The 71,230-nt window shown below is 42.2% G+C and overlaps 3 protein-coding genes across 3 annotated transcripts in view; 2 read left to right on the forward strand and 1 right to left on the reverse strand.

The window, feature by feature from the left end:
- The first annotated feature begins 519 nt into the window (after positions 1 to 519).
- On the forward strand, positions 520 to 34,553 carry ELOVL2 (ELOVL fatty acid elongase 2). Its single transcript, XM_088521742.1, has 8 exons — positions 520 to 544; positions 21,201 to 21,264; positions 24,546 to 24,733; positions 30,556 to 30,633; positions 31,935 to 32,106; positions 33,211 to 33,335; positions 34,029 to 34,163; positions 34,391 to 34,553. The coding sequence occupies exons 1-8, from the start codon at positions 542 to 544 to the stop codon at positions 34,517 to 34,519; spliced, it is 894 nt and encodes a 297-aa protein (XP_088377868.1). The 5' UTR covers positions 520 to 541; the 3' UTR covers positions 34,520 to 34,553.
- Positions 34,554 to 41,162: 6,609 nt separating this feature from the next.
- Positions 41,163 to 65,614, reverse strand: SYCP2L (synaptonemal complex protein 2 like). Its single transcript, XM_088521734.1, has 32 exons — positions 65,505 to 65,614; positions 64,761 to 64,785; positions 63,938 to 64,023; positions 63,700 to 63,788; positions 63,409 to 63,443; positions 62,528 to 62,670; positions 62,072 to 62,124; positions 61,631 to 61,676; positions 60,785 to 60,877; positions 60,632 to 60,692; positions 59,214 to 59,362; positions 58,475 to 58,535; positions 57,297 to 57,415; positions 56,787 to 56,859; positions 56,578 to 56,623; positions 55,904 to 55,949; positions 55,300 to 55,364; positions 53,308 to 53,356; positions 52,521 to 52,576; positions 51,805 to 51,859; positions 50,887 to 51,043; positions 50,163 to 50,212; positions 49,385 to 49,481; positions 48,101 to 48,189; positions 47,857 to 47,920; positions 46,114 to 46,245; positions 45,275 to 45,396; positions 44,295 to 44,389; positions 43,438 to 43,537; positions 43,291 to 43,349; positions 42,769 to 42,838; positions 41,163 to 41,241 (listed from the first exon to the last, which is right to left on the reverse strand). The coding sequence occupies exons 1-32, from the start codon at positions 65,607 to 65,609 to the stop codon at positions 41,182 to 41,184; spliced, it is 2,550 nt and encodes an 849-aa protein (XP_088377860.1). The 5' UTR covers positions 65,610 to 65,614; the 3' UTR covers positions 41,163 to 41,181.
- A 3,406-nt stretch (positions 65,615 to 69,020) lies between these two features.
- The window catches only part of GCM2 (GCM transcription factor 2), a 4,376-nt gene continuing 2,166 nt past the window's right edge, over positions 69,021 to 71,230 (forward strand). Inside the window, exons 1-3 of the mRNA XM_088521702.1 lie at positions 69,021 to 69,062; positions 70,470 to 70,722; positions 71,106 to 71,218. Of these exons, the coding sequence (XP_088377828.1) occupies positions 69,021 to 69,062; positions 70,470 to 70,722; positions 71,106 to 71,218 (408 nt within the window). The remainder of the gene's footprint in view (positions 69,063 to 70,469; positions 70,723 to 71,105; positions 71,219 to 71,230) is intronic.

The following is a 71,230-nucleotide window of genomic DNA, read 5'->3' on the forward strand; positions in this document are numbered from 1 at the left end:
CATATATCATATGTCACGACACATGTCACGACAAGGCTTGGCAGCACCTGCTCGGTGTGGTTTTGGCCCTGTCTCTTAGCCCGGTTAAATTATCAATGACTCAAACCCCGACTGCGAGTCTACCCCGGCCCACAGACGCGCATCTCTCGGGGGTGCAGGGTGTGCGGTGGGGGGCACCGACCTCGCTTCTTTGGGCAGGGAGATTTAGGCCTTCGAGTCAGAGATCTTTAACTGCAAATATGAGCAGGGCGGGTGGGGAGGGGTGACCCCAGCCGGCGCCCCATCCCCTCCCAGAGCGGCAGGAGACCCCTCCGAGCTGATTCTTCCCAGGATTTTTTAAATCCAGAGGAAAACCACGGATAGAAATTCCCAGCGCCAGCAGCCAGGGGGCCCCGCGCCCGCCCCGCGCCCGCCCCGCCCCCGCGCTGCGCGCGCTCCCGCCGACGCGGGGGCAGCCCCGGGGCGCGCGCGGGGGGCGGCGCCTGCGCGCGGGGGCGCGGCGGGCGCGCGCGCGGCGCGGAGCGACACCCTGGACAGCGCCATGGTGAGTGCGGCGAGCGCGCGCGCGGCCGCCCCGCGGGTCCCCCCGCGGCGGGAGCCCGCAACCCCCCGCGTGTCCATCCCGGGGTGCCCGCAACCCCCCGCGTGTCCATCCCGCGGTGCCCGCAATCCGCCCCGCGTGTCCATCCCCCCGTGCCTGCAACCCGCCCCGCGTGTTACCCCCATGACCGCAACCCACCCCGCGTGTCACCCCCGTGCCCGCAACCCGCCCCGCGTATCCCCGCCCCATGCCCGCAACCTGCCCCTCGTGCCCTCCACCCGGGTGCCCGCAACCCGCCCCTCGTGTCCCCTTGCGATGGGTGTCCACAACCCACCCCAAGTGTCCCCCACCTTGTGCCTGCAACCTGCCCCGTGTGTCCCCCACCCCGTGCCCGCAACCTGCCCCTCATGTCCCTCGCACGGGGTGGCTGCAACCCGCCCCACTGCCCCTCGCTGTCCCCTCAGGTTGCCCTCTACTGCCAGGCCGGGTTTGGGATGTGCTTGCTGGGGAGACACGGCCCCCCTGCCCTCCTTCCCCGCCGTGCTGCACCTTGCAGGGCACCCCTTTGCACAAGGAGGGAGGCAGATGGAGGAGCGGGATCCTGGGGAGCTCCCTGGGGAGCAGCGGGATCCTGGGGAGCTCCCTGGGGGGCAGCGGGATCCTGGGGAGCAGCAAGGGGCAGCCGGCGCCGCCGGGCCTTCCCCCCTGCCACAGAGTGCGTTTCGCCCCGTCCTTCCAGGCACGTTTGAGCACGTTGCATAAACCGCTTAGCGGCAGGGTGTTAGCAGCAGCCCTTGTGTTGGCCATGCGAGCCCGAGTGGAACACTTGCTTCCTTTTTTTTTTCTTTTTTTTTTTTTCCCCATGGAATGAATGTACAATAGCGGTTTAGATTCCAGGCTAGCATTAAGGCAAATTAAAGTGGAGCAATGCAGTCATCTATTTAGCCAGCAGGACCATTTTCCCACAGCACCTTACTTCGTTGCAGTCATAGTAACTTCCCCAAAGGAGCTCATCCTGTTTATAAACAGTGTATTAAGTGTCACACTGACCTTACCAAGTAGGACACAGCCATACAGGTATTTTGCAGCCGTGAAGTCTGAGGCACAACGGGATTGAATGACTTGGAGGTGAGGGGGGTGTCGTATCAGGAGCTTGTGACACGATTGAGAAGAGAACAGTTTTTCTCCTGTGTGATTTAGCAACAGGATCCTTCTTTTCAAATGGCTTTCCATCATGCACTTAAAATTCTGTCTTCCTTGCGTAAAAATCAGGAGAAAAAAAAAAACAGCAATTCAAGCATAGAGAGTATTCAAATGGTCTTTCCATGGAACTTGTTTCTCCTTCCTAATGGTCACATATTGACATGCTGTAAATCTGCACCTATTTCTTGTATATTGTGGTTCCGCAGTCAGCCCAGACTTGGGACAGTGGATAGGAAGAGACCCTCCTAAAGAGGCCGGAAATGAGGATGCATTTTATGCTGTCTAGGACCTTCAGAAAGGGTTTCCAGGAAAGATATCCGCTACTTTACTGAATTCCTATTCCTAGTACTGCAGGGTGGGGTGTAAAAACAAAACGCAGCACTAAGTTAACGCAACTGTGCAAAGCCTGAATTAATACCAGCCACTGATAATGTCTTTATATGTAGCAAAGGCCAGTACAAAGAACCCTGGTATTTCAGAAGGGAACACGTGCTGTTCATCAATACCTGGTGCTGTTAACATCCAGGTGCTCAGATGCTGAACAGCCTGAACCAGTTAAAGTACTTCATTTTAGCTCCTTTGGCCTCTTCTAGGATTGATTTGAGGTCAATCATATGGGCACAAATCAAGCAGAATGTATCTGGCAACATAGACATTGGCAACCTCATATTTGTACTAATGGAAATGATAGTTGAGACCTATCCTTAGTCTGCTGTTCATAGAGCTTTTTAATTAACCTTCAAATTATTTTCGAACTATTGTTAGAGCTGGCAACACTATCTAGAAATCCCCATTCAGAGCCATGCATGGGTGTCTATCATCACAGTTTTGCTCTTCTGCATCTGCTGCAACCTTAGTATTGAAAATTTGCTTGAATTTCATAAGCTTTGGTACTCATAATTACAAGTCTTTTCAGGGAGAATGGTGAATCACAAGGAAAAATCTCAAAATGGTGCAAAAGCTGCAGGTTGCTTTGGTTCTCAGGACTTGAAAGAGTGTCCCTGGAGCAGTCCCTGGTACTGAAGGTACCACCTGAACTTTTGAGGAATAGTGCTGCAATGATGCTAATGCAGCACTAAGAGTTACAGCAAACACGTGCCTAGATATTTAATAAATTAGACCCAGAGCTGAATTAGGAGGGGGAAAAATGCTACCAAAGGTATCAGAGACAAACAAGCAATGAACAGAGATTCTTGCCCAGGTAGCAGGAACCGTAGCTCACTTAGCACTGCTCACTTCTGTAGTGGCATAGAAATAGATAGAGGTGCGTTACCAACACCTCCTCAGCTCAGATGAGCTTCCATCAGCATCACAAGCGTTAAACCACCATTATCTGTGGAGTGTAGCATAAGAAACGTTTGTTTTGTTGAAAGTGTGTTTTGTTGAAGCAGCAAACGCCATCTTCATCTGGCTTTAAAGATTTCCTTGCCCTCCTCCTGGTAGGAAGAGAACAGTAGTGGGGTGACTCCTCTGTTTATGCAGTTCGTTGCAGCTCTGCTTCGTTCAGTGGATCTAGGTCAAATTACGCTGGCTTGGGATTTGGCCTCAACCTTGAACTTTAAACCGATTATAAATTTTGATTTGTCAGTGCACTCTTCACGGGGTCATATCCCACTTTTTATGGAGTAAGAGGGTGCGCAGCCTTGCACAGTAACTAATGTTTACAAAGCGACCAGGTAACACAAATGTAAGCACACACACGTACAGTGATACAAAGCTATATATAATAGGTTTAAGTGTATATACTTCTGTAATAATCCAGCTGGACAGGGGGTCCTCAGGTAGGAGCTAGACAGATATTTTAAATTCCCTTAGAGATTCAGTTGAGCAAGTGAGTTTGGAATTCAATGGAAAATACACCTAATCCTTCTAAGCACTCATAAGCATCACGGACACCATCCGACAGACATCCATTGATAGCAGGACCCAGTTAATAACAGATCTCTATACTTGGGCAGGAGCCAAGAAAAAACCCTGCCTCATGAACCTTTAGTATTTATTAATTGCCCTGAGAACATTCAGAAGAAGAAAGAGCACAAATCCTGTGACTGACACAAGAGCCACAGCTACAGTGTCCAGTGCCAACAAGATCCTCCCAGCTCCATCAGTTTGATGCAGTAGCAGATTTGAGCAGCCCTTCCATCCAGGACCAAGGCAGCAAGCCAAGGCTGTGCCAGTGGATAAAGGATTAGGAAACTGTGAGAAAATGTGCTCAGCAATTGCATTTAGAACATACAGATGGGCATAAGTACTTGCACGGAAACTCAGGATTTGCCGAAACCTTTTGTGGAGATCCAGTGGCAAAGAAACAACGCTTTGATTCCAAAGGGCAGCATGCCATGGAGCTAAGAGCCTCATTTGCATCGCTATTTATAGATAGCTGCTTACAAAATCCTGCATGCTGGCCTGCGTGTTGATTCCTTTCAGCTCCAGAGAGATCCTCTCAGCTCTAGGAGGATCCTCTGATTCTTTAGGACCCATCATTATATCTTCATTATCTTCATTGCGAGCGCTCTGACCTGTGAGAAGAAACAGACTCCTGTTGTTTAGCAGCAGCATCTCCTTATTTTGTTAAACCAAAAAGCTAATCAGATCCAAACCTTTCAAATTCTACCTCCGACTCAATTAACAGTTGTAAAATAAACAAACAAAAAAAGAACAAAACAAAAAACAAGTATTTCTAATATTTTGCAGTATTTCTTTGGATATTAATAAGCTCCATATTCACATAAATGTAGTAGGCTGTTTTATTCCCCGATCAAGCCAGTAAATCATTGGTAGGAATTTGGCCTCAGGTTTTCATGTCATGCTGTATAAAAGTTCATTAACCACTGCTGATTTAGAAGCCGAGGCATTGCTAGACACCTGAAAAATAGTTACCAAATCTCACAAAACTTGAGCCTGAAGAACATAATCAATTATAAAGTAACACTTGTCACAGATACACCCTGAGCTGCAATACAAGAAGGTAGAGAAGCAGCGAGGCAAATTAGGAGGATGAGGTTGAGTGGTGTCGAGATGGAAACCTGTTGGCATGAGCCTGCCTTGTGGTGGACTCACGGATGGACATAAGAAGGATCTCCATGTACACAGAAAGGAAAAGCCTTGTGATACTGTGCTCTGCAACTCAACCATATTATACATGTCACACTTCAGGCTTCAAACATATTAAATTTAGCAACCAGTCTGTAAATTCATGACAGCAGCTGACCTTAGAAATCCATTATCTGCATACCCGCCACGTGGGTAGCCTTGCACTTCCTCCCATGGTCATCTTTGATTGAGGAAGAAAATGGCAAATGTTGGAAGTCCCAAATTGGAGGAAATAGAGCACTTTGTGGAAGAAATGGCTGTATGATGATTTGTAAGTAGAGGCATAAATATAAATATAAATATATATATATATTCATTTTGGATGGGAGACCTATGGGAGACATAAGGTAGCCTTCCAAGCAGTTTCAATGTTGACCTACTAAATCTTACTTTACACTCAATTTTAGGATATCTAGTAAAAATCCCCAAATAATTAGGAATTAAGTAAGATTTAGTAAGTGCAACAAAGCTCAGAATTTTCCTTCTCTTAAAGGCCCTCTAACATAGGCTAATTGCTCATCATCATTTGTGACACTGTAGTTTGCACATGAAGAAAACTCAGTTGCTTGTATTTTCCCTGTGTGACAATAACTCTTGTAGTTTATTTTATGTCATCAGCACATTTTTTATTACCATGCAGCACAGCGTTTAGGATTTTTTGTTTTTCTTGTCAAGGAAAAAGCAGTTTGTACATTCCCATAGTATAACTGATTTCAGAGTTTTGGGCTTTAAAATACCAGCTATATGTGGATTAAACTCTAGGATACCTCCTGTTGGAATTAATGCTAATTAGAAAGTGCCCTCTCTTATCCTGTGCCAGCAGACTGCGCTCTATTATTGGGATTTTATATGCTTTAAGGAAGAGGCATTCTTGAAGTTGATTAGCGTGACTTGAGGCTTTAAAGGAGGTAAAATTAGATCAGTGTTTTTTGGGACAGGAGGAGAGGGTCATAAGAGAACTTCTATGCTTTATTTTTGGTTTCCTTTTTAAACTAGAAAACCAACTATCTTTAATCATATTTTAAGATTTTATATGAGGCAACATATAACCTTTGACCCTTTGAAATCTAGATCTTTCTCATCAAAGATTTAAGAAGAGGGAAAAAAAAAAAAGGTAAGGACTGGGACCAGTTAACTGAACAAGAAGATATTTTCCTCTTCAGACATTACTTTGTGTTCTCAAGTGACGCTTTGGAAAACACGTATCGGATTCTGTTTTTCCCTTTCCCTGTATTACACATGCATTTTCACAGCCAGCCTGAAGTGAAGGAACTTTGCTCCTTACACTTTGCTGTGAGTACGGACAAAACCGCTCCAAAAGGCAGGGTGCCTTTAGGCTGGCAGGGAATGAATGTCTGGCAGAGCTGCCAAGGGCCATTTCCTCGTCAGGGAATTGGTGCATCTTTAATTTCGGCGAGGCAGCTCTGAATAACACCCTGCACAGCCGCTCTCTCTGCTGGCCAAGCTGCTTCTCTTGCAGGGGAGGAGGTTGGCGCTGGGGTCATGTGAGCTCAGCATCTGCTGAAAGTTGGCATTTGTGGCAGAACACAAATGTGGGATTTTAGCATGTCCACGGTTTAATTTTCTCCAATTGTTTGGCAATTGTCCACGCTTGTCAGAAGTCCAGGGAGAATAAACACTAAATCTTGTTTCTAGTTTCTCCATCTATTTTTTCCCATATCTTTATGCAGTCTAAACAACTTGCAGTACTGACCAGCTACTCAGACCCACCCTTTTCCCCAAATCAGGAAGCTCTTCTAGGATGAAGGAGCATCCTGCACCGTGCTTAGAGGAACAGCTACATCTGCCTTGCTTTCTAGCCTGAGTGCATCTCTCAGGATTAGGCACCTTCTCGAGGTGCCATTCCAGAACTGCTCTGCTGTTACACAGGAAACTACCCTGCGGATTAAAAACCCAGTGGTTTTTCTTACTTGGGAGTCTTGTCTTCACTATCAGTACTTGATTCCTCTGGCAGGCTAGCTGCGAGCTCATCAATGTCCCTCTGCAGATACATCTTCTAGTATTAACAGAAAGCTACGAATGAAGCAAAACAAGAACTCATCACTTCAAGTGTCTTCTGGTTTGAGAGGAAGCTCATTAAGTGTTTTTAAGCTTATCTCTTCTTTCACCCTTCTACTATTTTAGAAAGCAGAAATAAAAAACAACTTCCAACCTGGCAATATTGAGGCGAGTTCAATTTCAGCAGTTCTGCTCACCCTCCAAATAGTGGACACCTTATTCCATGAGACTTGCAGATATAAAGTTCATGGAAGGTCCTTCCATCCAAAAAACAAACAAACAAAAAGTCTTAGAAAACTCTGGATCCACCCTCAAAAGCACCCTCAGAAATTTTGCTTCTTCAGATACAGGAAACATTGGCTTCATATGGAAGTTTGACTATTAGAAATCATGAGATGACAGCATCAACCCAATCTGTGCCCAAAATCACCCAAGCCAAAGTGTTTTAAGTCTGTAGAAAGTTAGTTACATGTTCTCTCTAAGATCTTTTTTTTTTTTTTTGACATGTCAGAGATAATACGATATGTTCACACTCCCCATGAAAAGTGAGACACAGCTTGTGGTTTCGTGGTGTTGGCTCCAAACCAGGCAATTTGTGCACACAAGCAGGAGATGTTCTATTTGGGCTCCTTCCTCTGCGCAGTGCCAATAGCTCTGCATTTCAGTGAAAAGTAAGATTGAGAAGCTTTTGTTTTTAGGCAGCTGTCTTACTGAAAGAAACATCTTGAGTCAGTATAGTATCTGAAGTACAGATAGTATCTGCAAAACTCTTGAAAGATGAAAGAGTAGGTGAAAGCTATTTTGCTTACAGAAAGAGATAAACTCAGAAAAATCCCCCACAATATTCTAGAGGAAAAATGGTTCTTTTTTAATAGCCCTTTGTTTTTACTAAATTATGCATACCCATTTTTTTTTAAGAACGAGGTTTAAAATATCAGCATTTTTGCTTGGTGTGAATAAGAGGAAACGATTCCCTTCTGTTTGGTACTCAAGGTCAAGCACCTTTGAGACAAGGTAGAACTCTGCTCAGAAGAATGTTTTTATTGAAGATATGAAGTTCAAACCTGTGCAAAAGAGACTTTTAGGAGATTGAGGGTGGGATAGAAAAACAGCACAGCATGGGAGACTTGTACTTTACCACTCTACAGGTTTGTTTTCATAAGTTTAAAGATTAAAAGTATTTCAAGACCCTGACTCATTAAACCTTGGGCCTTAGTGATATTTAGTACATGTGGCGCAAGCACTTAGAAGAAGCAAAATACTCCAACAGATCTTGAACATTTAGGAGATAAGGAACATCCTGATCATTTAAAAAACAAACACATACCAGTCTCTTACTCCTCAGGAAATTTGGGAGTCCTTACGCTCTTTTGTTTCTTTTATAGATTTCCTACCCCCATACCTCTAACCATTCCTTCTCCAGATATCACAGAATCACAGAATGGTTGAGGTGGGAAGGGACCTCTAGAGATCATCTAGTCCAACTGCCCCACTCAAGCAGGGACACCTAGAGCACGTGGCACAGGGTGGCATCCAGGCGGGTTTTAAAGGTCTCCAGAGATGATGCCATTGATAGACATTGATGCAAATCTGATGCTTAGCATCTCTGAACCCAATAGGTGATTGTTGGAGTGAAGAGGATAGAATCTTGCTAAAATATTAAGCCATGCAAATTAACAATAATGAGCCAGTATACACCAAAGTAATCACAGCAACATTGACGTCTTTGTACAAAAAGACAAAGAGACATTAGACAGCTATAAGAAATTCAGTCACTGACTGAGACTTGGAAGACAGTAAAAAATTTATTACATAAAATTAGCTTTCATCTGACTCAATAAGCCGATCTGGATACATTTTGATCAACAGTTAGTTGATCTGATCTTCTGGTAAATACAATGAGCAGCTGAGTCTAAATTATGAAGGAGAAATTGTGCAGTAAGAGTGAAGGAGTGATGAGATTAAATTAGAGCCCCCAGATAACAGAGTGCTTAGACCTAGCTAGGAAAAGTACTAGAGTCATCTTCAAATATCTCCTCCCATCTTATCTTGTAGGATTTTGTTAAAATTTCTTCCATTCAGATGGATTCTCTTCAGAAAATAGGAATATTTGCATTCCCTTTTATTTTACTGCTTACCCAACTCTCATTACTACCACCATTTCCTCCCCTACAACATTTAGAAAATATAGCATCTTCCCACAGACTACAGAGAGATGTGTAGTTCTTTCTATAATATATTTTCAAGGGGAAATGTAAGTTGTATAATGTTTAAAGGTTGGATTAATCATCATTACCTTCCCCAGTTCTTTTGGCCAACACACACTGGGGGCAAATAACTCTGTGTTTGCTAGTTAGCTTGTTTTTCTTCCCTTCATTTTTTTAGGATAGGCACCTTCACATTTAATCTGTTTTTAAGAATATCTCTGGCAATACTCTACCTATTTTTAACATACCGAGTAAAATGAAAAAAACTGCAAAGTTTATTATATTTACTAGTAAGAAAGAGTCATTCCCAACAACATACATTCAATGCAAAATAAGAAGTGATGCTGACCCTTCTTTGAAACAAGAGTAAATCTAAAGAGGCTCAGAGCATCTACTTCACTTGTGGAAATTTGAGCTCATGAGGATATTTGTTTTCTGGAAACAGGTACTGGACTGCTGCTTCTGATGTATATCAGGTCGCAACGAGGTCAGGCTGACCTTGCAAGTGTTTTCTTCCTGTCACCTGTCTGTCCATGCCAGGGCACTGCTGGACCTCATCCATGCCTAACAGCTGAGGGAATCAATGTATTTCCACATGATCTCTGTCTTTGTAATGTCTGTTTCCACGTTTGCTCCAAGAATTATTATTGTACTTTCAGGGATGGTTAAATCAATCCAGGTGGGTGGGACAGTCACCGTGAGGCAGAGCTCTCATGTAGACATTAAGTCACATGAAAGCTCCTGACTTTGTGACGATGTATTTTACAGGTTGGCTTAGGTTGACCATATCAGGTGATCTCCCAGAATTACGAGGAAAGTTGTGTAAAAAGCCTCTACCAAGAAAGCAAACATAGATCTTCTAGTACTGGACATAATTGAGAAAACAACTTAAACAACATATCATAAGACCATTTCTGTAGCTTACTCTTTGATGCAATGAACACCTTTCTCTCATGCTTTCTATTCCAAATAGTTACAGTGACATGCTCAGACTATAAAATTCTTCTGCCTTTAATTTTTCTTTAAGTCAGCAGTTGTATATAACTGAAGTTTATAAATGAAAATAGATGAAAACTACAATCAAACTGATAACATAGAAGTGTTTTTTAAAATTCATAAACTTGAAATCTGTCTGATCTTCAGTTTCATTGAAAGTTTTTTTGATTTTTATAGATAGATAGATAGATAGATAGATAGATAGATAGATAGATAGATAGATAGATGGATGAAGAAAATTCAGTTCTTGAGATTTTTTGACCTAAACCTACAAGTTTCTCTCCTAGTGCAGAGTAAATTATACTCACAACTAACCAATCGGTAAGTTTACTGGAGCGAGTATTCTAGCTCTATTCCTCACATGAAAGGTAGACTGTTTTGTACTTGACTAGTGACCTAGAAGTGAAATTGAAAGGCTTTGCATGTGCTGGAAGATTAACGCTGAAACCTTAGGCGCTAGGATCCGTGCTCCATAATCCACAGCAGCGTGCTATAAACACCTCCTCCTACTCCATTCTTTTCTTTCCCCTTTTTGGCTTACACCCCTGTAACTAGTTCAGGAGAGGCTCTATGTCATGGGCAGTAACTCATCAAGAAATGATGTAGCAAATAGCTACAAAGCAAGAGCAGCCTGTGTTTCTAGTGAGCAAATACCAGCCACACTTCCTTCATCCAAACAGTGAAAAAATTCTATAGCCTGGGTGCTGTTCATTTTAAGGATGTGGCTAAAGCAGGCTACAATATAACCCCTCTCATCAGTCTCCGAATGGTGAAAAATAGAAAAAAAGAAACACATTATTTTGTTTTTCCCTGATACAAAGCAATTCTTTTATTCTTCCTCCTTCTCCCCAGTGCTTCCTCAGAAACACTGCCACAAGCCAACCTGCAGCACTCGGCTGCTTTGTTTGGGCTCCTTTATTCCAGGCTTTGAAGATAAATTAAAATCGTAAGGCCCTACTTCAAGAGGCAGGTCTGACTGTGGACCATTGCACCTCTGTGGAGCTTTGCTCACCTCAGTGACATCCAGCAGCCAGCATGGCTTTTGCCCACTAGCACCGTGCTATAATAATGCCAAAAAATGCTCTCCCTGTTAGATGTCCTGATTCTTCTGAACCTATTCCCATATGGGAAGGGGATAGATATGTCCCATTTCCTACCTTGTTTAATAACCTGAGCGGGGAGCGTCTATATTGGAGTAGATCTTGATGCATTGTGTCCTTGGTACAGTGCTATCACAGTTCTACTTTATGTTTATAGGTGCATTTTTTTAGCTAAAACAGATAGAATCCGTAGTTGGGCAGATTTCATCTCAGTAACTCTACTCAAGGTTTAAATAAGATGTTATTAAAGAGTTTGGAATGCAAAGCAAACATCAGGGTATTACTGCAGGTATTTTTCTGAGTTTTAATCCCAAGTTGATTCTTTCTTGATTTTCTGAATGTGTGTAGGTCAGTAATCTCAGTTCACAATTACTCTTTAAAAATATTCTAGCTTTATTGTGGCAGTCAAAAGCATAACTTCTAAAACATGTTTACCTATGAAAATAAGAAGCTGATGTTTTAAATTAGTACAAGTTCTGGACAGAGCGCCCTTAGCTTGGGGGATTCATAGTACAGAAGATTCTACAAAAGCTCGCCAAGGACGTGAACATCTGTCTGTTCCCAATCTAGCTGTGCCAGAAGATAAGATGCCTTAACCACACAGCACCATCCCTTTGCTAGAGATCACCGTCCCACAGGGTTGCTCACGACACCTCCATAGCTCATTTCACTTAGGATGAGCCTAGTTACTAGGGAGCAGCAACTCCCTTCCAGTTAAGCAGAGTCACCTCAACTGAAACCCCCAGTGATTGTGCTGGGGTGGTGCCAAGAGGCCTGGGGTGGTGGTAAGTGCCCAAGGAAAGCCAGCTGTGTGCCATCAAGTTACCGGGATGCTGCAACTCAGCTGTCTCTCACAGTGGCAATCAGCATGCCCAAAACGCAACATCTTGCTAGCCCCTTTTTTTTTAAATATATATTTAATAAGGAGCAGCTGCATAAAAGGGAGAAGGTTTGGCTTATGAGGATAAAAGTATTTTCAGGGCTGTATTTAGGGCTGTATTTTTTCCTGAAGAACTAAGGTATCCTATCCTAACATTGTTTATTTGCTCTTAGAAGGGTTCAAGAAGTATTCTTCTGCACATAGTTAGTAGCTATAGCAAATTAAAAACATGTTAATAGTATGAAATAAGTAGGAGTGAATTTCAGAAGTTGGGACTACATGTGGAGTACATGGGTAAGTGCTGCAAACAAAGTGTTTTGTATTTAGTTTATTTTCTTGTGGGCTGCACTAACATAAGCCCATTCTACTCCATATGCCCTGACATGTGACTTGCTTAATGATATGGATTGGAACACGTTAATTGCTTATATGACATTTTTATTGTGGAATTTGGTAGTTAATATCTTAGCAGTTCACTTTCTCGCTGAAGAACTAAAGGACTAAAGTTCGTAAAGAGCTGCTGGTAATTGTCTGTCAAAGAATGCAAGATTTTTGTTTCTTTATATCCAGGGGCTTATTTTCAGGTTTGTCCGCAGAAACTGGAAATTCTGACCATGCTGATTTTCAAATACTCCTGTCTCATTCTTCTCCCCTTCTCATTCTTCTCCCTGTCGGGTAGACAAATGCCCTGGACAGCACTGGAAGCAGCTCTCCAAAGAAGTCCAGCAAAACTCTAGTACTGGAGAGCCCTGGTCAGGAAACATGCGGTAGAAAATCCCTTATGATCCTCCCTGCCTGTAGCAGGAGGGCAGTCCCTTGCACATTAGTCCCCACCGTGGGGACAGAGTGTTACATTATAGACATCTGGGATAGCAACCAAGAAACCTACTTTTTAGGCATAGAGTACTCTTTGTCTTATTGCACTGTGAGGATTATGGGAAAACCAAAGCTCTCACTTTTGGGTTTCTTTTTTTGTTTGTTTGTTTTAAGATTCATTGTCCAGCAAGCCATGAGATCCTGTGCACAGGCTTGGACTCTATTATACATCTTAGATCTTGAAGTCTGATACAGTGGAAAATTGAGAAAAGATATTCACAGAATTACAATCGATGTGTTGTCTGTTTGTCTTACTTTCTCCAGAAAAATGTCTAAATGTATGCCAAGTACAAAAAAATGCTCTGCATGCATTATTCTGACTTACAAAATCAGCTGCTCAGCAGTGCCAAAATCCTTCTCTCTCTGCAAATACTTGGGAAAAAAAAAAGTTATCATGACATGGAGCTGATGCAGCTTGTAAATGCATTGCTCTAACTTCTCCCTACCATTGCACTTACTGCCAGTCCCCATCTTGCTTATCATTGTATAGGTTTGGATTTAGAGTGCAAGCCTTTTGCAGAAAAAGTGTGTAGTAGCATACATGTAATATGCAGGACATAAGCTGTAAGAATCGGGAATGTTTGGGCACGTTGCTGTGCTAGAGCCAAATACTCTGGTTAATCTAAAGCTTTAAAAGATTAATTACCACCTTTACTGTTGTATTTTCGCTTGAAAAGGGCAATGACCCTCTCTTACTAGGAGCTTATTCTCTCACAGGTAGTTGCCTGTATTGCTCTCACACCATGAGAAGTGAGGAGCACTCCTTCTTCATTAAGTAGTTGATAGTTAAGTATCGTTAATTAAGGCTAGCTATTTGGAAGCGGGCATGTTAAACTGTGGAGGCTTTCAAATCACTGGTGTAAAATGAATTCTGGTATTTATCTGCCTACCCAGCTCCTTCTAAAAATCAACAAGAGCTGAACAGACTAATTAAGATACTGTAACAGAATTAACCTCTCTAAAAGTGGTTCTTTGCTTGTAGCTTAAGTATCTTTCTCCACCAGTGGGAACTTTCTGTATCCAAGGCAGGTCTGGTTCCAAAAGATCATTGCTTTGCCAGGGAAAGCAAATTATTAACTCAGGCTAACAGGAGAATGCAGATTTTTTTTTTCTACCCTCTCATTTTTGACTCTTTTGTGTGTTTTTGTTTATCCCCTTGCGATCATAGAGACAGTCTTGTCACATCATCGCTGACAGGAATTATGTTCCATCTCAGCATGCACTGTGATTTTAAATCTGATTCTTAGAGCAAGGAAAAATGAGGTCAATAATTCCTACCATTTTCTTAGGAACTGACAGGCCACATCTAAGGTCTCCCTAGAGAAATCTTCTTTAATTACAAGTTAAGCTGATGTTCCCCTGTGTAGTAGGTAGAATTGAGCAGGATTACTTTTAAAAGGATTGTACTGATCTGCTTTGGTGACAGTTTCATTTTGCAACTTCGATAATAAGCAAGTGGATGGATTACAAAGACATGGAAATGTATATGACAGCCATATGTTGTAACACAACAGCCATATCAGCCACTCTCCCCCACCTGCCTCCTCTTCTTTTAAGATCAGATGAGTTCCAGTTTAAGCACTGAGATTGCCATGATTTTACTGATTACTTAATTATAATAAACAGAGCAGAAAGAAATTGGAAATTGTAGGGAAAATCCTGCAAGCGGTGATTCCAGAAAAGGATTTTTTCATCCAAGAGATGATATTGCCAATCTTTGAAAAGACGGAACAATGAATAGTGCCTAATAGGCTGAATGCCTCGAAGTATTTAAGTTATAAATAGATTTTGGAAAATGTAGTTAATTTGTTCTTAAATCACAGTCATGTTAACCCATGAAATGGTGGTGCAAAAAAACTTTCAGATGCTTTTTCCTCATACTTAAAAAGTAATCAGAAAGCTGATTTATTTTGTAAAACCAATTCATCTTGCAATGATTTATGACCAGACAGTTACCCTGCTGATTCAGTCAATAGCCAGACTTGACCTATTTCATGCAAGAAATTAGTACAACATATTCAATCTGCCAGGAATCATGGAAAAGACTAGATGCAGGCTGAGGTCTGAAATAGCTCATCTGAGGGCACAATCTTAAATCCACTTGCTCTTAGAAGGTTTTCACACACACAAAAAAAGTTCTGCTTCTCAAGATTTACTCACCTTTGACTTCAACCATGCTGCGCCCTGACAATGAGTCCTGACAGAAGGCAAAGCCAGATATTTCTCTACCTAGGTCCTCATTCCCATCCGTGGGCTGAGCACATGTAGCACCAAGTGAGACTACGAATCTGAATGAAAAAGGGAGCTCTTATTAAATGAAATAGGATCCCAAAGTGAAGGAACCTAGTTATCAGCACCATCTCTCCAGAAGTGCAGAGCCTGGAGTGCAGTTGCTAGTCAGCTAAATAGCTTGAACTCCACTTCTTATGAAAGTGCTTTATGCACCAGTGAATGAGTGATAAAACTGGACAGTGTTTCTCCAAAGTCTCCTCCTTGTAGGGGCCTTTCACGCAGAGCTGAGGTGCTCACGCTGTGCCGACTCGTATGGCAACCCCCAAAGCTGGACAAACAAGTGTCCGGAGTGGCACTCTGCAAAAGGCCATGCAATTCACTTTGCAAATTTAACTACATTCAGCTGATATGCAATGTCTTTGTTTCTTGCTCCTGTATTGTGGCAAAGCTAGAGGTTCAGGGTAGGACTTGTTACTCTACTGTGTTACAGTTATACACTGGCGTTTTCAGAAAGATGTAAGAACTACAACAGTTCCTGAAACCTTGCAGTAGCAGGTGTTAAAACTCAGTGTTTTTGGAGAGGAGTAAAACACGTGTTTTGGGGATAATTTTATTGGTTAAGAACAGAGATTGAATATGTGTGCAAAAACACTTCTAATTTGATCTTCATTTTATGTGACAACTTTTGAGGGAAGGCAAATGTTGGGACAATTCAGAATTAAATTATTTTTTTAAAAAATATACTGCTTAGGTGGTTAAACCATCTTTGGTGCTCCTCCCTTTCCACCAAGAAAGAAAATGCTACCATTATATAAGTGTTTGTTTTAGAGATGCATAACAACAGAAGACGCCTGTAGATTCAACCCTACGAACAACAAGTCAGCAGCAAGGAAGGATACTGCAGCCCTAGATAAGGGTGAGATTGATGACAGCGACACGGTGCGTGTCTGCCCGCGGTTACGACTGGTGAACACGATGGAGGGCAGGCACGCTGGGCAAAAGGCCAAGTGTCACTTGCCTTCTTGGGTAGGTCTCCCTGTGCTGGCTCACTGGAGTCTTGTTTGAAGCTCCAAAACTCCTGAAGCAGGTGCTGGCCCCGTTCTGCTCCAGGATGACCTGCTGCAGGCAGGGAGTGTCAAGCCCAAGAGGCATTTTCCTTCCTGCTCCTGTGGTTCCCGGAAAAGGCAGATTCAGCTTCTGAACACGTCTACTGTGAGGGCACCCTCTGCAGCTGGCAAAGCCCCCCAGCTGCAGGAGGCACCTCTGCAAGGCCCCTGGCAAACTCTTCAGGCCGTTTGCCCTGGAGTGACTGTGGTTGTACCTATAGCCAGCTGTACAGATTTCCTTCAGACTAATTTGACTGCCTCTGCCTGAGGGCTACCTGTCCCCTAGGCATCGACGGGAGACCCCTGCAGGGAACATGTCATTTTGGGGGACATGAGAGAGCTCCTCATGGCGCTACCTCAGTGCGAGGGAGCAGGAGCAGCAGAGGCTCTGCGTTTAGTAGGCCACTGTTTCTATTAATGCTCTCTGTGAATAATACCCCGAGAGCCCTAAGATGTCTAAGCAGGGGGGTTAAGAGGTTTGTGTCTTCCCACTCTAATGTAGGCCACCCAAACTCTCGCTCCACATAGGAGCATGTGGAAATTTTCAACCTTCAAGACAATCTCTTCCACTCCACTTTGCCCTCTTACCAATACCTGTTCTCACTAGAAAGAATGCAAGTTTGTTTAAAGCTAAGATAATTAGTCAGTAGAAGAGATGACGAAGAACCTGGTCATTCTAACAATGTAGAAATCTAGCTACTCTACTGGAGATAGAAATTAATTCAGGGCAGTTCTATGACCTACTGCAAGTCTCTTCCAGCTTTATTTTTTGGGGAGAAGTCTTTAAATCTGGTCATAGGAGCTGTTATTTTGAGAGCCTTTGCTGTATTTCCATAGTGGGCAATGAGAAGGGATGTTTTCCGAGCTCACTGTTCCGAGCTCACTCTAATATTCCAGCACAGCTTAGGGGGAAAAAAGCCCACAAGAAAAAACATTGGCACAGATGACTGCTTATGAGTGGTGTTATTCACCATATATATATGGTTGTCACAGGAAAACTTGCTGGTAGCTGCACTGACATGGGCATCTTGTGAAAATAATAATGATATTAATAATAATTAATAGCCAGTTTTCAACCACCTAAAGAGAAAACGGACTCTATCAAGGAAGAAAGATTTCCACTGCTGCATTACAATGAACTCTGACAGGACAGCGACCACTTTGTGTCCCAATATTGAACACAGGTAGAGAAAAGGCACCTCTGAGGTACTGTTCAGGGAACAGCTGATGGCAGAAATTAATGCAAGAAGCTCACCCGGCTCTATGGCAGAGTATTTTTAGGATCTCCTTCCTGTCTGTACTCTAAGAAAGAGCATTTCAAGACTGCCACTGCTTATGCGCATGGAACTCAAACCTCCAGACCCTTGGGACCCAAATAAGTCTTTATGCATTGGAGAGATGTATACACTGCATTTAGCTATGTCTTTCCACACTCACTAACTTCAGAATTCACGCATTAATTTTTCATATCAAAAAATCACAAACCACTGTGCTTATTTAAAAAGCCATTGAAAATATGGCATTCACTGGCAGGCAGTCTAACCTCAGCAACCAGAGAGGCAAAATCTAAACATTTCCTATTGCTCTAAAGCGACCTCCTACTTCCTGATTCACCATCATTGCACTTTTCCCTATGGTGGCTAAATCTGCCCAGGAACAGGTATTGCTTTTTGCTGTAGACACTGTTCATGGAGCTGTTCTCCCTCTCCACTGGGGAAAGCAGAGCCAGCCCATCTGCAGGCTCAGCTGTCCGTGGACAGTATAAGACTAAAAGCAAGAAGCCTGTTACTATGTCAGCAGCAAGTTCAGCTCTCCTTTCATATTGAAATATTCCTTTAAAACTTTTTTTTTTCCACAGATTTGGAGTAGTCATTTGTGCTAGTCATTTTTGCATGGTATGAGAAAATAAAATATCATACAGATGAAAAATAAGGAAATTTAAATTGGTCAAATTGGTTAAACTTTCCGGGAAGTCTTTACGAAATACTATATATTTCACAATTATGAAGCAGTACTAGTCTTTGCTACTTTCAACATAGAGAATTAAAAATATTTTAAAATAAATAAATAGAGGTTAAAAGTACATTTTCTTAGTAATTTGCAAACCAAAATAACAACATCTTCCTTTTTCTGGTTTGCTTATGGTTTATTGCAAAAGACTTTAGAAGAAAGGAAAAAGACAGAGAAAAGAAAGGCTTTAGTCATTTAATAATTTAATTTAGTCTTTTTTTTTTTCTATTTATTACTAAGACTGGAATAGCCTTCTGTTTGGGGGTTGGGTTTTTGTTTGTTTTGCACCAAACTGTATTTTCATACCAAGGTTTTCGCATGAAGTTAAAATATATTACACAGCTTGCATATTTAAACCAAAGGTACAGATCTTCTAACTATGCAATGATAACTACATTTCGAGATGGTGTCACCAGTACTTCTTTCTGTTAGCTCTCCTTAGCTTTCTTCTGCGAAATGGGACTGTTGCCACCCTTGGTGCACAACAGATGCATCTTGCACAAGAGCCCTCCACCCAGCAGAGTTTGATCTCAAATGCTACAAGAGAAGATCTAAGAGGCAGTTGAGGTCAGATGTTACAGAACAAGATCCTAAATTCTGTCAGACTACTAGTTCTGTCAATGCCAAGAACAATGCCCTGCGCAAGAGAAAAAAAGTACAAAAAACACATTAATCTTTAGCCTTGCAGCCCAAGTATCTTGTTTGATAAAGGGTATCACAGTGGTTTTCTGGAGAGAATGGAATTCTCTGAGCATGTGTATTTATTCAAGCTGTTTTTATTTGCTTTTCTTTAGAAATACAGCAAATTATTTTGAGCATACATGTACACTTAAGCTGTCCAGAGGCATGATTAAGGATTTTTTGTAAAAGCCAGAAACACAGTATGGCCTTTTGCAGCAGTGTTGACAGGAAGGTGACAAACTAGTCAAAGTAAGAGATTTTTTAAGTTTTATTTTATTGAACTATGAGTACAAGTATTTGGTATGTAAATAAATGTGTCGAATTTAATAAACTTGTAAATCTGCAAGACAGGTAACAACATTGTTTTATTCATTCCTGTAAGCTAAGATAAACTGCAAAATAGCTAGAAGGGAGACATTTGCTTGGGCATCTCCTGCTCTGCATCTTACCATAACTCCTGCTACGAAATGACCCATGAAAATCAAATCAGACACTGCAGGAATCCCATGCAAATTAAAGTAGACTGGAACAGGGTTGGGCACTGCTGCAACTCTCATTTTCTGTGTCACAGAATCACAGAATGGTTGAGGTTGCAAGGGACCTCTAGTGATCATCTAGTCAAACCCCCTGCTGCAGCAGGGACACCTAGAGCACGTGGCACAGGGTGGCATCCAGGCGGGTTTGGAAGATCTCCAGAGAAGGAGACTCCACAACCTCTCTGGGCAGCCTGTTCCAGGGCTCTGTCACCCTCACAGGAAAGAAGTTCTTGCTCACATGGAGGGGAGTCATTTAAGCACATGCATAAGAAGGTGGATTTAGTTTCAGACCCCACTCATCTATTCAATACGCTGTCTCTTCATCTAAGACAGACATACAGACATAAGTAAAATGTCACACTGCAGATCAATGAAAACAGTAGCCTATGCGTAAAATAATCTTGGTATTATTATTTTTAAGTTTACATTACACTCCTTCTTATAAATTATTTTAAATTCTATGCTTGCTCTTTCTAATTCAATCTCTAAATTCCATTTAAATGCAGCCTTGAGTAGCTCTGTGCACAGCATTTTAATACAAAATGAATATACATGGTTTATTATGTTACTCCTGACAAGTAAGATTCACTTATATAATGTAAACATTGAAGCAAGTAGCTTTATGTACAAATCATATGAATACATTAAAGTATGATAATAGAGATGCATAGCTCAAGGATGTAAAAAAAATGCAAGCAGGTCCTTTGCATAGATCCTGCATCCAGAAATATAGCAATTTCCTACAACAGAAGTCATCCTTAGGTTGCTGAGGGAATTTGTAGCACTTCCCCCCAAGCCAGCATTTAAGACCACTTCTCAAAGGCTATAAATTTCCTCAGTATGAGGAGCTCCTTGGCTGAATCATTGCTATGAATCATTGCTATGAATCTCCTGAGGAGCATAATGTAAGAGGCGGAGGAACACAAGGGTTTTGGGAGCTCCAGGACCTCCTCCCTGCCCAAACCAAAACGCAGCACTGGCTGGGGAAGTGCAAACACAGGTCTTCAAACTGGCTGGCATGGAGATATCTGACATTCAAAGGCAGACCTCAGACACAATGTCTGGCTGAGGAAAGCATTGTTTTGATCAGGGGCCGGCTTCCAACTCAGTCCCAAACTTGCTACGGCTGCCAGCAGCTTTCAATGCTGCTTCATGACTTTGACCTCAAAACACAACGCTCTGTAACTCATCCCTCCTCTTCCTGCCTCCCCTTCCTCCATCTCTAAATGCCCTGAGCTGCATTAATGGAAGTTTAAGATTACACTTACAGATTATTTTTTTAAAGGGAATATCTGCCTGATTTAGAGAAATCTCAGGTGATCCCTCCCACAAAATTTCTGTCTTTGAGCAACGCATCAACATGTTCAGCTCATTGAGCTGCCACTAGCCCATTTTGTGAAGCTGATCAAAGGAACCACCAGATTCTTTCTACAAATAGTGATTTCAGTTGAGAAAGCAGAACAAAACAAACAAAGAGAAAAGAAGAGAAAATTATATCTGTCACATATGGGTTTGCTGTGATAGCTGGGATTTTCTTTCAGCTGTAAAACCTCCGTCTTGAACATGATTCCCTTCCTAAAAAGCCCAGCTTTTGGCACTGTTTCCAGGAATGAGGCTTCTATTGCTATCTAGTCCAAAATATTCCTGATTTTTTTTCAGTAGACATGATGCCTAGGTGACCCGTGAGATAATAATATCTCTGTCATGTGTCTGTTTTTAGGAGCACCTGAAAGCTTTTGACCGAGAAGTAAATGCATTTGTGGACTATATGTTTGGACCTCGAGGTAAGTTGCTCCAACAACAGAATATTTCTGAAAATATTCTTAGGATTTCAGCTTTTCATCCTACTCCAGATAAAAATGAATCCTGAATTTCTCATTTTTCCTGAAAGTAGAAGTTCTGCTTCAGGACCGATTCTCATTAATAAGCAATTATTGTGTGTTCCAGCATCCTAGGAAATGGGACAATCCAGAAGGATGCTCAATGCAACAGCAAAGAAGGGATCTTAGCATCCAGGAAGACCACGTGCAAAAAAAGCTCAGTAAAACAAGAGGCAGGGTGGGCAAACAGTTGCACTTTTCTTAATCTTGCTTTCTAAAACCATGCAGACTAGAATTGCTCACACAACTACAGTGATACTTCAGCAGAGCTTACAGATGCCCTGAGCTCTGTTTGGCCTGAAGCAGAGTAACAGTCATGCTGGAGGAGTTAGAGCCAGGGAAAATGGAACTGAAGTAGGCCCAGGAAAAGGAAGAGAAGGGCTATGGCAAGCTGAGGGCAGATTGTCAAAGTCAGGGCTAGTGTTACAAGTGTCATAGGGGAGAGAAAGCAGCTGAAAGAGGAAGGCAGACTTCGACCTCCCGAGAAAGTCTTGATGCTGGTGGAGCTGAGTTTATATTTTATTCAGTGAGCCCAGCCTCATGAAAAGCCCTGCAAACCTGCAGAAAGGCCAGAACTGTTCCCCTTCTTTCTCTCCCCGACTTTCATCCAATCTACACATTTCTTTCATCAGCAAGAAGACCTAAAATGGAAGGTACTGGCCCTGGGTTCTTTTAAAGACCATCCCACATGTACAGTTTATGTCTTACATAGTATCTCCTGAAATAACACTGTCATTGTGCTAGTTATAGTGGCTTAGGCTACAGAAGGAGAAAGAAATGGCTATAGCTAGTTCCTGGAGGCAATTTCTCACCGTATGAGTAGTTATCATTAGTATTAACATAGGCCACAGTGCTGCACTACTGGAGTAAGAGGTATACTATCATAGATTTGATCATGGTTTAGATATAAGCCTGCTTTGGGCCTCCATCTGTCACTGTCAGCAGGGTTCTGTACTCAAATTTACTACAGCTTTTGCTTTTGAACTAACATACCAAATCCTTTAGTTTAGGTAATAGAGGCCACATGCATGCCCATTGGTTTCATCTCGTAACAAAAAGTTAAAAGTTCGTTTGGTGCTGGTCCATGTAATATTATCTGGACTCAAGACAACATGCACGAAAGGGGAAAAGACATGCTGTTCTCTAAAAAAGCATTTTTTCCAGAGCTTTCCTGTTCTTCAGGGTACTTTTTGGTTTTATGAGAGGTTGAGAAGAAACATAGAATTGCAATAAAGAAATCTATCTGATTACTTGCTTTTTTTTTTATCCGTTGAAGAAACAGAAGTGGTTGAGAACAGATATATTTCAACAAAACTATGATAAACTATCTCTGCTCAGCCTTGATACAAGACTGTTCAGCCTCAGCACCTCTAAAGTTCTGAATCTAACTTAGAGACCAGCTGGCCAAAGCTGTCCAGAAACCCTGAATCAGAAAGTTTCTAACCCTCACTGATAAAAGCTTGGTACTTTTAAAGGCCTGGGAGGCCTGCCACTGATCTCAGGGGAGCCAAGACTTGATCCCAAGGGTCTGGCACATGATGGCCAGCAACCCTGAATGAGCTCATTCAAGAAGCCATCAGAGCTTGTGGGCGCCTTCCCAAGTTGTGGTCCAGCACTTCCACACTGCAGCTTTATTCACTGCCTTGGTCCTGAGTTCAGATGCTGTATGGGTTCAGTATAGTACAACCAATACTTTCTATCATTATTAATTTATCCTATTGATATGGACCTTTTATCTTACTTGAACGTGGGGTAACCTACTGTCAGTCAACAGATGTGCTTTTGATCTCTCTTGATCTTCTGATAACTTTTTTCTTTTTTGAAGTACATTTCCTTTTCTACCCCTCCGTGCCACATAAAAAATCTACTTCTTTGTGTTATCCAAGAATAATGTAAGTGGAGACAAAGCAGTGTGGATCTTCAGGTTACCATTTGTACACCACTTCACTAATAATGCCATTACTCTTGATAAATTGTCTGGTCAGGGCCAGAAAATAATCACTAAGGAAATATGTTTTAATAGTTTATGCTGGAGCTTGAAACAGAAATAGTATAGATGTTAAATACGCTGATCCGAACAAGCACAAGGAGTTCTGCTTTGGTATCCCACATTCTTCTACCCACTCATGACAAAGTGAAAACTAGCTTTCTGGGGGCATACCAGGGCAGCATTCAATGCTGTTTTGTTTAATCTGTCATCTCATTTCTACCAGTTACTTTCTCTCTTTGAGCAAATACACTGTTTTGTTACTTGTGGATGCCAACTGGCCTTTGTGCAAATAACCTTTATGCACCAAATGTTGAAATCCTTCCCTGGTGTCAGGTAGGGAGACCCTTCTCTAAATAGAGGTCTTGCTGAAATTTCTTCTTTCTTACAGTGTAACAGACACTGGGAAACGAGCTGGGAAGTGGAGGGGGGCTGAAATCATAAAGAACGCAGTTCTGTTCATAAGCAAATTACTCTAAATCATGTAAAGCCTCACTTTACCTATCTGTATGCACATATTTATAAGAAAAGAATATTCTTGTTGGCAAAGTACTGTTGCAAAGTGTAACAGTTTATAAATGCTCGATCACACTTGGTTTGTGCATCCTTCATTGCCTAGTCCTTCCCAAATTTAACTCAGTAGAAGCAGTAAAGCTGTTTTTCATGTCCTGTGAAAACCTTTATCTTCTATTACAATTTTCAACCTAATCTTTGTTTTTGTAAAAAGTAAAGTAAATAACTTAAAACAGTTCTAAGATCAGATGGAACTACTGTGACTGTGCAATAGCCTTTCACTGAGTGATTCTTCACTTAGTTCGTAACATATGACATATTCATAGTATCCTTTCTGAAAAACTATACAAACCTGAAGGTGAAAAACACCAATTCATTAAATGATATGATTTAATTAAATATTAAGTTAAAGAAAAAAGTGCACGAATCTTGTCTTCTTTTCATTTTCTTTGTTCTATTAAAGAGAGTTAAGTGATCTCAGATCATTAGCAAAGTTAATGTGGTTTTCACCACGCATATTCAAAATGGATATGTCCAATTGGGGAGTTGAGTACAACAGATAGTTCCTGAAGTCTGCAGGTCATGGCAGGCTCCTTCTTGTGCTTTTAGCAATGTAACATGCCCTACTTTAAGCAATGCTTTGGCAAAAGCTTTTTAATTGCCTGGTGCATATGTTTCTTTCCAGATACCAGGGTTAGAGGATGGTTCCTTCTGGACTCTTACCTTCCCACGTTTTTCCTCACTGGAGCATACCTGCTCTCCATATGGCTGGGCAACCGGTTCATGAAGAACAGGCCGGCTTTCTCACTCAGGGCTCTCCTCGTTGTATATAACCTTGGGATCACGCTGCTGTCCTTGTACATGTTCATAGAGGTAAGTGTAGAGCAATATACTGTTTTTAACAGAGTTATCTTAGCAATAGATAGTCTTGCTATGACATATATCAGCAGCAGCAAAGCAATTTAACACCAAGAAAAGTTCCTGAGAAGGTTTGGTAGTTGATCAGTGACTTGTACAGTATCTTCTCATCTTACATTTCACCATATTTTAGTTGAGCAGCTGCTCAATTCAAATACATCACGCGTCAGCATCCATGAATATGCCAAAGGATTGGGATTATATGAATATCTGTGGATTGTGTGAATATCTGTGGAAGGTTGTTCTTTGAACAAATGGCCATTTTATAAACGTGAACAGATTTATGTAGGAGAACAAGTACTGAGTTATTTACAGAATTGGCAATTCAGGGTTATTGTGGAATACTCCAGCATCTACAACCTCCCTTAAAATCACAGCATCAGCGTATGGAGCCCAGAAAAGTCACTTCCCCCAGAAGTGAAAATTAAGGTGAGGAACAGAATCTAACCATCACTGCATTGATAATATTTGGAGCTCCCCATTTTAACCCTTGTGATAATGTAGGTACTTTTAATATTAACTTGCTATCATCCCTTGCTTGTAACCCTAAAAAGTACATTCTAAAAGGAAAACAAACAAACAAAAAAACACAAAACTTTTTTCTGCCTTGACTTACAAGGTGACCCAGGAAATGAAAAGGTTGTCCTGGCTGAAGGATGCCCTTGATTTTGCGGTGTGATTTGCAGAGGTGTGAGCTGACATTGCAGCCTTGCCTGGCCAGCCCTCTCAGCATTTCTAGCTTCTCAGGCTTCTGGCCACAACAATGATTTCCATGAGAAACACAAGCACTGACTGTTCTGTCAGCAAGGCAAGAAATTTTGCTTTTCTAAGAAGCCACATGGAACACCAAATATTTCAAGCCTTAAATGAATTTGAGATAAGTTTCAGGCGACTGGCCTGGTCAAAAGGCCGAGCAGCAGTTTATGTTTGTGCCTTCTCACCAAGGACCTCCCTGTGGTGGGCAGAGCTTTGGCCTGGCCAAAGCTCTACCCACTTCAGCAGTTGCTCTGGGCACTGGAGGGTGCAAGAGCAGACCCAGGACCAAGGAGGAACAAGCAGAGTCCCAGTTGCTGGAGGATTTCATGACTCCATACTGATCTGCTCCAGACCTGAAATCAGCACTAAAGTGGTTAAATCCCCATTCTGTTTGAAGGTGTACAGATAACTGCTAACTCCAGTAGCAAGGATCAAAGAAAGGGCTAATTGCATGAAAACAAAAACGAAAAAATACTCTCTTTTCCCCTTACAGTCCAATTCGGATTTTCCCAAGCAAATGAATAAAGGAAAAGAGTAAGGGCAGGTCTGGCTTATGTGAGTGGAGTAAATCAGGTTTTAGCCACCTTCATGTCCTTGTAGGTACTGTGTTGAGTCAGCTCCTATTTCCCTGCCCTGCTCCTGTTTCCTGAGTCTAACTTTGCTGATGGTGATTGCTGAGTTGTGCAAGCCCTCAGATTACCCTTGGCTCTATCACTGGAGGCTGCTGGGGGCAAGTGACGTTTTGCATTTTTCAGGAACACAGAAAACACAAAGTCTGATGCTCTTGATGCTTTGTCCACTGTGTTTTTTTTTTTTTTTTTCAGATTGCACTCTCAGTTCTGGTCTGTCCACCAGGCTGGTTTCACACTCTACAAGCCCCTCTTTCACAATAGCAGCTCTGTAGTTTTTTGTATTTATCTGGTTTCTGTTCATGGCTTTTGCTCTGAAGGAGCAGAATAGAAGTTGAGGCTTGCAGCCCCATATGAGGTTGCTTGTGCATCACTGCTGAGGAAGAATAGGCAGAAGTCATTTTCACTAGGTTGTAAAGTTATGATGAGTTAACATTTCAAAATGTTTCATGGCAAAAGGTTTTTTTTTTTTTTAATGGATCCTGCTCTCTGTCTTTTGTCAACTGTAAGCTCTTTAACACAGGAGTTAACTGTATTTAGAGCAGTCTGCTCAGTGATGTTATATGTAAAAGCAGTTGACTTCTCCAGTGAGTTTGTTTCGGGATTAATTCCTAATTAGAGAGCTCTGTAACAACAGTCTTATTCCTCCATTCTCCCATTTCACCTCCACCCCTCTAATCTGTGTTATGGATTAGCCACAGAAATCGTCTTGTCTCATATTGGTTTTCTTTATAAGACACAACTTTTCTTCATGTTATCTCCAGAATGGAGTGCTTCCTAGACATTCAAAGGAAAAAAAAAATAGTCCATATTAGGGTGCATCACCACTGCAGGCTATCCGCTATATTGGTTTTAATGAGAAACCGGATAAACCAACTTATGGAGGACACACATACTGTCATATGTCATCTCCTCACTGTGCTTGAAATGGCTTAGCTATCTGTTGCCTACAGTGGAGTCATACAACCTCACAGCAGGAAGAGAAAGGTTATAGCAGAGTCATAACAAAGTGACTATGCTTTAAAATTTCCAAGGGCAGATCCCCTTTTATGCCAGAGCTCCATGTATCATGTGATGGTCGTGAAGGGGCTGGGAGTGAGTTTTAGCTCCATTAAGTCCTTGAAGACCATCAACTTCTCAGATATATTGAAGAACATCACCAGGACAACTGTGAAAGGTGTCACTGGCGTGGGATCAGAAAGCATCCCCACTATCCCCAAAGCAAAAGGTCTCAAGAAGGAAAATTGTGCCCAAATCTTTTTTTTTTTTTTTAATTTGCGGGGTCCAGAGAGAGAGCTGTGTGCCTTTGAAGGTCTCCCAGAAGGAGAGTCTATCAGGCATTAAATTAGATGGATTTTCTTGAAGTCTTCAAAGGGACCCACCTCTTGCCATTGAGTATAATGGCGGTGCGAGGCACTTGTCTATGGAGCACAGCTTTCTCAGTTACCTAACATTTAAACACAAGTAATGTGCCTACAGGAAGGGTGCAGGGGACTCCTCCACCCCTGCCACTACAGGGTAGTGCTCCAGTAAGCATCTGTCCTTGGGTATATGTGCTTCTGAAGCATTAAGCGTCCACAGTCCAGATCAAGACTACTGATACAACACTTGCCAGAAACATTGCCAAAAATTTGCACAAAGGAAAACAACCATCACCATTTTTAATAAAAAAATGACACTTTTAACAATTTTACTAGAAATATACCTTTTCTATACACAAATCTCTGTCTGAGATCTTCGAAGAACAAGCTATAATCAGAAAGACCACTCAGTGACCAGTAGCATCATGTCTGTCCCAGAAGTGAACTCAGCCAGTCATCAAGCTCTCATTCAAGCTGTTTTGTCAACCAGGCACTGGAACACCGGGCACTGTGTGTGTCAAATCAGAAAGGAGGTCTACAGATGTATTTCATTAATGTGTAGGTAACATGGTTGCTAAAGCTGCCTGCTCCCTTGCGTAGCTTCACAGACATACTATAAATGCAAAGGAATGTAAGTGAGCAACCATTTGCATGTTGAAAAGGAGGGCTTGCATACAAGATCTCTTGATTTGGAGCAAAAATCAGTGCTGCCTGCAGATACCAAAGGGATATTGCACAAGTGGAAGGCAGTAGAGGACGCAAGTGAAGTTTTAGTAGCGCAGGCGAGGATGAAAGGTAGGGAAAATGTAAGTCCTGGCTGTTTGCAACTGTCCTGGAATTTCACTATATCAAACCGTGCATTATTAACTTCAACATAATACTTTACAAAAAAAGACTCCAACCAATGGTTGCCAGTTCTTAGTGAATTGCCTAGAAGTTATCAAATTTATAATTAGCAAAAAAAAGAAAATAATAACTCTATATCCATAAGGACTGATGCTTCAGTAAGGCTTCATTGAAAGTAGCATAAATCTTGTGGAGTGAGAGAAGATCAAAGTGGGAGGAGCAATCAGGTGCACTGTTCTATCATCTGGAGGAAAGGAGCAACGAGAAAAGGAGAAAGACCTAAACAGCAAAATGTCACCATCTGCATTTGATAAGCATTGAATAGAACTGGTTGGAAGTTTCTCAGCAATATATGTCACCTTTTGAAGGAGTTTTCATTGACAGAAACTAAAATTTCCTTGTCAAAATTCATCTAAGAAGGTGCTCTTATTTTTGACGCCATGGTATGGACTTCTTGACCTCAAGATAATGAGAAAACATTATACCTCTTTCTCCTCCCTGCAAAATACGCTATCCTCCTAGTTATGCCTGGTCGGGCTGAGAGACCTAGCGTGGATCCAGCTGTATGCATTGCCTATCAGGGTATTGATCCTCAACCAATGTATAACAGAATTAGCAAATATTTTATCTGGCCCACCAAGCAGTTAATTATTGGACATCTAACTAGGCCAAAAGAAGAAATGAAGAGCCTTATCTAGGAGACGCATTCTTGTTAAATTTCTGTCCCCATGAAAATCTTAGCTGCTTCATGGAGAGGGCCAACAAAATATTTTTATGTGAAAACTCTAGTGCAGTATTTCCTATTCAACAGCTGTCTGGTATGCCGTCAGTACTAACTAATGGTACAACTGGGAAAAGTGAGGCACTGACCAGTTGGCAAGGTTGGGATAAGGCTCCTGGAATCCCCTATCTTCAGTCTTAGGTTGAATCATCTATCCCCAACCATTTCCTTACGTAGTATATAGTCTTGTCAGACTACAGCTTATTTAAGGTCTTCTTATTGCCCTAATACAGCCCACACTTGCTCAGTCTTTGCATGCTTAACAATACTATTGACTGTGCAGAACTGGGGAAGTGCTCAACGTGTGGAAGGGAGGACAACTAAAATAATGAAAGTAGCAAACAACTTTGCTCTCAGAGAAAAAGAGACCTTGGATGTGGACGTTTCATATCAAAGTACCAGTTTCTGTGCCAGACACACAGCTGGCTTGTTTAGGACCACACCGCATAGACAGGTGACTGACAAGCTGAAGCAGACAGGAAGCTGGTTAATACAGCGTCCAAATTGAAAGCAACCCACTTCTCACAAGTGCTTGCAACTCTGCTTGCAGCACAACACTAAAATTGTGCTTCTACTCACTGCAGAACCTGCATCATCTGCGGACAGGGACCCCAAACTATGAATTCCTTGATTTAGCCCTGAGAAACACTGTTCACATATTCAGAAGTAAGCAAGACCTTCTTAAATAAACACTTGGCTTCATAGCATGTACGGATAACGGATTACATTCCCTATTTCAAAGGGGCTGCTGATTGCTGTAGGTGATTGTTACTGTGTAAATATCCCACCAAAGAGCCAGCACAGAGCTTTCCAGAAACCTTCAGCTTCAGCACAGTGCGGTAGCCTGACATGTTGCTGCTTTGTCCCCTTCCTAGCTAGATGTGCACTTGTGCCTTCGTGCATCATGACAGGCTGCTGGAAGGCACCACTGGAGCCCTGCTAAGAAATTTAGGGAAGTATTTTTCCCATTCCATACTTTGGGGTTTCCTTGTGTTTGCTTGTGTGGCCTGGCATACTTTTCCTGAGGACAGGAAGGAATTTGCCATACAGGTATGGTAAGCCCTGTGTATACTCCTTCATGTCAGAGACAAAATATTCAAGCATGAGCTTTGGGGTGAGGACCACTGCAATAGTAATGTTGTATTAATGGATACTTTGAAGGCTTTAAAGCCAGAGAAAGGTAAAAGGTGTATCATTTCGGTGTATATTTCCATCACAACCTGATGCCTTCTCCAGAACAGAAGAGATAGCTGCAAGCTGTCTGGTTTAACAGCATCATTTCATGTGGCGAACTGGTCCCTCCCATATCCCTGTGCTCTTCACTCCAAAACTGTAAAACAGCTGCAGGGCAGAAGGAGAGCCCCTGCGTGTTCAGGGATGTGACTGCCCTGTCTTTTCTTGCAGCTCATCCTTGCCACGTGGGAAGGAGGCTACAGCTTGCAGTGTCAGAACCTGCACAGCGCGGGGGAAGCCGACATCCGGGTGAGCAGCGCCGCAGGCCGCAGCGCCAGACCCGCGGCCACGCACCACACCTGGGCTCACACCAGGGGCAAGGAACACCTTTGGCACGGGCACTTTGAAGGGGTTGCCTAATTGCTCACGGCCAATGGGAAACTGGGATTTTTTTTTTTTCTGAATCACCACCACCATCCTTTCTACAGAAAACATAGCAAGGAGTAGTTCTAAAAGCTGTATATCAAGATCTGTGATCAAAACAGTGCTTCATGACTATTAGACTAGAAAATATGAGTCATCCAAGAATTTTTGAGAAAAATCGTATAAAATGTAACATCTGTTGAGCTCTAGCTGTAAATGGATTCAGGCCCAATTCTAAACTTTGGAAATGAGCTCTGAAATGAGCCATTTTGCTGCCTTGGCTTATTTTCATTTCATACTTTATTTCTACCTCACAACAGTTCTGTGCATTAACCGTCTGTTGTTCCCTGCTCTTGGGGCTAACTCCAGATACAGTTGGAGCTTGGCCAGAAGGACTAGGTAACTCATATCGTTTCCCCTAACACCACCCCTACCAAATTTGCCTGTGTTTTGGTACGTAGTCGCTTAAATGCATTTTCCCATCAGCAAGATGCTTTCCACCTTTCTGTTTTAACTGTCCTTAAACCTTCTGCTCATCATCATCTTAGCGTTCTGCATCACCAAGGGTGGCTGCAGGCTACATACAGACATTTGTGCACTCGTGGTGCCCTTGGTCTAAGCCACTGCAGTGCTGGCAAAGCAAGTATCATTTGCTTCCAGCTCAGCAGATGCACATTATGATGCTCTGTGTAATGCTTGGGGCTCTGCAAAATTGTAATGTCCTGGGCCGTATTTTGAGCTCTGATAAACTGTTTCAGCTCTACAGAGACACGATGGCTTATTCCATTGTGTTGAGTCTCAAAACTGAATTGTTTAAAAACAAGCAGTTGCCAGCATAGTGTATGCAGTGACAAGGAGCCGTGTATGGCAGCACTTTTAAGAGACTGTCTATTTGATAATAAATTATTAGAATAGTTAGAAGAGCCTTCGTCAAATTTTCTATTTCCTAAATTATAGCTAACAGGACAATCACAAAAAAATAAAGATGAATTTTCTCTAAACTGCCTCATTCTTAAAGAGAAAAAAGTTGAAGTCAGAACGTGTGCTCCTCTTATTTGCTTTCGTTCTGTGGGCTCTGATCCTACTGATACCTTGGTGGGGAGTTGGGTCTAAGAACTGATGAACAGCAGCAGTATTTAAACCTTTTTATGTACAGATATTGATCTCCTATTCCTCTGTTCTTACAGGTAGCCAAGGTGCTGTGGTGGTATTATTTTTCCAAAGTAATTGAATTCATGGACACTATCTTCTTTGTACTGAGAAAGAAAAGCAGCCAGATCACCTTCCTTCATGTGTATCACCATGCCACTATGTTTAACATTTGGTGGTGTGTTCTGAATTGGATACCTTGTGGTCAGAGTAAGTCTTCACTTCATTACCTGGGGTATAGATCACCTTATGCTGGGTGGGAGCCACATCACCACGCAGAGCAAGGGCATTAATATGCTATGTGATTTCTTGGGGTCAAGGCATATCTTTCAGAACTGCTTAGCACTTGCAGATCTCTGTAAGGACAAAAGCATGGGTTAAAGTTCAGGGTAAAGTTAGTTCGGAATGTTAGGCCCTAGATTATCACTGCCACAATCTCTTGTACTTGCTTTTCTCCAAACCGGTTTTAGACAGGATAAAACTACTGAGCAGTATGCAAAAGAGAGAGTACTTACAAGATGTACTGCAAAAGCAGGGGTAGAATGAAATCATGACCCTAGTAAAATCGGGGATTGTTTTAGCAGTTAGCACACATTATTATATAGAGACCCTTAAAAGTTAGCTAAATTTATAAAACCCATAGACACTTTTATGCTTACAGTAGAACTGGCAGGAGCACAAGTAGAGAGCAGCAGGTCAAGCTCAATACTACTTCCAAGCAAACATACAGCAAAAACAAAGATGCTGCTTGATCTCTGAAAATGACAGCGAGGTATAACCAATACCATCTTGCATTTTTGCATTGAAATGGCAGAAATAGAAGCCTTCTTTAGCTCATTAAACCTTGGGCCAATATATTTCACAACACTAATCACTAGACCACTTTCAACTTAACAGGATATTGCAACTGTCTCGTCATCTCTGCTGCAGTGAAGGAGATGTGCAGTGTAACAGGCTGCTCACTTGCCATTTGTATTCTGCAAAACACCAGTGAAGCTTTTCAGGTGTTTGGCAGCAGGCATGCTTCTCCAGGCCTTATACAGTTGTAAGCGTCCAGCAGTCTTATTGGAGTTGAGCAGAAAATAAGTATTTTTAACTTGAAGCTCCTCAGTCCCTGTAATATTTTGCAAAGCAGTTTTTTACAGGGGCCTTTCAAAACAGAAAGTAACGTTTGCATCTCTTGCACTCATTCTGAGCAGTACAAAGTCAAAGTAAAGCACTTAGAGGGAGAAGTGTAGATGAAGGATTTAAGAATATCTTCTCTCAGCTTTCAACAGTTGGTATAAAAATGTTTTCCTTGTTGGATTTTTGTAGGTTTCTTCGGACCTACTTTGAATAGCTTTATACATGTGCTCATGTATTCTTATTATGGACTGTCAGTCATCCCTTCCATGCGCAAATATCTGTGGTGGAAGAAGTACCTCACTCAAGCCCAGCTGGTATGTATCTCTTCTACTCTCTCATTTTTAACTACCAGAAATCCTTCAAAATGTCAGACAGGGCAAAATGAATGATAGGTGCCTAGTATCATTTGCAGAATTAAGCCAGTAATTTAAAGTAATTCAAATTGAACAAAATAATCATGCAAATTACTTCAGTAGTATGATCAAATACTACTTTACAAATACTACTACAAATACTGATTTCATGAGAGAAATGATGCTCAGAAACATTTTCTACTATCAAGTAGAAACTCTACAGCCCATAAAGCCCCATTATTTGTGGCCTATTAAAAAGAAAATGGACACTTTAATCTCAGTAAATGGACTCTCGATTAAAAAGTTATAAAATCCATCAATTATGTAGGATGTTAAAATGTGCTCTGTACACTTCTTATATGGTCTTGCAGCTTGTAGAACTCTCTCTTATCTAGTGAAGAAAAATCAGAGAGTCAAGAAATGCAACGACGCTACAAGTACAAATTGCCAGATGCTGCAAACAGACAGGCTGTTAGACAACAAGGCAGAAAGCACCTGGCTTAGAAAAGTCTATTCCAGCAATTGCCGTACACAGAGTTCACTTGCATCAAAAGCTTCTCTCAAGATAAAAGGCTTGATATGACACTGCACTAGGTGACGTTACTGTGTCTGATTTAACTCAGTAAATCCTCGTGTACGATCTTTCTCCTACAGATCCAGTTTCTGCTCACTATTGCGCACACGCTCAGCGCGGCTGTGAAGCCATGCGGGTTTCCATTTGGCTGCCTCATGTTCCAGTCGTCCTATATGACCACGTTGGTTATTCTCTTCGTAAACTTTTATGTTAAGGTAAGGAGTCTTCCAAGCTCTTTCTTACAAAGGCGGGAGAGATGGAATGGGATTTTTGCTTAGTGGGCTTGATGAACTTAAATGTAGAACAAGTATCAGAAGACAAAATATTGTATCTGTGCACATATATATGTGTGTGTGTGTGTATTTGTGTGTTTACCACAGTTAAACATAAACAGTATTTTGGGGGCACTAAACAAATACAAGTTTGGGTTTCGCTTTCGTAGACATACCGGAAAACATCTTCAAGAATGGCTGCAAAGGAAACCACTCTCACAACAGAAATCAAGAACGGTTTCCATAAGGACTACTTTGCTACTGCCAATGGATTCCTGAATAATAAGAAAGCCCAATAAGTAACTCAATACTACGGTGTAGTATTTCTCTTTTTTTTTTTTTTCCTTAAAAGACAAAAAAAAAAAGAGGGAGAGAGAGGAAAAAAAAAAGACCGAATTACAAGCTGTAGCTTAAACCCCATTTGATTACATTTATCATTTCTTTGCACCAGTCACTAATGTACTGCTATTTAGGTTTTAACAAAACAAGTAGATTTACTTGCCCTGTCAAAGATCACCATCAGAGCAATAAGGCTAAGAGAAATATCATCTTTCTCTCATGCAAAAGAAAATTAAATCCTTCGGATTTCTAATTCTGAGATAATTTTTAAAAAAGCCTTATAAAGCACTTCATGGAGAAATCCGCTGAAGCCTTCAGAAGGTTAGGACTCTGTTCAGACTAACAGACTGAGCACTTTCTGTATGCATGAGAAGTCTTGAGACAGGGGTTTGCAACAAGTTCAGTTAAACCATGGTCAAGGTCAAAGAAGAAGAAATGAACAGGGGAAGGAGACAGGAGAATCATGCTGCTTCCACCAGCTGGGTCCAGCCTTCCCCACATTCCCAGGAGCTCTCGGCAGGGATGTGGCAGTGGGCAGAGCCCAGGCACCCTCATAGGGGTCACAGACAGACAGACATCACCCCCATACTTGCTTGCTTTGCACATTGAGATCCTAGGCTGAGCCTGGTGGGAGCTTCTTGTTTCAGGGATCTGGGACTGGTAGCCCCAGTGAGCTGCATGATGTAGGGTTTAGATGACACAATGCTGAACAATAATATGGATTTTTGAGCTCCAGTCAGAGCAAGGCAGGTCACTTCAAGTGTGCTAAGTTAATAGGAGTCCTAACTGAGTAGCTTCTGGAAGAAGGGGGAGCTCAACAACTTAATGAAGATAAGTCCTTTTATCATAAACATGCATGAAGGAAAACTAACCCTATACAAGCAGTGCCAGCTTGAAACATGAAATGCCAAATATTAGTACACTAAAAGATTAACAAAAGCACTCTTACCAAAACCACTTTCCGGAGTCACCCCAGACCAGCAGTTCTCACAAACCAAAGTGATTCTGTCAGGGCATCATTTGAACCAATTTCAGTTACTATGTGAACAAAACCCATCAGCTCCATCAGAAAACTGAAATCCTCATAAAGCTGTGGTGTATACAGAGTGCTAAGCAGCCAGGCTGCTAAAGTGACACATCGTAAGTTGGGTGACCAGAATAACTGCGATATTCAAGCACAGCAAGCCGCCAGCGTTCATCTAGCTGCTGCATTTTGCTCTCTTCGTGTTTGGTCACTCCTCATGAAGATGACCACAGTGAAAGTCAACATTTTGCCTCATTTTTAAAATTTGCTAAGGAAAGAAGATGGCAACCAAAAAAATACAGTGACGAAGCCTGTACTCTGTGCACTCATACCAGCTCTCACTGGCTCTTCCAGAAACCTTTTTTGAAAATCTAACTGATTGATACCACAAAACTCGACACACAGTCGAATCCATCACCTAAGGCAAACACCAGAGCGACTGCACAGCCAAGCACGGGTTTTAGTCTGAAAGGAGTCCGTAACCTTTTGGTGGCAGAGCACCCAGCTGTTGGTCAACGCAGACCATGGCTGCAGGCTAAATGTTAAAGTTTGCCATGGCAGCCAAACCCATAGAAATTGTTTTTCTTTTGTTTTGTTGAAACCTAATTTAAAAAGAAAAAAAAAATGCCTTACTTGAAGCTTGAAGGGCTGGACAAAAAAAAAAAAAAAAAAGAACAAAAAAAAAAGAACAAAATAGAAACAAAACAAAATTAAACAAAAAAACCAAGATGGTCTCACCTTGCAGATCCAGACCACCAGCAAGTCTGGAAGCAGGTATGTTTTAAATTCTGCAAATCTGTCTTAACATCTTCAATGCTGCAACTTTGAAGAGAAAGAAGCATTGACTTTTTAAACTGATTTTCCTGTAATACATAACACTGTAAATAAACAAATTTTACTATCGGGGGTTTCCTCATTCCCCTTTATTTAAGGTATAAAATTTCTGGGAAATGGGTACTTAAGACTTCCTTTGTTCTGAAATTGTTTTTAAAAGCTTTTAGGACTTTTGTCTCAGACTGAGAAACATCCTCCACTGTGACCGTGAAGTAAAACTCCTACGTGCTTTAGTACAATTCTTGGCTGTTCTCTGCCTTCCTCATCAATTTCCAGCTAAAGCTACAGCTGTAACTAAACAGGTGACATTTCTGCATCTCTCACACACACACACAAATTAGTGTCTGAAATAGACTGATAGGATTTCTTTTTTTACAGTATGCAAACATGCCACAAGTGATATAGTCACTTGGAAAGTGAGGAAAAAAATGTAAAAGTCAAGCAATATCCTTTTGAAAGACTTCAACTGAAAAACTTTGTGAACTGTTCAATTTCAACTTTCCAGTAGTCACCAGTCAGTCAAATGCAGAAGTAAGTTGCATGCAAAGGAATCCTTGATGCCACAAGTCCCTGTTCTTGGTGTTACCTTGCGGAGGTGGTGCACCACAGGTGAAAAAAGAGTTGGTATTATTCTCAGAAGGAGTCAAGAGCTATAAAAACCAATGGTCACAAAGAGAATTCAGTCTAACAGCTACTCACACCAATAGAGAGACTTACTATGGGTTCTGGCGGGTAGGCATTCCCAGGGCACTCGGAGCCACACTCAGGAAAAGTGCCAGAGTCTCCACATTTGACTTCTTTGCAGAGATTACCTGTCCTTAAAGAGCTGATCCCCTCTCTTCCATACACATAAACTGTTTTTGTCCTCTGTTTAGACACAATTCCCACGAAGTTCTCCACATCCTATTACCTGAAAATGAAGTTTGCTAGGCACATCCACAGGTCTAATACCCACGTAGTTAGCATTGTAAAGAGACATACTTTTTATGACTAAGAGCTGTTTTCCTACAGGACAGTACAGTTTCAGGAGATGGTTGTGTTTAGCTAACTTCTTCCACCCCTGGCAGATTTGAACTTTCCAAATTTAGATGTAATGCCCCCTGAAATACCATATATCCTGCATCCCTTCTGGCTTAATTTTAAACTAGATAGGGCTACCCAGCACCACCTTTAAAAAAAAAAAAAATCACATGGCAATGAAATTGGGAATGCCCAGCTTTCCATACGTAGCTCTACTCCCTCTATAAAAATTCTTTTAAGCCAAGCTACTGTTGCAAAAACTTGTTTGTCCTGAACTAGGAATTGTCCATCAGAAATCATCCTTTGACTCTCAGATTCCTCACCTCCTCCTTCAATTTTCTACCAGCAGGTCCCAGCTGAAAGCAACCTCAAAAGTATAACTTATTTCAGGTTCAGAGTTCGGACAGAGGGGAGACGTGCGAACGTTAGGCTTTGCTGATCTGTGATTAGCAAAGGGTATGTGTAGGTGCGGGAGGGAAGCAGAGGAAAGTTATTGAGTTTAATTGACTGAATTTGGAGAGAATTACTGGATTTTGGGGAACCCAGACTGCTAAAGTGTGCTGAGCTTTGCAGTTTCTCTCACCGTCTTGCAGTAAGTAATATTTTCTCTGTTCTTACTCACGATGAGCAAAAACCAGCCTGCTACATGTGACCAGGAAATGCTGTTATTCTGTTGGATTCCAATATACCACAGCTCCCCGTGTTGTATTGCCAAAAATGCACCTGTGTCCCAGGACGCCCTTTTAAGGGAGATAACGAGTCTTTCAGGAAAGGTCATCCAATTTGCAGAAGCAGGACGTGTCTCAGCCCGCACCTCTGTGCTGTATTTGGGTCAGCAGGTCTGGCTGACCCGAGACCAGGACAAACACACAGGACTCCTCTGGTCACTGTACCTATTTCCCCCTGTGGAGGACCCCTCGCTGGCACACGCAGCCTTCAGGTGGCCTTGACCCCGGGTAAGAGCAGCTCCCTAAGCCTGTGCACATCACGGAGGTTATATACAACACGTGCATAAACAACTGCTTGCAATAGTTTCATCATCTGAAAGGAATATGGTGTAAAGATACCAGGGGATATAGCAGAGTTTAATATTAAACTGGTTAAAAACTTTTAAAGTATGGGGCAGTTATTCTTAACCTGTGCTTCATAATTCGTATTTCTTTTTCCAGATACCAATGCATTCTTTTCACTCTGTAGGTCACATCGACTTTTTTGTTCTCGCTCAGAAGAATATTTTGAAAATTGAGCTTTATCTGTTTATGTTGAAATGAAGAAAATAACACTCATCAAAGCCTCAGCAGGTAGATAAGGAAAACCTGCTCAGGAAAGATGCCAAATTCAACTAATTGCCTTCCATAGGGAAATGTCACTGTAACCCAGGATAGCATAATGTGGCCAGGAAAAAAAAAATCAATTGCAGAAGCCAAGTGGACTTTAGAGGTTCAGGGGATTTCGGCACAAACATGTTGAGCTGGCCCAGCAGCGATAAAAGACTGACTGTCCACAACCCCTCTCCCATCCCACACTACCATTAAAAACAGCCTTTTAAGGTTTAGATCTTTCCAACACAACACATCAGCGAGCGTGAGAGTACATACAGGAGTGTAATATTTGACAAGTTAAAAATACTAACCTCTCCTTTGCTCAAGCTTTTGATCCATTCTACATTTGCTTTCCAAGATTTGTAGTGACAGATTACCAGAGGATCCAACAACAGCAGATAACGTGTGCATCAGTTTTACTTCTCTAAATTCTTTGGCAAAGATACTTAGGGAAAAATGTTCCCACACTTGTACTGTCACAGGAGATGCAAAAGAGCATCCTGTCAACACTGATGAATGATTGGGGGAATGTAGCATACATACCCACTCCTTTGTGCTAACAAAACATAAATACTTGAGCGGCTTTAACTTAGAGAATGGTAAAGCCATCAAGCAACATCTCAGAAAGCGAAAATAAAAGTTTCCCTGGAAACACAGCCCTAGGAAACATCAGTCAGTGCAGATACCTTACTGAAGTAAAAGCACTAAGAAGAAGAGTCATTAAACCAGAGAGGGCTGCTCTGGTTCATCCTCTGTTTCAAACTCTTCCTTTAGGGCAAGAAGCTTGCTAGGGATGCAGGTGAGCAAGATAAAAGCAATCACAGCTCAACATCTGCTCTGCTGGCATGTGCCCCCAAGCACTTGGGTTATAAACACATCCTCAGTAGCTTGGCAAAATTTGGCCTACAGCAAGAGCTGCCACATAGGAATCTTCCCCTCCTACCTTTGCCTGCTTTAAATCAAGCACCTTATTTCACCTGGATACATCTGTTATGCTTCCTCAGCTGATGGGAGAATCAATATACACACACACATGAATATAGAGGTTGTGATAGTTACCCAGGAGCTTCTGGAAGGCAAGTTCTAGTAGTTGGGGCTGGGAGCAAGAGCTGTGCAAAACACCTTCCTACATTCACTAATGTGAGCTCTGGGTTACAAGAAGCAGTGACAGAGCAGTTCAAGCCCTCACCATAGCAGGGCTTGTCACTAGGTCTCAGGTAGTAAAAAGCCTGAAAGGGTTGTGACCTGGTAGAGACAGGCGACATGAAGAGATGCTCAGATCACCCAGACTGATGCCTACTTTGATTAAAACTGTTGCTGATCAGTGGTCATATAACATATCCATGGGACACAAAGTATGCTGAAAACTTCATTATCAGCCAGCAGAAACAGTTTCAGCGCACCCAAAAATATTCTAGGACAAAACAAGCACGGGCAAAACTGGGCTCTCGTTAGGGAAGCACATTGTGTACAGGGAATGATTCCTACCCACGTGGCAATTTGAGGTCTGTTTTTTAAGTGGATAAAAACAGTGCTTGGAAGTGTGCCATGTTCCCACAAATTCATTAAGATGCACTGGAACATGGTAAGTCTGCCACAGGAGAAAAGATGGCCTGCAAGAAACAATTATAATTTAGAGGACACTGTTTTAACAGAGGTTGATATTAAATAGCAATGTTTATCTTCTGTTCATTTTCAAGGGACCTTTGATGCTTATCTAACCCTAACATTGTTCACTGTACTTTGAGCTCTCCTTGAAGCCAGCAGCCACCGGCTTCCAAAGTGATTTATCCAACCGCACTTGCAGTTTTCTCTGTGATGCTCCAAGTTTCTTGCCCTCCGTAGCCCTCACTGCAGTTTGCCACTGGGCACCCTCTTTAGAGGGACAGGCTGATAGTAGCTCCCTCTGCCTGTGCTTTGATTTCTGCAGTGCACAATAGAGTGGCTGAGACTTCACAACAGCATTTCCCAGATTGCATGCACACAGGTACACTTTGCACAGGCTTGCAACGTACAGTAACTCAAAAGACAAGGAGCTTGCTAGCCCATGCAAACAATATTTTACTTGCACTCAAATCGCTCAGTGTTTTTACATTTGATAAAGATATCAAAGAAAGAATCCATATGTTCACTAAACCATATTTAGGTTCCCCTCACACTCACCTCCCCTCCCCCTTTTTATATATATATTAGACCTATCTTGCAATTACTTGGTAGGAACCACCCAGGCAGCTTGGTTTTTTTGAGGGGGGAGGGTTTCTTTGTTGTTATTTATTAATAACAAAGAAGGCTTAAGGCATTTGCCCACCAATTTTCTTTCCCTGTAAAAGACTAACATATCCTCCCCAAGACTCAAAATTCCTCTTTCTGCTCCGGAAGATGCTCGAATGCCATTAAGAGCCTTTATGGATTCAGGGGTTCGTTAGTCAGAAGGGACAACGAATACAGTGCTGTCTGTTTCCTTCTTCCCTGGGAGTTCATACTGTAGGGGAGAAAAAGAGGTAACATTCCAAAAGTTAATACCAATGCCTTTTTTTTTTTTTTTAATATATATACACACACTCACATATATATAAAAGAGAAGAAACTGCAGAGAGCCTAGAAACACACCTGGATTCAGTTACTAATTTTCAACTACCAAGCCAGGAACAGGGTGCTGCAGGACGAGCAGCTCGCATGAGACAATTGCTTCTTCCTCAGACTTCTGTGACTTAGAGGTGCATTTCAGCAGCACCTATGGCAAGGGAAACACCTACATTCCTGAGCAGTCCTGTGCTCATAATCCAAACCATTTCCTATAGAAAGGCTCAGGATTTGAGCTCCAATAGATAAGTAAAAGGAGGTCTTGATTTTCAGCATCTTTTTTTATTTAAATTCCAGGCCTGATCTACACATCTTAAATGACTGCAAACATAGTTGTTTCCTTTGACACTTTCTTCAGCTTTTCATGCACTACAGACACGTGACACATCACAAATCATAACAGCCTACTGGTCTTTTGCAGGAAGTATTACTAAATGATGGCTTTCATTCTTGTCTTCTCCCTTAGGCATCTGCTTTTTCACAGCTTTCCCTGATGGTTCCCTGATTAATCCCTTTCCTAAAAAGATTAAAGAACCTTCCCTGTGGAAGCTGGTGTTGAATAAGAAAAAGCAGGCAAGACAAAAATGTTATGGAAGACAGCAAAAAGAGATGAAAAGGAAGAGCCAGAGAAATGGTGGGCGCACAAAACAAAGCCCCAGTAGCCATTCCCAAATGCAGCAGACACTGTCCAGCAGAGTTTTACTAACCAAAATTACAGGATCAGAGAAACATTAGACCCCACAGCAGCTGGGCTTTAGCACCCCCTTCACCCCTTCCTCCTGGTGCTGCAGATGGTCAGTTTGGCTGGGCGGGAGGAGGAGGAGGGGTTGATAAAGTCCCACAGCTTGGCAGTAGCTCAGATGAGATGGGTGTAGACAGAGTTGTGGGGAAAAGCACAGCTAGGACCTCATTGACAAGTTCTGAAGTAGCTGATAGAAGGGCTGCAGCCTGACACACTCAGTGCACTTGTGCACCAGCATCAGCTCTTACTGCAGAGGGAGACCCGTGTGGGAGCCTGGGAACAGTATCTTCTCCATGGAGGGTTTCCAGCTCATGCTGGGTCATGAGAATATGGAAGAGGAGAAATGGGAAGGGCTGAGCTGCTCCTTTCACTTCAGTGCCCAACAGCAGAAGGAAGGAACAGGACCCCACCACAGTATGGGGCTCATTTCAGAATAAACCCCACTTTCTTGGTGTGTTAAGATGAGAGTGTCTCATGATGAACTGCCCCTCAGGTGAGGCAATGATGCAAAATGCTGCAGCAATACAGAAGAGCCCCTTGTGGTTATGTCCCATCTAGCAGCAATGGACCTTGGCCAGCAGGTGAAACTGCAGAACTACAGTTGCAATCTTCTCACTTCTAATACCTATCAGCCACCCTACAGCTCAGAAAGGCCACCCAAAGCTGCTGGTGTACTGCACGTACCGTTGTGTTCTGGATAGTTTCCACAAAACTCTTTGCTGTTTCACCCAGGGCTGAGTCAACAGATTGAATTCTGGAAGAAAGGTAAATTTAGCTAGTTTGCCTTCAGAGTATTAATACTTACTAAATAAATTTAAGCAAATTGAGAGATTTAACAAAAAGACCCTGAGGAGTCCCCTTTTTGCATTATCCTTTCTGTAGGGAAATATCTATTCACCTTCTCCCTCACAATATATAGACACAATCAGAGGATGCATCTTGTTCCAAAGCGTGGTACAGGTCCCTTGAGGTACATACTCATTCTGCAGTTTCCCCACGGGAGTCCCTCATTGCTCAATTCAAAATCTTAAGGAGACTGCAAAGGCTCCATCAATGAACACACAGTTCATGCTGTGATGGCATCAGAATACACTGAGCACTGCTCTTGAATACTGCTTCACATATACAAGTACAGTTAGTATAATTAATGTACTACTTTACCATTAGAGGATTTGTGAGTATGCAAGACATCTGGCAGACACATACCGCTGCTTTTGCTGGTTGCAGAAAGAATCCAGTTTCAGGGCTTGTGCATTCCAGAAGTCCTAGATAAAAATAAATAAATAAAGCCTAAATAGCACCTTTACTTTGGAAGGGCAACCTCCATGGATTATCCCAAGAACTCATACACACCACTGCATCCTTCTCCATGTTTGCTAAGACTTGAGTTTCCTTCTCAAGGCTGGAAAGCTCTTCAACAACAATCCTTTGGAAGGTTTCCAGCTTATTCAGCCTAATGATGAAGAACAGAAATGAGTGTGACATTTTACGATTTACGATTTTCTGTAGAGTGCAAGAATATCTGCACTAAACTGAATAGTAACTCAAGCTAAATATCCTTTCTCAAAAAGTAGTCAGTAAGCAAGGACTGGGACAGAGAACTCTGTTCCTGTATTCATTGTTTTTTTGTTTTTTTTATTTATTTAACTGACAACCCATAAAGCAAGAGGATCTGTTAAGGGAAGACACTCCACAACATCAGTGCCTGTAAAATCCGCTAGCTGACATTTAATACTCAAATGAAACAATCTGCAGAAACAGGTACATAACAGAGCTTGAAATAGATCTATAGCAAAGTTTGAAACATCAGCAACACCCATTACATTTCTTTCCTTCCCCTCCCCATTTCATTAAGTAAAACAGAGTGGAATTTCCTTGTTTTGCTATAAAATATACAGTAAAGGAAGATATTAAGTATAGCAAGAGGATTTTTAACAGATTGGGGAACACCGATAGCTATCAGAAAGCAGCCTAAGGACTGCTTCACCATCCACTCTTAATGCAAACTTGTTTTGCACTAACCCATCCCTTCTCCCTGTACAGGAAAAGCAGAATAAATCATAGGCGTGCTGCTTCCAAAACCCTTACTATGGAAAGGGTTGCACAGAAGCTATTTTGCCTTACAGACTATGATAAGCCCAACAATTTACACAGTATTTGTGTAAATAGACATGAAGCTGGAGGCATTTTCAGCAAGCAACAGAACTTACCTGCACTCGTGGATCTGATTCAACAAGGTCAAGACGTTCTTCTCAGAGGTCCTCAGCGCATTCTGCGCACAAGTCTCCATCTTTTTGTACCTGAACTAACCACAGGATATGCTGTCAGAGAAGGGCAGTGGCCTAGCTCAAAAATCCTGTTTGGAAAAGGTTTCCCCAAATATTCCCCTCTCTCTCCCAACAGGCCTTTCAGTTTAGCTAAAAACAGTTAAGTCACACTAGTTATAACAACAGATCTTTACACAGGCTGTGTGACTTTGAGTCAGGGTTAAGTAATCCCAACCAGCTTATGATGAGCTGCTTCTCTGCTCCATCACACTTAACAACTGCACAAAACCAGGTCTCTATCAGCACCACTTCAGAGCAGTATTAATGCAAGCTGGGTACATTTTAATCATAACTGATTTCTGTTGCAAGTGCAACCACCTCCAGCTGTAACTCAAGGATTAAAGCCAAACTTACTGTGAACATTTAACACCGACTTAAATAAAAAATAAAAATAAAAATGAGCCACCACTACACTTGCACAATGCTGCTGGATCCAGTATAAATCTGCTCTGCCAGGCCTCTCAATTGGGTCCTGAATTTAGGTTGGCTATCACTATGTTCCTTATATTCCAAAAAGCTTTGATCCATTCCTTCTGATGGCAATAAATATTTGTAAGTTGGTATTTAAATAGGCATTTAAAATACCTATACAAATCTGAGTTTCCAATATATAAGATCCAGTAAGAAAAAGGAAGAACTTAAATTTCCCTCACATGTCATTCCTTGGCTTTTCCGTAACACTTCAGAGAACATATGGATTTTTGAAATGCTTAAGAGAACTCCAGGCTAATAGTGCAGTCAAAACTCTGCATTCTTGGGCATAAAATATAGATTTACATTAACTTCTCCTGCTGATTAAATGGTAATATCATTTTGTATGAGAAAATGCTACACACTAAGCACACATACAGAGTGCACATTACCCAGAAGAGTTTTTTTAGTTGGTTGGTAAAGCTTTCAAATGCAGTAATAACCCCTGAATCGCTGACATCTTCGCTCATTATCTTGGCAAAAAAGGCATCATCCATCTCATCCACTTGCTGGCCTGTAAGAAAGCATAATCCGAATTAGTATCTTGCTGAAGGATTTATCAAAATATAAATACATATACTATTAGAGCAGGATGTAAGCAGCAGCATTTGCTATAGAGTTGGAATTTGAGTATTGCTCTTCTGGACTTAACGGGAATGACATTGACCCAAAAGGCTTCTTAGAAAGCAGTATAGGAGAACAGACCTGACACCAAGCATCAAGTGCAATATATTTACAAATAGTGAGGCAATAGTGCATGAACACACAGTCAAATGAGGCAAAATTTCCACTTTTTTTAAAAAAAAAAAAAAAAACTTCTGTCCTCTAGCTGCTATTTAGTGGGCAGCCCACCTATCCTGCTTTCATTCCAGGCAGGCAGTGCCTTGCAGTTTCTTTGTCCTTTATTTGCACATTTTTTCTTTGATAGCTCCAGAAAAATCACTGCTCAGGAAGACTGGAAAATACTACCAGTGCTTGGCAGCTTTCTGAGTGCACCTTGTATCCAAGGTGCCTAAATTTCCTTGTTCCAAGTCCATTGCTTTCAATGATGGCACCACACAAAATGTGCTTTTGTTTTTATTTTTTTTTTGAATCACATTTAGGGTTTTGGTGATAATACCCTGCAGGCAGTACCTGTTTGCAGTCTTCCACAAGACTATGGTTTTTGTCAGCAAAAGAAAATAAAATCAAGATATTTAAGACTTCACCTTAACTGCCAGCCTCACTTTACCTGTTTCAGCCCCCTTTTCGTTCTCTATTGAATTGAAAAGTCTCCTTGGTTTATAGGGAGTGTCAGAGGACAAGTGACTTGTTTCCCAACTGGAAAGTTTAGGCTTTTTCACGACAGTGCCACTTAACACACCTAAAAAGACAAGAAGACATCTGTGGGGTTTTTGTTGTTGTTGTTGTTTTAAATGAGGTATGTGGCATTATCTACCAAGAGTAGATACATTGGAACAGGCTGCTCAGGAAAGTGGTGGAGTCACTGTCCTTGGCAGTGTTCAAGAAACGTGTAGATGAGGCACTCGGGGACAGTTTAGCAGGGATGGTGGTGATGGGTTTACAGCTGGACTCAGTCTTGAAGGTCTTTCCCAACCACAGGACACAAGACTGCACAAGCAAGTCTCTTGTCTTGCAAGTGCAGGCCTCTGTGTTGCCTGGTGTTATGGCAATAGTTGAAAACCCTTTTTTCCAACATCACTAAGGTTGCCATACAACAGTTTAACCCAGCTACATTTACTTTTCCTTCTACATCTTCAATCCTTACCTGACAGATTTTGGCAGCTTGCTTTATTTTCCCAGATTTCCCAGCCACCAGAGAGCAGCGCACAAAGGCCCGCTGAGGAAGGCATGCGCAATCATAGAATCATAGAACTGTTAAGTTTGGAAGGGACCTCTAGAGATCATCTAGTCCAACCTCCCTGCACACACAGGGTCACCTAGAGCACGTGGCACGGTGGTGCGGACATACAAGCATGGTCTCATAGCACCACATTTTCAATGTCTTGAAAGGAAGTTCAGTCATCCCTCGTGCTCTCCTCTGCACCTCTTCCAACCTGACTTCACCCTTTTTGACTACAGCGAGCCAAAACATGTTTTGGTCAGGGTGGAAGCAGAGCCCTTCCACCACCAAAAATTTACCCTCTTCAGGAACACAGAGCTGGAGGCAGCACCCCCTATTTTATGAAAATTTGAAAAACAAACAAGCAAACAAAAAAACACCACCCTTGGGTCCCATTGTCCACTTGCATGAACTCAGCAAGGGGGCTGTTCTTGAATAGCTGCCCTCCAAGCACCCAAAGAGGGCAGGACATAGGAAGATAGCAGAGCTCAGGACACAGAGGTACAGCTGGACCACGACAAGCACAATGGAGCAGCATCCAAGGAAACTCATAGATTTAGGGTTCAGGGGGTAAGTATTCAGACACATCATTACCCGCACCTAAACTTCTGAACATAACCTTAATTCCTCCTTCAACTCCTCTCCATCTGAAACATTGTCCAGTGAACAGTGATAAATTGATAATATAATAGGGTTTTTTTCCCCAAAAAAAAATAATCCAAAGAGTTCACACTGTGAAGCACTGTGAAAGCTTGATGGATGAGACCCCTGTATCCGGAACATGAACGTAGCCTCCTCACAAGAAAGGGAATGCTTTTGCCTGAGTCCGGTGCTTTAGTAACTCAATGCACATGAACAACTTTAAAACAGTCTCTCCCAGAACTAGATTGGGAGCAAGAATATTAGTGAGAACACAAGTCATAAGGAGCCCATTGCTACATGACTTCTGCGAAGCTCTGTTGTCTCCAGTCACAAAAAACATCAGTGCACATTGGCTTTTACCACATGCTTATATCACGGTCTCTCTATATATTCTCAGAAATAAAAGCAACAACTTTCAGAACTGCTTTATGTTTAAACATCCCTTTCTGCCTTTTTAACATCTCTTCTGTGTTATTGAGACCAGCATACCTGAGTCCTTCCGTTTGAACAATTCTTCTTCTCTTGACGACTTGCCAGATTTATCAGGAAACTTCTAAGGAGAAAGAAGAGAGGAAGGAAGAAAGAAAAAAAAAAAAAAAGAGGTAACCCCTTGACAGTTTGTATGCAGCACATCTAAACTACCACAATGCCCTGCTCCTGATTTTTAGATGAGAAATATTTGCTTAGAAAGTATTTAGAAGTTAGAAATAATTTGAAGTAGGGCATTCCACACCTGTGTTGGCTTCTCTTCAACACTGGAATAGTCCTCAGCAGAAGCGTTGTTCAATACTGGATTCCCTTGTTGCTCTGAGTCTGTTTCACCTGCACAAGTGATCAAGATCAGCCAAAGTAGCCGTTAGATTTAAATGCTGTATCTATTAAAACAGTAACAGAATCAGTTTAATTAAATACCAAGAAGAGGAAGGAAAGAAGAAGAAAAAAAAAAAAGAAAGAAAGAAACAAGCAGCATTTCTTCCATCTCTGCACACCTATAAAGGAGAAAACAGTGCTTCAAACTCAGTCCAAAGGCTGTTTTATTTCTGTCTGTCCTTTAGGAACTTTCATTCACTTCCCACTGTTGCTGCAATATTTAAGTCTGTGTAACATTGCGTTTAGAGCTACTTTATTCAAGCATACATGTTCTCAGAAGAAATGAGAGCAGAGAAAATAGACTGCTACAACAAGATATTTCAAAGAAGTCAATAGCAAAAAATAAACCAACTCAGAGTAAAAACCCACACCAGTGCACAAAGAAGGAAAAAAACATAAATAAAAGACACTTAATATTTGGCAGAATAAGTTTTCTGGCTTTTCCTATCCAAGTTATACCACAATTCCCAGCCCAGAGATTGACATATCATAATATGCTGGGACATATGATTTCCACAGCATCACTCACAGCAGGTTTGGGTAGCTTCCAACTGGTTGAGGAAGCACAGATAGTGCAGTGGGATTTTGTAGTAGATTAAATACTATATGAGTTGTTGCTCACACTGCAGCTTTAGATATATTATAAAAAAAAAAAACGACTATTAACATCACAGAATGGAGAGAAAATCCTTTTAAGCAAGTTCAACCAAACCACAGACCTGCATCAAATAATATAAAAAATAACTAAAATAAATAAATATAATAATATAAAAAAAGCACACTAATGCTCAGAGGGGTCTTTTTCTTACCAAGGCACCAAAGCTGGAGCTTTGGGTGCAGACGGCAAATCAGCCTGGACAGGAGAGGTAACACGACTGTGAACATAAGGAAGCCCCAGACAGGGCACTGACAAGGCACCCTTTCCCATGTGGCTGCATGGTTTAGGCACCAGATTGCCCTCATGCCCACCTAATGCCCTTTCTCTTCAAGATACTTCATCTACAAACATTACCTAGCTTCACAGACATCACAAGACAATCACACAGCAGAAAGTTTACCAAAATGGTATGATTGGAAAGACATTTAAGAACAAAAAAATACATCAAAACAACTTTTCTAATAGTTTGAACAAGAAAAAGAGAAATACCAGCAGCTTTCGCAGTAGGTACATCATCTCCCTTGTCATTAGATGTACCCTTTTTCTTTAGGGTTTCCTCCTGAGCTCTTGGCCTTGAAACTTCCGACTGAAACAAAGTTGAAGTATGAGTTTTATTTAAGGATTTTTTGATTAAATATTTTTAAAAGCATTTTAATAAAATGGTGAGGCTTTTCTGAAAGATGACTAAAACATATGAATGGCCATCTCCAACACTGAAGGAGATTTCTTCCCTGAAATAAGACATAAACATTTTCGTCAACAAATAAAAGGTTTTAGGGGAAAAGCTTTCAGCACAGCTGCCAGATCTACAATGATTTCCCAGCCTTTAGTGTGGGAACCACTTTGTGGCATACAACATACAGTGCTTACAACCCGGGCAGTTTGGCGTTGTTAAACTATATTTTCCTTTGATCAATGTATGGGCCAGTTATTTCTACTCCCCTCCGTATAATTTGTGGTGAGCTTTCTAGAAGTGGAGAATCTCATGGCATGAGCAATGCTCTGACAATACAAGACAAAAATTGCCAACAGGACAGAAAAGGAAGCAACCCAAGGAACTGGCTGGTACTTGGCTGGAAAACACAAGAGGGAAGAAGCCAGGTAACAGTTTTCTGGTGAAGAGGCCAAGTACCAAACATTTAATTGCTTAAAACATTTGATAAGAAAGATAATATCAATTTGTTTAATTTCAGATCATTCATATGCATCTGATTTGCATATGCAAAGCTTTGAATTCTAAAGTACACCAAGTATCACATGTCCTTACTTTCTTCGCCTGGGAATCACTGCCACTACTTGCAGAAGATACTGGAAGTACTGCAAGGAGAAAAGGTTTCCTGGTTACTGACAATGTAACTGTGTTTTTTATCCCCTGAAGAGATGTCAAAGAGTAATTTTATTTTAAATTTGATTTTCTGTGCATCTGCAAGAATAAACTCCACAACTCGTGGGCTGAGTTCCAAGAGTTCCTTCCTACAAAGCTCCTAAGCGATGCACACTGATCACTACTAAGAATCACTGTATCCAGAGTAGCTCCCTCAAAAATGCAGGCATGGGAGCTCACCTGACAGCCTCTAGGCCCCAACTGGGGTGCATGGGTTGGCATAGGAGCAAAAGCAAACTCTCGCAGAACATGGTATACAGCATAATTTCTCCCTCACTTTTCTTTTACTTTTTAACCCCTGCAGGGGCCCATCTGCAAGGCTCTTCCTCCTCATGAGGTGGAGAGAGATCCCAACACTTTCAGATCACTCTAGCTTGAATTAGGGGCTGGGGAGGCTCACTGCCCTCCAGCTCGGAGCAAGACACACTCTCCGCCTTCCCCACAGTTGGTTTTTTTAAACCATGCAGAGGATGAACACCCGCCAGAGCCTGAACAGGCAAAGGGGCAGCCTTGGTCTGCAGGTTGCACAGCTTTTGGAGATCTATTGCCCATACCTGCCCTCTCGCGCCTCTGCCGCATAGCACGCTGCCAACAGCGCAGACTTTACCTTTTAATTTGCTTCTGACCCGAGTCCTTTTTCGGGTGTAATCCAGAGATCTTGGCAACGACCGCTTCTGTGAGTCAAGGATCCAGCTTTTTTCGCTCAGGCCAGTGCTTGCATTTTCACTGTTGCTTTCAGAGAAAAGATGTTTCCTGTAACTGGGCTAAAGATACTATATTAAGAGTGAGCCCTGCTCAGTCAGTAACTTCCCTCCTCTAACCCCCAGAAACCCTTCAACCTCTTCTCTCATTTTGCTAGAAAATTATTGCCCTTATTCCTCCCCACACTATGAAATCCAAAGCATTTCAAGCCATCAAATCTGCTAAAATAGCAACTGGGCTGTTAACTGTCACACCAGAAGGGTAAAACCAATAAGTTGTGGACACTTGCTGTTTACCAGGCTGCTGCCTAGTGTCTTCCTTCCTCATCTCCCCCTCCCTCCTGTGCTCTGTATAAAAGACATTTCAGCAGAAAAAAAAACCCAAAACAAACAAAAACCTAACAAACAAAACCACTAAAATGCAACCAACAGTACAGCTAGAAAAAGAAAGCAGATATACCAGAATTTCATGCTCTGGCAATCTCAGTGTTCCCCAAGGATTACTGCTAAAGGCAACAAGTAGCCCCTTTTCAGACTCGGGAACAGGGCCAGATGCTTGAAATGGCTCCCAGTTTATTTAAAGTGTCATTTGCCCACTGCCACCCCACTACCCCAAGGAGGGCTTTCCACCAATGCTGAACATGTGTCACCACTTTGCCCACCAATGTCTTCACATGGGCCTGGGGACATCCCAAAAGCATGTCTGCAGCTTGAGAGCAGCGACCAGCAGAGATACAAGCCCACACGGAACAAGACTAGGTTTCAGGCTGTTCAGGGGTGTAATAGCTCATCCCCACGATGCACACAGCTCCCACACCACCCACCCGCCGTCTCTGGAGCTTGCTCGAGTCCTGATTCTTGTCTTCTGTTTCATGACCCCTGCAAAGTAACCCATCAAGACATAAGTTAGACTAGCCTGATAATTCATCACAGTTTTATGGACAGAAGGCGTAAAAGCATGTGGCAGTGGTGTAAGAGAGATACAGGCAAATAGCAGTAGAAGAGGCCTTTGAGAAATATATCAACAGGGTGTCCAAGTTATTATCAGGCAGCAGTTAGCCAAGTCTTTCTTTGGCTGGTTTTGAAAAACAATAATCCAGGAATACCTGAAGTTTAACAAAAACAACAGATCAGGCTACTTATTTAGAAGTGACAAATTCCTGGCAGCTTTATTGTAACTGGAGAAGGCACAGGAAATGCAGAGTATTCGAGCATTTTTCAAAAGTTAAATCAGCTGTATAGGTACATATATATATATATATATATACACATATATATACACACACACACACATATATATATTTTAAAATGTAGAAATTTCTGGAAGTCAAGTCTTACTAGCGTAAAAGTGATTTTCCTCCCTAGTGGCTGTCACAACTTTAGTACTGGTAACGTCTACTGCTACTGGGACAGCTAAGCCAGGAACTATCTTATTAGAAGCATCACAAACTATTTTAAGTTAGGATCAAGAAAGATAACTAAGGTAATGGATTCTTGAATCAGGTCAGGGGATTCAAACAATGTACATATGATTTTGTACCTCTGCTTTTGTGAAGAAAGTCTCTGTCCAAAGACCCTTTCTTTTGCTTCAGCAACCTGAAAGAGGAGCACATTTTTTTTTCCTTAAAATTCAATGACCCCACAAAGCAATCTATCAAATTAAAACACATGAAGAAGGGCTAGCAAAGGAGTGGATTACAAGCAGCCTAGTTTCCTTTTTAATTGAAGGGATTTGTTAATTGAAACAATGTCAAAAGTGACAACTGACAAACATTTGTCTTCTCAACAGATCTGCTATACTCCCCCTCCCCGCCTTTATTTTACTGGGTAATATTCAAGAGAAATCTCATTTAAGCGATGACGGCACCACTAGTGCTAGCACTGATATACTGCGTCAGACCTAGGCAGACTTGGGACAGGACTATTCAAACCCTACTGAGCTCTCCATGAAGCAGGGTTTAATGCTGACACCCAGTGGCAGTACTGAGGCCTGGGGGTGCTCAGCTCTATAGCAGGAATTTGGGGTGGCTGGTTCAGCACCTACGATTGCTTATTTAAAAGGAAGCACCAGTTGCCCCAGTACTAGCAAGAGGCTGAAAGTCTCAAATTCCTATTGCAATCAGCTATATCCTACCACATTCATCACAAAATTCAAGAAGTTAACGGCATTTTTTCCTGGGAAAAATATCTCTGTACACATACAGCCTCAAATAACCAGTGAGCAGCCTGAGTTTTACTACAGCAACACACCCCCTCTTACTGCATTTCTCCAGCAAGCAACATAATCTTCTCAACACTGCTCAGGACAAGTTCTGCCTCAATTTTACCTTTTCATGACTTGCAGAGTCCGAGTTTTCAAAGTCATAGGAATCCTTCCTGCAAGGAGGAAACACGAGAGCACAGTGTATCAGCACAAAGAGTCAGTCTATAGAATTTCATTGAGAACGCTCAGTGGGAAAGGGGGAAATACTGCTTTTAATATTTATAAACTTTGTTATACAGTGAACACTTAAAGATTTTATATGCCTACGCCTTAAGCTGAAAAAACAACAAATTACCCAAATACTTATTCCTTTCTTACTTAGCCTCTATTACTGTCTCCATTCTCACACCTTATTTCAATTGTAACTTTTTTATTTTCAAGGAAACATTCAGAAGATACAACCAAGTCATCTTATGAAAGATTACGTAGCATATAAATTAGTAATAACAGGATGTGGTAGGAAGGAATCATGAATGCCTTGAAAGACAACTCCAGAAGTCTTTAAGAGGAGAAAATTCTATCCCATTCATTCCATCTCCATTTAACTCACTTCTGAATGCTATAGCATTCAATGGTTGCTCTCTAATCAGTTCTCTGAACGCAATTGAATTTTGTTTTCATGCCTTTCAAAATATTAAAAACAAAGTTATTCCTATTTCTTTCTCCAAATCCCAATTATTTTAAAAATACTACAAACACTCAGCATGCTTTGTGCTCTCCTTTTCTTACCAGGAGAAGGAAAATAAAGAACTAGACGCCTTTCTCATTAAAGCTTCCTACAGGAAAAAAGAAACGCACATTTTTAGAAAAGACACTAGGGGGAGCAGAATGATCGAGCTAAGACACCCTTCTCCATCTCTAATCTCTGCTCCGCCGCTCCTGTTTTACAGCAAGTGCATGACTTATTTGATCTGAAGGCACAAAACTTGTAGTAATGATGTTCTTTTATATTCTCATCCATGACCAATCCAAAAATTAATGTAAATTTTCTCTCTCTCTCTTTTTCAAGTTAAGAATCAATAGCTACCAGGATCCTCCGGTAAAACAACAAAATATTCAAAACTCAGTTCAGATAATAGATGCAAGATCACATCCAGAAGGCAAACTTAGGAAAATAAATACTATCATGATTTTTCCATGGCAAGTAGCATGGGCCTTACTGCCTGAGAAGCATTTCCTCTTCCCCACACAAGCGCCCCACAGCTTCAGGTTAATTTGGGTTCTGACTGCATGGCCGAGGTTGCCAGGGGCATAGCCGCAAGAACCAGAGTGCCTGAGAAGGGCACAGGTTGCAAGACAACAGCCACATCTGGAAGATGCCACTGTCACCTGGGGCCTAGCACATGGCCCATTGCTGAGGTTGCCACACAGTTGAGGCATCCCAAAGGGACAGAGCTGCTTCAAACTCCTGCAAGCAGCTCGGGGGCCAGTCCTTGACATAGGGGCTATTTGCTTTCCTTCACGGCACGATAAATCCTGTTGCACACACTGCTTTGCAGGTAGAGAGTGTAGGGATCACGCAGGATGGGTTGCGACATGCAGGGCCAGGAGGAGCTTCCAGCCCCCGGGCTGGTGTAAACCTCTCCCCAGACTCTTGAACTCCTCCGTCCACGCTGCCACCAGCTTCCTTACTGTGAGCAGACTGCTAGATGGAGGTAGAGCAGAGCAACAGATAGAGAAGGAGCCCAGCCTGGAAGTCCAGGACACATGACAGGAAAGGGCTGAGGCAATATCAGAAAAGCTTAGATGTCTGTGACTCATAGTTGTGCATGGCCATGGTCCTCTCATCCTCTGGAGGGTCAAGGAAGATAGAAAGGCTAATGGGACACAGCATCACAGAGGCAAAGGCATTTTGGCAGGCTAGCATTAGCTTCTCCTCAAGTCAGTCAAGCAAGACAAGTTACAAACTTTGTCAAAAAAAACAAGCAGCTGGCTATAGCTGTTGCTCAGACAGCTCACACTTGAACGCTTTTTCTATCCCTCCGCATTTTTGGGGAAAAAAAAAAATCACTTAGTGCACCAAACCCAGCACATGCTCAAGCCTTTTATATCATACCTGGCTTCATTCTTCTTCTCCTTGACCAAACTTGCTTTCCTGTTTCTCTTTTTTCTGGCATCATCCTTCAAAAGGAGAAAGGAATTCTTGGATCTCAAGCTAAGACACATTAAGTAATGTAAGTAAATGCTAGTTTATCCAACTTGCAAGGTCCCATGCCAGGAGCACAGGGACCTTCAGCCTGGGAGGATCATCAGAGATCAGGTCAAAAAATGAATCAACATAGCTAGGTACTTCCAAGATCCGCTTCTCTTCAGGAAGCAAATCTTTGCTCTTGCAAACGGCACACAAATCTTGCAGCACCCAAGCTTGTCATGGATAGAGCTGGACTGGTTACCTATACATTGCACTCCTATGTCCCTTGCACAACACAGATTGTATACTGACCAAATACAACTGCGCTTGAATTACTAACTGTGGCTTCGCTGGACCATAAGCGACCATAGGTAGACCATAGTCATTGCTCCGTAGTGCATTATGCTTGCTCAGACCAGCAGTTGTGCAGGACTGAGTCAGTGCAGCACAGGCAGCTCCTGCAACACCGTGAGGACAGCGACTCCTTGCACCAGACCCCTTCTCCCCAATGGCCCCAAGATACACATACCTTTGGTGTCGACACCTCTATGGGCTCCTCTTCTAGGGGCTTCTCACTAGAGACAACCAGCCACATTAGATGAACACAACCCCAGATAAGTAGTTGATGAAGTATTAAGAGCAAAAGGACTTGCACTAGCAAGCCTAAGTGGCAGCTTAAGAGGTATGTCAGGAAGAAAGCCAGCAAGCATCTCTACACAGTCCCATCTTTGTTAACATAAGAACTGCTGTCCCACATAGCTCTGAAAAATGATCCAACTAACGCCAAGATAGATCCAAATTCATATAGCAGCACACAAAAATCAGGACTGCCATTTACAAAACAGCCACACATTAGGGGAGCTCCAAGTACACTGCTGAAATTAGACTCTGTGATAGGTTTATCTTTTGTTGGGACTAAATGGTGGACAAAAAGAGAAGGTCACACCAAGCTGGCAGCTCAAGTCATAACTATATGTTACTGCTGTGTAACTCTTAAGTGCTGAAACATCAGGCAAATTTCCTTACAAGTCAGTGCATCAAAACGGAGGTTTTTTTTATTAATATTTAATAATTGCTAGGGCAATCCTCAAAGTTGCAAAAGGCTTTGGCAGGGGGAGGGACAAGGGGGTTTGGAAGAGAGAATGGAAAGAAGGAGTTGCATTTTTTTTTCTTTTTTTTTTTTTTAATCTTCAAGACATTTACCTGGGCTTAGCTTTCATCCTTGGAGATGGAGCTTTGGGTTTTTCTGCTGAGGGAGGCAAGAAAACGACAACTTCACCTTCTGGAGCTATTATCAAAACTCTTTGACTACTTTCTTTGGAAGGTCCACAACAGCAGAGCCTTCACAGAGCTGCACCCAGGGAACACTTCAGTGGGTCAGGCTTAAGGAACCAAAACGGGGCAGGTCTGACCTGGGCCTGGGTTAGTATCCTCCATGTCAGTCTGCTGGCTCACTGCAATCATGGTGATGGGGGTGACCTTTTTCTGCTTGGAAACATGAAGTCACAGACAGAGCATGCATGCAATCAATAAAAACAGTTTAATAATATGGAGAGCGATTTTCAGAGCTGGCCCATAGCAAAAGCTGGACCACATGTCTTTTGTTAGCTATACATACATAGGTAAGTATATGCATGCACACGTGTATATATATGCACACACGTGTGCATTTATACACTATTAGATTCTCACTCAGATGAAAGGCACATTTTTTCCCCCCCAAAACAATTTTGGGAGATTTATAGCTCTGGGAGCAAGTATCTAGGAAACTGACTTCTCACTGATTGAGAAGGTTTTGTCAGAGCTGGGTACAAATTATTTTTTTTAAAGAAGGTTTTAACTATACCTATTTCAAAAAAAAGGCAGGACAGAGAGGGAGCAGGAGCACAAAACTTTTGTTTCACCGTACACAAAACACATACTGTCACTGCGTCTGTTAACTGCTCACTGTGCTGAGAGGCTGGGATGTCTGAGATGGAGTCTGTGTTTTCAGGGTTGGAAGGATTTCTCTTCTTCTGGAGATTATTGGGCTCGGGTATGACTGTGGAACAACAACCTTAATGAGAATTTCTCTGTGAAATTGGATACACAGACCTTTCCATTCTTAAGCACATGCATAGAAGCAAAGCAGTAGACCTAATAGGGACAAACATCTCACAATCATATTTAATAAAATGAAAACATAAAATCTCTCTGAACCACCCAGTGCAGAATTGCAATGCTAGATAAATGGGATCTTGAAGACACCCAGTAAAAGGCCCACATAGTGTATGAAGATGCATAAATTTATCATCATCTCGTTACCTCAACACTTTGCTCCAGAAGACATGAAACAGTCATTTACGCCTGACCAAATCAAAGGACTGGTGGGACCTTCCACCATCCCTGATTCCCTAGACTTCATCTCAGCTGGGCACTTTGAGAAGTGTTTCAATGGCAATACACGACCTTCCAACCATTCGTACTCCAGGACTGCCCTGAGTAGCAGAACAGGCTTGCGCCTCTGTGAGTGCTTCACTGACATGGATGAAGCAGAGCTTCTCGCTTTCGCACTTTTTCCTGAGCTCCCAAGGGTCTGAAGCATTTCCATTATAGCTACAAGTGCAAGTGTTGGTCCACCAGAGAACTGGTGCTCTTTGCAAGACTGCTGTCACAGGCACATTGAGGCAAAGCATCACCTCCCCTTGAGGGTCTCCCACAAGCCTCCCACAGCACTCCTACCTCAGGAGCAGCGCAGGGAGGAAGCAAGGGGACACACAGCACTTGCAGATGGGACACTTCCACATGCTTGTTTGAGCACGTAGCCAGTGATGGAGATTTGCCTTGCCAGGTTAGCCAGCAGGGAGCTGATCCAGCCTTCCCAAGCGGGGCTCCTGGCTGTGCAGCCCCACAGCCGACAGCCAGCTTCACCGGCACAGGGACTCGGTGTCCCCAAGACAGGAACAACACGAGACCAAGGAATGGCTTGGGGTTTTTTGTTTGTTTTCCTTTGTTTTTGTCCCCTTACGTAAATATGGCTAATGGCAAGCTGCTGCAAAAGAGTGAAGGCACTCATTTTAAATCTGAGTAATTAAAATTCCATATTAAAAAAAATCATCACCTGCTTCATTCTGCTTGGTTTGCTCCCCAGCACGGACAGGCTCCTCTTCAGCCAAATTTATCTGTTGGTGCAAAGTAATCTAATGTGAAAACAACCTTCAAAGAGCAGAATCTTTTATTCAATAAAGCCAGCTACTTACTGGCACAACTAACATCTCTAAATCACCCACCACAAATCATTGGATGCTAGTTAACCATTTGGAAATCTCTTGGCTCCTGCAAGGATAGGAGAACTGAACTGTACTGTGACTACTCCTACGTAAGTTTTTCTGCAAAACCCATGGCCTGGGGATAAATCACAGCTACAAAAAATTCTTAAGCATCTTGTGTTTTTCCATTAGCTCATATCAGTTTGTTCATCCAATACAACGTAATACTTGAAGTTAATGTATAAGCTATTTTCATTTCAGGTTATGCAATTAAATAACGTAGGTTTTACTTTTGCTGACTTTTTGAATTGAAAAATGATGACTCCAACTGAACGAATTAACAAAGTCTCACTGCTACGCTCCAAAACCCTAAACTTGAGTCCACTGAAGCTTTTTTCTAAAGCCAGGAACTTCCTCTACATCAGGCCAAAGCTAAGAGCTTTGATATGGACAGTCACAAAATCTCCAAGTGGAGGTTCACCTAGTGAACACAGTATAAATATAAACATAAAAATCTACTGATGGTTTTTGGCCCACTGTATATTAAGTAAAATATGGCTTATAAAAGAAAAACTCATACTAAGGTCTTACCATCATTTTTTCATCTCCTAGTACTTTTTTTAGCACACCTAAGATCTCAAACTTGGCACTAAATGATATTTTGATTTTTGTTACTTCATTTTTGTTGATAATAGCAGGAATCTTCATGTAAATTTTAACAGTCTTTTCTCCATCCTCCTCTGGGTTAAAAAAGAAAATGCAGTTAAATCACTTTTAGAGCAAGGTATTCAGTCCATTACTCCAAAAAGATTTGGGTAGGGTTTTGTTTTTAAACTTGAAGACAGCCTCTTTTACATTTCTAGTTGCTTTGGTCATCCATTTCTTCCCTGTTAAGTTTAGACGATTATGCTCTTTCCTAGCCCATCCATAACCTAAATCCTCAACTTACCCTGACAAAGGGAACCCTTAACCTTAACCCCAACTCCTCTCCACAGAAGGCTGCAGAGCCCCCAGAGCAGCACTGCTGCAATCTGTGGTGTGCAAATTTGCTGTACTTTCTACAACACATCCAAGTCTTTCTTTCTCATGGTTCACCCATCACAGGATGCAATACGAAGGAAAGTCATCTACATGCATAGAAGCCTGATGACGTTCAAAAAGCACACATTGCTTTTTCAGTCCAACACATATTAAATTGTTATTTGGCTAGTGTTCTTCAGCTTTCAAGCACTGAAACCACTCCTAGGACAGCATCCAGAAAGGAAATCTCTGTAGGACCCAAAACAGCTAATGTGGGGTTTTTACTTGCAATACTCCGAGGCCACTGCTCAACCAGTGTGAGGCCATCAGTGAAGCCATTTTCAGGACAGTTGCACACCACACTGGTACAAGGACAGCTGGTGGTTAAGATCTCTCACTTGTTGTTACAAAAATAATGCCGTTTGTCAGAACATTGATTTATACCACGTTGCATAAAGTCAAAGTGGCACAAATCTGAGGAGTTAAGTCACGCTGTGGAGTTCAGTGCGCTAAAAAACAACTGCCCTCAGTAGCTGCCATCCTGATGGACATGTCGAGTTCAGCTGAAGATGAGACTGACCCTTTCTTTGGGGCTATGGAGGCTGCAGTTTCCTCAAGCTGAGCCAACCCAACTGTTGCTAAATGAAGGCACTGGTGTGCTCTCACCTCCTGCCACCCCTCCACTTTCCTCCAGTGCTGCCAGTGCCTTTATCCCACATGTGGCAGTGGCCAGACCCAAGCACCTGCAGCTCCCTAGTGCAGCAGGCACTTTCTGCCTTTTCCATTCTGCCAGGGCTAGCACACTGCACAGGACCACAGGAAGGTCCGTCCAACAAGCAGAGCTGGCACAAGGTGAACATCAAGAGCACACGTATGGTAGAAGGGAAGCTGCCCAAGAGCTTCTTGGTGATGATGCATTTTGTAATTGTTTCATTGTACCATGTGAAACCGGAGCTGGACAGAGGGCCACGTCAACTGCATCACCTTACCCCTCAGGCTGTAACTGCTGACTTCTTCTTTTGACAGCCTCACAGAGTCCCACAGAGCACCCTGTAAAAACAAAATAACCACAACAGAAGGGTTGAGCCGACTAATGCCAGCTGCACTAGTCTAACCAAAGGCCTATCGGACTTTGCTCCTACCTCACTACTGTCCACATAGAAGGTCACACTGTGGCTGCCGGCATTGAAATCTATCCAGAACTCCTCCAGCTTCTCATCGGAGGGCTTCTTAACCTGGGAACACAACAGCCACTGCTGCCACTTCCAGGAAAAAGTTTACTTGGGAGCTGCTCGCTCATTCCCCATCTTCTTCACAGCATTAAGCTGCAACAAGTTTCCCCATGCACACTACACAGAAATAAAGCTGGGTTCAAACTATGTGTTGCCCAGTTACTGCTGACCCAAACACACCAGCTGAGTGAGAACATTACTGTGCATGAGCCACAGGAAGGAAATAATTCAAGCAAATGTTTGTACATTGACTCAGTGAAGACTCTTCAAAGCTTTCTGCATTTGTGAGTGCTTCTACTAAGCAGCAAAGCTGGAACCAGCTTGCAGCAAAGCTCTCTGGTGACATGGCTTTGGAAATAGCTGTCAGAAACAGTGCCACAAATGCAACATTTATTCAAAAGCTGTGAAATGATCTGCCACCAAGCAGATCTTGTTCTTGGACAGCCTGTGAACAGCTCTTCCAGAGGAATCAGAGTTCCTCTGCCCTGCTTCTTTTTAAAGATCTCACTTCCTTTACCACTAAGAGGAGGACTGCTTCTATCCTTTGGCCAATAAAAAAGGAAATTTGGCAGTAGTTGTTAGTTTGCTGCTAAGCAAGCTTTCAAACTAGAATAGAAAGTTTTAGTCGCACTCAAGAGAATTAAGTCCTTTCATGAAAAGGAAAGGGGAAGGAGAAGCACCCATACACCACACCAATTAACCATATTAACGGTGGTAACACTGCAAGGGATGTGCCACAGCAGTAAGAAATATTACCTCATTCATGTCAGCAAAAGCAGATATGCAAGGAAAGGAATAGACTCTGAAAGAAAAGCAAACTTGCACGTGATAAATTCAGACTCTGATGTTGAATGTATGAAAGCTAAAATCCTGAATGTAGGTTGCTAACCTTATTGTTCAAAAAGTTAACAATATTCTAGAGGTAAACTAGGCTTAAAGAAGCTTATACAACATGTTGTTTTAGCCATTTAGTGATGCCTTGATTTTGATAATTTTACTTGATTTCTTAATTTTACTACCAAAGAATCTCCACTAAATATTAAAAAAAAAAAAAAAAAAAAAAAATATTCGCACACATGGTGTAAATTATTTTGTGGTACACGTGGCACAAGTTGGTCTACAGTTCTAGTTTTCCCTCTATTTCTGTTCGGTTGCAATAATGACAGCATTAATTTAGAATCTTGGTTCACAACTTACCTTCTTTCACCCCCAAGCCTTTCATTTAGTTGATTAAGAAATTTTCTGCAGTCCTTCAAGACAAATTACATCTTATCAAAAAATCAGTTTACATTTCCCTTGCAAACATTCATTTTACTGGAAGCGCATCTCCGCTCCAGTTATAAGCTTTTAAACAGTTAATACAATGCCAAAGGCAATCCAAGCAGAAGTCACAAAAATATAATACATATGCACATATATACATACACATGCTTTAGAAGTAGAATATCTTAGAAGTAAGAACTATTTTAACTATAGGCCAATTTAAATTTTCTAGGTTAAAAAAAATCTCCCTGCCACCTTCAAATAAACTTCTTACACTTATAAAATCAGTTTTCTAGGAACTTTTTGCAAGGACATCCTAGCTGAACTCGAACAACACTAGCCCGTATGCAACGTTGTCAAGCATGTTGTTATCAAAATAAAGACCCTTACCGTCTCAAATTCTCTATCCTTAATCTCTTTGAAAGCTTCAGCAAGATAATTATCTTCAAACCAGTGATGAACAAGGTCATCCCTCCATTTTTTTGTCATTAACCTACAAAGTGCTTCAGAAAGGGCAACCTGAAGGTCATAGTCTGCATGGTAAACATAAGAAAAGAATAAAACTTCATTAAAAAAGAACTCTTCCACTGTAACAGAATATTAGTATTGCTACTATTAATACACTTTATTTAAAAAATCATGTTATTGAGCTCCCTTCCATTTCACCTAGGAAAATAATGCTATGTTATAGTAGAGGGTAACAGTCGGGTATTTATTGCAGCTATCGGAGGATGTGTAGTTAACACAACTTCCCCTTACCCAACAGCTTCTCACTTAGATTAAGTCATTTTTCATGTATCACAACATAACTAGCGAGAAAGTGATCTTGGTAGGAGGGAGGAGAAAAAACAAATTGAAATCAAACAGAATCCCCTAACATTTGACTAATGACTAACATTGAAAAGGCAATAAATCCCTATTGACTGCAGTTTATCCCCAACAGGTAAAGTTTAGCTTAAAAAAACAATGCTTGCTGTTCATTGTAAGCATATGCATAATGCTGATGTAATCAGCTAATTACCTTTCTATTCATTTCACAGTTGAGTTTTTCTTATTAGTTAACACTTAATACTAAACGGAAAGAATTAACAGATTGTTATATCTAACAATTTTTAATGCAGAGTCTTAAGATATTATCCAATTTTCTTCCCAGAGAGATCAAGCATCTAAGCAGAAGCACTTTCAACTATAATTCAACTAAAATAAATCAGCAAATAAAACAACGGCAGAGAACCCCAGCTTCATAAGAATAATCACGGAGCACTTCTTACCACCAACGTCCAGAATAGTTTTGGCAAGATCTTTCCTGAAAAAACATAATGCAATGAGTTAAAGCGGAAACGAAACACTAAAGCAATTTTCATTAGTGAGGCGGATGGAAGCGCTCGCACTAATGATCACCTGTAAAACACAACCACAGGGGCCTGTGCTTCACCCGTGCCTGCACGGCCAAGCCACAGCACCCAGCCGGGCAGACACTGCGATGGGGAGAGCAGGAAGCTGGTGGCTCCCCACAGCCAAGTGCATCTTCCCGGCAGCAAACCGCAGTGGGGAACACTTACGTGAGCAAGCATATCTCTTCGGACAGGGGAAATTTCTTTCTCTCCTCCCTCGGTACACTGTCCAGTATAGAGTTGAGAGTCCTCAGAGCCTTTTTTATCACCCCCAAGTGCACACAGACACACACGAAGGGGACAAATTGGGAAAGAAGCCAATAAGATATTTTTCATATTTTTATTTACTTATGCACACTTGCATGCACAAGCACATTTGTATTTTCTTTCCCGCCACAACTCCTACCTCCTGCCGCAGGGCGCAGCAAATATTTGCTTCTGTCACAAGATGCCCTAGTTCAGGTAGAAATAAATTCACCAGCTCTTTCTTCCCTAGGGAAAGGGTTTGAAAAGGTGACAGCTAGAGATGAACTAGTCCATGTATAAAACACAACTGCTGAAGCAACAACACTCTGCTGGTGAAGAAGTGAAAATATCCCAACCGTGTATCAGACAAAACTCTAACAGTCCAATCCTATACAACAAGGGGAAAATGATGGTTTTTTTGCAGCCTCACTGGCCACACAAGCTGACGTGGTCACGGCCCTTCTTGCCACGCAGCAAGCACTGCAAGGCAGCAGCATCTCCGATGCAACAAGTTCCCCAAGGCATGCAGGCAGATCCCCAGGCACATGGTCAGATCCCCATATCAGGTTAGCTTAAGCTGTAGCCAAGTTTCCTGACAAAACCTTGATGAGCCTTGACGGCTCTACGATAGACTAGGAGTACTCAGTTACTCCATGTAGATGGCTTCCTTTAATGAGAAAATAATATTTGAAGCCATAGCAAGGAGATATGCAAGAGCCACTGCCTGTGTTTGAGGCCCTTTCAGAAGTACCGCTTATTCCGAGCGACATGCAGTGTAGATAAGGTATTACAGTTAGAAATCTCCAGCATATCTAAAAGAAGCAAGCATGCAAAAAGGAAAAAAAAAATATATTGGAGGGAGAAAGAGGAGCTGGGGAGCAGGAGAGGAAGAAAGAGGGAACAGAGTTCATGCAGAATTAAGAAATTTCTCCTGATAGAGAATTTGAAGCTATTCGAGGGTATAAATTAATAAACACACTAACCTTCATCACTGCATCTGCAAATCACCTAAAAGTAAAGGAAGTCTTTGTTAACAAAACGACCCCAACCACAACAGCAGTCAAAGCGTTTCTGTGACTATGCCCGAACATCACACCTCTCTGAGGCTAAAATAACAAGACACCAAGGCACGGGTGGCAGCGCACCTCGATGCAGGTATGTTGCATACAATGATCTCTTATACAGGTTGTCCGTATGCAGGGAGCACAAGTGGAGCAAAGCACCCACTTCCCCCCCAGGATTTCAGTAGCAGCAGAGCAGAGTGCCTTCAGATTCCTCAGAAACCCACATCGTGGCATCATTTCATTATTTTTAGTATACATATGGGCCTGTGTAAAAATACATGTCATTTTCTTTCACATATTATGGTACCAGGCAACACACTGACATCTGAAAGCACTACAGGTGATTATATTTTTTAGCAACACGGGGCAAAGAAAGCTAAAAGTTTCCTTCCTATTGCAAATCTACTGTCACCGGGCATCCAGCACCTATTTCAAAAAGAAACATTAAGGAAATCTATAAGCTTTTTGGATCATTCTTTGGGAGTTAATTAGTGGGTTTGAATGACATAGGAATAAATATCCAGAGCCACCTCAGCAGACAAATTTGCACATAAGGTGTAACTCGGCCTCAAAAACATTGGCTTGACTTATTCATGTTTTTAAACAAGCACTTGTCAATATACCATGAAGACAACTCTTCTCCCTTCCAACACACATACGTACCAAGGCACAGTCAAAGAAGTCTTCAAGAAGTATCATCAAAATCTTGTTTTCATTTGGGTCTGTGAGGATCACAGAAGATCTTGCTCTTTCAAACCAAGATACCATGTAAAAATTGAAAGAATTGGTTAAAAAACAGCCAAGAAGTGCTAATAATCCTGAAACTAAGGATCCCCTTAGCAAACCTCATGCAGACGCATGGGGTTTTTCAGCCCCCAACTTGGGCAGTACTGTACCGTGAGGAAGGCGTTGTGGGGCTCAAAGGCTGCCAGTAGTAGGCAAAGCCCCCAAGCCTGCACCCAGGCAGCAGCCCTTCCTCCTCTTCCTCCCCCTGCTCTTGAGCACCCAGAGCCTCTTTGGTGCAAGGGGCATCACCACTGGCACCATCACAGCAGCCAGAGCTTTCTCGAGGAGGGCCATCAAAAGTGCAAGCAAGTTTAAGAGATTTGTCAACTTTTTGCACAGCCTGTTTTATGAATATTCAAAACCCTACAGGGGTTTTGAGCAGTGTGCCTGGAAAAGCTCATTTAGTGCATTTAACACATAGGACCAAGAACTCCTTGACACGGGGCCACTGACAGCCCATGCTCACCGCTCCTCCCTTGGTTGGATCCAGGTATTACCCTTATCTTAGATACAAGTCTCTATCTACTACAACCAATAACAGCTGAAGTCAGCAGAGTGACAGTGACAAGAGAACATCGTTGCAGATTAAATGTATTCATTGTACTGCTTGTTTAAAAAGAAACCCTCAGAAATGCTATATTACCTTATAAAATTGCAAAAGCACACAAATTCAGCAATAAGATTCACGGGAAGTTTTTGCCACAGCCCTTAAAACACATTTAGAAAACTTATGCTATTTCACAGAACGGACTCATTTAAATTCACCCTCTGCTTGCTTCCTTTGGCATCTTAAAAGATGCAAGAGCAAACATGATGTTAGCTTTCATACTGAAAGCAATGCAATGAAAATAAAGTTTTTCTTCGCTAAGGTCATGACACGCATCAAAGAAAAAAAATAGTGATTTTGAGCACTCCAGTGCTCAATCCCCCCCCTTTTTTTCCTCCTTTCTCTGATGCAAGTAACCTTAAAATTACATTAGTAATTCAAAAATTGTATCATACTCATCTTTTGCACCAGTCCTTGCTCAATAAATAAGCTTTCTCCTTCCTGGAGATCACTTTTTAAATAAAGCTGAATGCACTTCAACAACAGCGAGACATTCTGGAATTCGTTCTTGTCCAACTCCTGCAAAAACATATTTTGCCTCACTTCGTTATCAGGGCTGCCCAATACGCGCATTATCACCTGTGGGCACGAAGGTGGTTGCAATAAATCCGGGTACTCGCCTTTCTCAACGCTTTATCAAGCTGGTTAAAGAGAGATTCACTGTATTTTTGGGGAGGCTCAACTTCTTTTTCTTGAAACAGTTCGTTGATTTTCTGAAACCCTTTCCCCCTAAAAGCGTCAGTGAGAAGTGATTCAAGCTGTGGGGAGGGGAACAAAGAAGTGTTAGAACAATTACTCACACGGGAGATTAAAACGCGGGGGCAGCTGATTTGTTGCAATATCTTTCAGAAAACGCTTATAACGCTATTTTAAAAAAAAGTGGTTTTTTTTTGGTTTGTCTTCATTTGTTTTTCTATATTTCTGTTGTATCTGAAGGTGAAACACTGGTCTTAATCTCAAAAAGAGATTGGTAATTAATAGGGACTTCAGAATCCTTTAAACTACTTCAGGTTTGATTAAAGAAACAGACCGACAGAATCAAATGAGATTTTTAAATTCTTATCCTGTCCCTCAACTCCTACAAACATTTTTTGTTTAGTTTTGTTTTCTGAGGAAAAAAATGATGTTTTCTGTTTTACTTAAAATGTTATATTCAACTACTAAAAATTCTAGGTCTTGCAGCTTCTATTTAAGAACATATCTTTCAAAACACGTTCTTTAAAATAAATTAAAGACACACCATCACGGACATAACCCTTAATTCAATTGCTCCACACCATTCCTATAGTTGCATTGAAAGTTAAACGCATTAGCTATCTGATCCCGCGATAGAAATAGATCCATAGGCGTTCACACATCAAATATTTGCAAGATAAAGCTAAACCTGAAGATTATCATTAAAGAAATATTTACATAGTCTTCCGCTCTGGTCGCCATGTCGTCATTTACCTCCCTCTTCCATTCTTCGCTTTATTCTTCCCTTGAAAGGAGCAAATACAAGGGGAAAAACACAAGGAAAGACTTTTCTCCTGCTCAAAACCCGCTTGTTCATCCGCGGGGTTTCGCGGACCCGACGGGCCGATCCAGGCCCCGCGCTGCCTTCCCAGGGCCCGGGTAGGTCCCGGCGCCCCCCCCCATCCCGCCGCAGGAACTAGGAAAACACCAACTATCCTGGGAATTACCAGCATCAGTGGATGCAGAAATACAAGGAAACACCGCGCTAGCGATAGGAAGTCAAACCGGCAGCTCCCGAATAACAAAAGTGAATATAAGAATTTTCTGTACGTTGCACACGGACTTAAAAAGCTTATTTAAGGTCCCGCTACCTTTGTTTGTTTGTTTGTTTTGACGGGAATAACAAAGCAGGCGATCCTACCTCGCGGGCTGCAGAGGAGGATCCCGGGCGGCGGCTCCCGACCCCGCAGCAGAAAATGGGCGAAAAAGTCTCAGCTGCGGGACGGGCGTTTAACCCGCGCCAGGTGCCGCCGCTTCCCGCCTCGGCCGAGCCAAGGGCTGCGGGAGAGGAGGCCGGCACCTCGGGGGGCTTTTCCTATTCCCTCCCTCCGCTACCGACTACATCTTCCTTCTGCAAGCACTTCTTGGGTTTGGTTTTGTGGGTTTGTTTTTTTTTTTTTTCATTTAAAAAAACATTTATTTTGCAAATAAAGGCATAAAGAGAACTGCTTTTTTTTTTTTTTTTTTTTTGATCAGGATGAAGGTTTAGAGCAAAATAAAAGGCGGAGGAGTTCACTTAACTCTTGCAGGAACTCCGGGTATTTAGCGGCTCCAGCTCCATCACATCGCAGCTTTTTACTTTTTCTTGTTGTTTGTTTTTTTTTTGATCTAAGAGCTAGCTTTTTTTACCCTGCCCTCCCTCCTCCCCGCCTCGCCTTTTCGGAAAGACAGACCAGCTATTTTCCTACAAAGCCGTTAGTTTTCAGTGAAGGGAAATGCTGATCTACCACGACAGTGGCTCTTGTCTATCTTTTCAATGTTTTTAACGTATTCCGCACAGTAGGGGAGAAAACGCTCCAAAACAGGAAGCGCCGGGTCTGCCTATACCTAAAACTCTTAGTTTTAGCGCCTCAAAAGGCTCCCTTAAAGGCCGAGCGCCGCTTTGGAGCGGGTTCATCAGTGACCCGAGTTCGCGCGGGCTCTGAGCGCGGGAGGCGGCGCCTTTGCCGCCGTGTCCCCCTCGGCCCCTCCGCCCCACGCGCGGCGCGCGGACACGCGGGGGGGCCCCGCGGGCATAAAAGCGGGCGGCGGCAGCAGCGGCTGCTCCTGGCATGAAGCTCCCGTGGGACATCAACGACCCGCAGCTGCCGCAGGTACCGGGGCGGGCGGGAGGCTGCGGGGCTGTCCCAGAAACACGAGGGTTTGGGGGGTTTTTATCACCTGCCTGAAACTGCCCTGTGCGCAGCTCTACCCCTTGCTGCAGCGGGCGCAGAGATGGGGGATCGTGTCCGTGAAAAGCTCCTGCACGCTCCCTTCTTCCCAGGATTTGGTCTTCAGGCAGCTGGCTGTCTCTCAGGCTTCTGCAGGAAACTTTTGTAGGATGCAGGTGTTTTCGTTTAAAGCAGGAGGAGGGAGAAAAAAAAAAAAAAAAAAACACCTGTGAAGGGACCAGCGCAGTCCAGCTGGTGTCGGGTCTACCTTTCCTTTTACAGCTGCATTAATGCTCCAGGACCTGGAGTCTCAGCCTTCCTCGCTGCAAAACTTGACTCTTGCCTTTCAAAATCTCTTACCTTTAAAATATAATTGCAGAAGTCTTAAAGCTGTCCAATAATTTTGATAGAATAACTTGTAATAAAAATATGGAATTAATACACAGCTTTGGCCAAGTGTGTATGAACTTCTAAAAACAATCTTCTACACTGTTGTTCGGCTGGTTTCTTTCTCCCTTGTTCCCTCTCCAAAGAAATGGCAGAAGTAGTACGGTTTGTCTGTTTTCTACTAATATATTTCAAGCCATCTACCTATCAGTTTGCTGCTGTGTCAGGTAAGTACTTTGTACTACCAGTGAACATTGTGTCGATTTTTAAGTGAGCCCTAAATGCATTTCTTATTTGACTTTTTTTTTTTTTTTTTAATCTTAGGGTTTATTATTGAGTTATCCAGAGATTGAGCACTTACAGAATAGCTTAATTCTGTAAATGAAGGCAGTTTTACTGACCACACTGGGGATAGTTCGTATATGTACATGCACACACACGCACATTAAATACATACAGCATCCTAGGGAGTCTACAGTCTTAGTCATTTCTCCTTCCTTCTGATAAGGAACTCCAGAAAGACAGAGATAACACCCTAAATTGAAAATGTCTTTCTCTTATCATTCTTGTTTATATGGAGTACTTGCAATGGTGTGTTTTGGGGGTTTGTTTGTTTTGTGTTTTTTTGGCAGAAGGTTTATTCAAGTTTTAATAAGTGCATTAAACTGTTACTTAACTAAAACTTTTAGTTTTCAGCCTGCTAGTGCACACTGAGGGAGTATTTAACAGCCAGCACGAGCAGGGCAGCAGCCAATAAAAGGCTTTGGTGATGAGCAACTATGTTATTACTGGTCGCGATGATGTGCAAGCGGAAAGGGTCATGGCTATCTCTTGAGCTGCAGGGGCTCTTCTGTAGAAATTTCTGAATAACTTTATAACTTCATATACATGTTTATTCAGAAGCAACTTTATGTTCAGAAAAAAAATGCTTTATTTACTTATACCGCCCTCCCCTTGCCGCAGGAGCCCAAGCACTTCGACAGCTTCCAGGAATGGCCCGACGGCTACGTGCGCCTCGTGTACCCGCGCGAGGAGAAGAGCGCGCAGCGGCACCTCAGCGGCTGGGCCATGCGCAACACCAACAACCACAACTGCCACATCCTCAAGAAGTCGTGCCTGGGGGTGGTGGTGTGCGCGGGGCGCTGCGCGCTGCCCGGCGGCGCCCGCCTCCACCTGCGCCCCGCCATCTGCGACAAGGCTCGCCAGAAGCAGCAGAGTGAGCGGCGCCGCGCGGGACGCGTCCGCCGGCCGGGCCGTGCGGGACGTGTCTGCCGGCCGGGCCGCGCGGAGGCCTCTCCTTGCGCCACCTCCTCGCTCGCTTCTTTCCGATGGGCAACATCGGTGACGTGGTGGCAATGATGAATGTGTTTAGCCCCACATTTCGCCGACATCTGTCTTAAATAGCTTAAATATGAGCCTTTCAGTCAGCATTTATATCACATGTAAAGCTCTGGTCCATCTCGTTGTCATCGTGGTCTATGTTGCGCTTGACTATCGCGTTTTTATCTGGATTTCAATGATCAGATTGCTCCTGAGCTCGGTGTTCCTCTCACATAACACTTTCGCCTTTAACCAGTGTTATTTTACCCATACTGACAGAGAAAGCCTGTCCAAACTGCAATGCGGCCCTGGAGCTGATTCCTTGCCGAGGACACAGTGGCTACCCGGTCACCAACTTCTGGAGGCTTGAAGGCAAAGCAATATTTTTCCAGGTAGAAATGCTC

The sequence above is a fragment of the Tinamus guttatus genome, unplaced genomic scaffold (assembly GCF_059628265.1).
Source record: "Tinamus guttatus ecotype Peru unplaced genomic scaffold, ASM5962826v1 Tinamus_guttatus_pri_ptg000131l, whole genome shotgun sequence".
NCBI classification, from domain to species: Eukaryota; Metazoa; Chordata; class Aves; order Tinamiformes; family Tinamidae; genus Tinamus; species Tinamus guttatus.

What these genes read in the sequence shown, in the direction of transcription:
- ELOVL2 (XM_088521742.1), top strand. An exon ending in CCTTGTACATGTTCATAGAG is followed by an intron (nt 24,734 to 30,555) that starts GTAAGTGTAGAG and finishes CTTTTCTTGCAG; the next exon opens with CTCATCCTTGCCACGTGGGA. An exon ending in TCGTAAACTTTTATGTTAAG is followed by an intron (nt 34,164 to 34,390) that starts GTAAGGAGTCTT and finishes TCGCTTTCGTAG; the next exon opens with ACATACCGGAAAACATCTTC.
- SYCP2L (XM_088521734.1), bottom strand. Translation starts at nt 65,609, where the DNA reads ATGGTATCTTGGTTTGAAAGAGCAAGATCTTCTGTGATCCTCACAGAC. An exon ending in AGGCTTGGGGGTGAAAGAAG is followed by an intron (nt 61,677 to 62,071) that starts GTAAGTTGTGAA and finishes CTTTTCTTTCAG; the next exon opens with AGTCTATTCCTTTCCTTGCA. An exon ending in TTGAAGAGAAGCCAACACAG is followed by an intron (nt 47,921 to 48,100) that starts GTGTGGAATGCC and finishes CTTTCTCCTTAG; the next exon opens with AAGTTTCCTGATAAATCTGG.